General features: G+C 44.9%; 1 protein-coding gene across 2 annotated transcripts; it reads right to left on the bottom strand.

Moving 5' to 3' along the window:
• Nucleotides 1-22645: 22645 nt before the first annotated feature.
• Nucleotides 22646-52313, bottom strand: PDPN (podoplanin). Of its 2 annotated transcripts, none has more exons than XM_032863459.1 (6): nucleotides 51839-52313; nucleotides 32374-32504; nucleotides 30273-30405; nucleotides 26268-26318; nucleotides 25356-25467; nucleotides 22646-24386 (listed from the first exon to the last, which is right to left on the bottom strand). In XM_032863459.1, exons 1-6 carry the CDS (start codon nucleotides 51903-51905, stop codon nucleotides 24380-24382), a joined length of 501 nt encoding a protein of 166 aa, XP_032719350.1. In that variant the 5' UTR covers nucleotides 51906-52313; the 3' UTR covers nucleotides 22646-24379. The 2 variants fall into 2 exon arrangements, with proteins under 2 accessions (XP_032719350.1, XP_032719351.1); XM_032863460.1 differs by having other exon boundaries at nucleotides 25362-25467.
• Between the last annotated feature and the right edge of the window lie 19776 nt (nucleotides 52314-72089).

Genomic DNA, 72089 nt, shown 5'->3' with positions numbered 1-72089 from the left:
CTGGGTGGCTCAGTTGGTTGGACGACTGCTTTCAGCTCGGGTCATGATCTCGGAGTCCCGGGATCGAGTCCCACATCGGGCTCCCAGCTCCACGGGGAGTCTGCTTCTCCCTCTGACCTTCTCCTAGCTCATGCTCTCTCTCACTGCCTCTCTTTCAAATAAATAAATAAAATCTTTAAAAAAAAAAAAAAAAAAGGTAGTCTGTAAGATGGGGAGGGGTCGCCTTCTTTGGAGGTGGCCCTGACCGATCAGTCAGTCAGTTCTTAAGCCTGTAAACCGGGGATGGTCCCTCTCTTCGGAGACGGCCCTGGCCGGTCAGTCTGACTTCTAATGCTTAGTGTAGAATAGAACTTTGCATAACTTTCACTTTGTCTCAGTCTCGTTTCTTTTAATAACGGACCTAACAGTCTGTGGATGAAAATACGCCGATTCTATTTCTGGTTAAGTTATTTATTTATTTATTTTAATTTTTTTATTCTTATTTTTTAATTCCTGGTTAAGTTTGATATACATATCGCCTTTCAAAATATTCAAGAAATTTTCACCAGTTGAGTTTCATTTTATTATACTATCATCATTATAAATTCTGCTTTTAAAAGTCATTGAAGGGCGCCTGGGTGGCTCAGTGGTTAAGGCCTCTGCCTTCGGCTCGGGTCATGATCCCAGAGTCCTGGGATCGAGTCCCGCATCGGGCTCTCTGCTCAGTGGGGAGCCTGCCTCCTCCTCCTCTCTCTCTCTGCCTGCCTCTCTGCCTACTTGTGATCTGTCTGTCAAATAAAAAAAAAAAGTCATTGAAATAGGGGCTTATGGCTGGCTCAGTTGGAAAAGCATGTGACCCTTGATCTTGGGGCTGTGAGTTCGAGCCCCATGGTGGGTGTAGAGAGATCCTTAGAAAAAACTCTAAAAGCCATCGGAATTAGTCAGAAATATCATTATTTGCAATTCTCTGAATTAATGCATCTGAAGTGTCAGCTCTGGCATTTCTGAAGATCACTTAGAGTGGTTCCTCCCCATTAGGGGGGATCAAGGATGGAAAGTGTTCTCTCGGGCAATGTTTTGTGACACACGTGAATCAGCTGCAAGTGTTTGTCAACAACAAACGTGACAGTCTCCTCTCCCCAGCTGTAGCTGGTATACAGTATCTCATCGGAAACTGAGAGGAAGTGGACAGCTCGGCCAGCAAGAAGAGTTTACTCCTCCTGGCTTCCCGCGTAAGGTCACGAGTTGCGCTGTTGTTGAGACAGGAATGTGAGCAGAGTCGTTAGAAAACCTAAAACAACAGGGGAAATGAAGGTAACAGCCTTTCTTATAATATCGACTTATAACTTTTATTTTTAAAATTTTTTATTTATTTTTTTGACCTGTAACTTTTTAAAAAATAGAATTCTTCTATTTATTTATTTTTTAAGATTTTTTATGTATTCATTTGACAGAGAGAGACACAGTAAGAGAGAGAACACAAGCAGGGGGAGAAGCAGGCTCCCTTCCAGATGCAGGGCTTGATTCCAAGATGCTGGGATCATGGCCCGAGCCAAAGGCAGACACTTAACAACTGAGCCACCGAGGCACCCCTTGACTTGTAACTTTTTTAAAGAAGATTTTTATTTATTTATTTATTTGACAGACAGAGATCACAAGCAGGCAGAAAGAGAGAGGAAGGGAAGCAGGCTCCCTGATGAGCAGAAAGCCCAATGTGGGGCTCGATCCCAGGACCCTGAGATCATGACCCAAGCTGAAGGCAGAGGCTTAACCCACTGAGCCACCCAGGCGCCCCTGACTTGTAACTTTTAAAGTAGTCTTGAGTTTTAGCCCATCAGTGATAAGGTGCTGAAAATATGAGATAGATATTATCTTACTCTAACTAAGGCTGGCCAATGAACCAGAACAGGAATTATTTCAGCTAACTGTGTCAAAACCACAATTAATCACAATTCCAGTTGGAAAAAATCTGTCCCTCACACAGTATGTCAAGATGACTCCCGGGGTGCCTGGCTGGCTCAGCCGGTGGGAGCGTGTGATTCTTGATCTAGGGGTCATGAGTTTGAGCCCCAATTTGGTGTAGAGATTACTTAAAAGAAAAAGAAGAAGAAAACATGATTTCTAAATGGACCAAAGATCTAAATTTTATAAATGGCATTATAGAAGTACCAAAAAAAATGTGGGTAAATTCCTTTGTAATGTAGGAGTGGAGAAAAACCTCAGTAATTATGACTTGAAATCCAGAAGCAATAGGAAAAGAGATTGTGAATTTAACTCCCCAAAATAAAATGAAACAGGGGAGCCTGGCTGGCTCAGTTGGTGGAGTGTGTGACTCTTGGTCTCGGGATTGTGAGTTTGAACCCCACGGTGGGTGTAGAGATGACTTAAAAATAAAATCTGAAAATAAATAAATAAACAAATAAATAAATAAACAAATAAGCAAGCGAAACACACCAAAGGCCTTTTAAATGATGAAACTACTATACGCAAAGGCAAAAGACAAATAATAAAGAGGGAAAAGTATTTGCAACTTTTTTTTTTTAAGATTTAATTTATTTATTTGACAGAGAGAGAGTGCAAGTAGGCAGAGCGGCGGGCAGAGGGAGAGGGAGAAGCAGGGTCTCTGCGGAGCAGGGAACCTAATGCAGAGCTTGATCCCAGGACACTGGGATCATGACCTGAGTCAAAGGCAGCCGCTTGAACAACTAAGCCACCCAGGCGCCCTGTATTTGCAAGAGAAGGAATTTATAGACAACGCCTCTAAAAGTCAAGAAGAAAAAGTGTTTTTTTAAAATGGATGAAACTTACAAACACATCCTCGAAAATGAGAAGCAAACGGTTTTTAAAGATAAGAGAAGATGTTCATCTTCATTCACAATAGGGGAAATGGGAAAACTGTTCTCAAACTCTATTTCTCACCTATCAGAGTAACATTCAAAACTTTGACACCAAATGCCATAGGTGAGGGTGGGGAGGAAATAGGAATTCTCATCCATTATTAGTAGGAATCCAAAATAACATAAGGGGTTATGTTATTTTGGATTCCTACTAATAATGGATGTTTGGCAATATCTAGCAAAATCCCATTTGCACTTCTCCTTTGACACTGCGATCCCCTTTCTAGGAAACATCCCAGCGGCACATCTGCAAACCAACAAGTGACCTACAGAAGGACGTATTCATTACTCATACGCATCTAGTTACTCACGGCAACGGTACTTGTGATGGTGAAACACTGGAAACAGACCAGATCGCGATCCATGGGGAAATAGTTGAATAAAGTATGAAAAAGCCACATGATGGAGCGCGCTGTGTTGTAAAAAGGAATGTGGGATATTTCCAGATTCTTTTTTTTTTTTTTTTTTTAGGACGTTCTGTTAGTGCACGTGAAGTTGCTATAATAATTTTTTTTAAAGCTTATTCTAATTTATCTCTTTTTTAAAAGATTTTATCTATTTATTTGACAGACAGAGATCACAAGTAGGCAGAGAGGCAGGCAGAGAAGGGGTGGGGAAGCAGGCTCCCCGCTGAGCAGAGAGCCAGACTCTTGGGACCATGACCTGAGCCTAAGGCAGAGGCCCCAACCCACTGAGCCACCCAGGCACCCCTATTTCCATATTCTTAAATGGAGTGATATACAGGATGTATTGGTAAAAGAACAGACCACCCACAAAACACTGCATATAGTGCACCACCTTCTGAGTAAAGGGAGAGAGGGATACTAGCACACACACCTCATAATTCCAAAAGGAAATACAAGAAGGATAAGCCAGGAGGGAAAAATACTGGGAAGGAGAGGGAGAGACTGTGAGGCGAAGCAGAAATAGAAATGAGATTTCTCTGAATAAATCTTACTATAATGCCTTGACTTTGGAATCAACAAATATTTTACATATTCCAGAAAGAAAATTAAATCAAATCAAAAAGTGGAGGGGGGTGGGGAGTGGGAAGCATTCCTTAAAATTAAAAAACAAATCCAAGTACTAAATTATGTATCAAACTGATGTCGAACCACAAGGATAAAGGAGCTATGTCAAGGGACTCGGGGAGGCAGCATTCGGACCCCACATCGTTCGTAGAACATCCTAAGATTGACGAGGGCTGTAAAGAAAATTTGGACATCATTCGGTCGTCATCTGTGAGTACCCATGTCGACATTTTGAAACGATCATATGTGTATTGTAGGTGAATACGTAGTTCCAGCACTGCAATTCTTGTTAGAAATCAAGATTTGTAATACGACAGAAAAGACACTCGAGCACGAAATTAAAGAATTTAAACCCCGTGATGTTAAATTTGAAGTGGAAATATCACAGCGAATACTTTAGGTTACTGCTTTTTTAAAATTTTTATTTATTTATTTGACAGACAGAGATCACAAGTGGGCAGAGAAGCAGGCAGAGAGAGGAGGAAGCAGTCTCCCCGCTGAGCAGAGAGCCCGATGCGGGACTTGATCCTAGGACCCTGAGATCATGACCCGAGCCAAAGGCAGAGGCTTTTACCCACTGAGCCACCCAGGCGCCCCTTTAAGCCTCACTTTTAATGTGATGAGCCCTGGGTGTTATATGCACCTGATGAATTACTGAACTCTACATCTGAAACTAATGATGGACTGTATGTTGGCTAATTGAATAAAAAAACAAAAACAAAAAAAACCTCAGTTGTAGTTTACAGAACAAAGAAGGGACAAATCAGCAATTTAAATGACTCCGGAAAAAACTCACCCAACACGTGTAGAATGTGGGACGTCCTGTGGAAAGCAGATCCAGTTTCTAAAACAAGTCAAGGGCATAAGGAAAATAGGGTGGGAGGGGCAGGAAGATGTCCCAGGTGATAAAAAAGAGCCATAATAATCAATCATCAAATGTAATGAGTGGAAAATTAAAGTATGAACTAATCATTCTTACTAAGGAATCATTATTTTTATTTTGTATTTTATTTTATTTTAAAAAGATTTTATTTATTTATTTATTTATTTGAGGGAGAGAGAGAGAGAGAATAGAGGGGTAGAGGGAAAGGGAGAAAGAGAATCCCAAGCAGAATCCACGCTGAGCACAGAGCCTGATGTAGGATTTCATCTTACAACCCTGATCTCAGACTCTCTCATGACCTGAGCCAAAATCAAGAGTCAAATGCTTAACCAACTGAGCCACCCAGGCACCCCAGGATTTTTTAATCTAAGTTAAATGAGATGATGCTATTGTGGGTAATGGCCTTATAGTTTAGAAATAGCTACAGAAACATTTCAAGGTGAAACCACGTGGTGTTCAGGATATGCTTTAAGTTATTGATTGGTACGGGGGAAGACAGAAGGAAAAGAAAGGAAAGAGAGGGGTAAGGACTGGCTACTTAAAGCCAGTGTGACAAAATAAAAATGTTGGCATTGTTAATTCAGAGAAATGGGTTGTCTTATTTGCTGTACTTTTGCCATAAAAATGTTGACAATAAAACATAAAAGATGAAACAACGATCATTGCGCACTTTGCTAAAAAGACTTCAGATGTTGGGCGGATCACCTAGGGTAGACCTTCTGGTCCATAAGTTTCCTGCACACAGGCGCTGACGGCGACCTCCCCAGGTAGCCCGAAGAAGAAATGCGTGCAAGGACAGGAGTGAGAGGTGCTCCAAGAGACCATGAGAGCTGTTGTGTCTTCACTGTCCCCTAAAAGAAACATTTTCCTTCGAAACCTTCCTTTCCTTGAACTGATCAGGCTGATTCAAATGGCTCATTTAGCAAAAAGTGCCACACGGATCCAAAACATACACTGTATAAAACCAAATGATGTGGTTTATTCATTCCCAGGAAGAAGTTCTTCTTCAGTATAAGCACATGCAAGGACAGATGTTTTTGTGATCTGAACTCAAAAACCTGAAGTAAGGAAGTGAAGAGATGTACTGGGTCAGGAATGAGAAGAGCCTGGTTGTACTGGTCATGAACTGTAGGATCTGTAGCAAGTTGCTTAAAGTGTGTCAGAGAGTGTCCAGGGGATCCCCAGTTCCGTGCTTCTGTGAACACGGCATCTCACGAGGTAGTGCGTGTCTCTCGCAGGTGCGGCATGAACAGAACAGGAGCCAGGAGATGATTCTAAGCTCCCTTCTGACTCTGAGATCCTTTGGGATGTTTGGAACCCATTGCCAGCTGAGCACACACGTTGTCCACCAGAATGTCAAATGTAAGTTCTCAGCCAAAGGCTCTCATGGAAGTGTGTTCACAGGTAAATAAAAGAAGCTCCAGACTCCTGTTCTGGGAATCCATCAGCCATCTTCCCTCAGGTTGGAGAGCCTGTCTTCAGTGAAACACAATAGCTTGTTTCTGGATACACTGGTCCATGTTTGGTTTTCTAAACAGTGTTTCTGGTACGTCCTAGTGAGTGTGGTGCAAGAATTCCTGAGGGATCCTGGTAGCCCTTTCTGGCGGTTCTCCCTCTGTAACCTGTCTGCTTGAGGCAGGATTTTCTTCATATACTTTAACCAAAACCCAACTGATGGGATGCAGAAGCAGGTACGGGAACCCAGCTGTCCTCGGTTATGCCAGACATGAAGGAAATTGGCAGAACTGAGAAACAATGCCACTCTTCTCAGGAAACTGGTTTGTTTTGGAATATGTAGTTATTTTTCACTAAAAATGTGCTATTTGGGATAATGTAGACATGGGATTATGATTACATTTTAAATGAATAGGTAAATACATATTCTTAAATTTCCCAGTTTTAATTTCTCTTTTTAAAATTTTTTTTAAATTATTTATTTATTTATTTGATGGGGAAAGAGAGAGAGAGAGAGATCACAATTAGGCAGGGAGGCAGGCAGAGAGAGAGGAGGAAGCAGGCTCCCCGCTGAGCAGAGAGCCCAATGCGGGGCTCAACCCCAGGACCCTGAGATCATGACCTGAGCTGAAGGCAGAGGCTTAACCGACTGAGCCACCCAGGCGCCCCTCCCAGTTTTAATTTCTAATATGGTGAATATTGGTAGATCTGTCACATACACTAAAGTTCATGGCGGTCCTACATCATATTTGAGAGTAAAGAAATCCCAGGTTCAAAAAGCATAAGAACCGCTGCTCTAGAAAAATCTGACCTCATTTTACTTCTAGCCTCTTCTTATAAGGATGAAACTTAATCTTTGCAACAGCTCTTGAAGGGAAGACACAGATGAAGAACGGAGTCTTAGTGGTAAAGCACCTTTTCCAGAGGCTCTCGGCCCCAGCCGACTTGCCCTGTCTGCTTAGAAGTCAGAAGTCGTTCCCTCGCTGGTTCTAAATCAATCACTGGAAAGGAGAATGAGATCCATGATTGATTTAGACGGGTTGCTTAGGGATAATGGATGTTGTGGTGTCAACCACAGATTGTCCATTCCCTTTATAAATGACAAGTCTGTACAGTGAAATGGCCAGAGAAAAGTGCAGTATCTCATTATGAATCAGACTATTCCCAGTGGTTACAACAATGGTCAGCCCATGGGGTTAACTCTCGGGGTCTGGATCACTGAGACTGTGGGAGTCAGGGGCAATAGTCTCGGGGAGCCCTACAGTGCACCCTCTATGTTCCTCTGTCTTCTTGGACAGCTGGGCATGGCGCTTTGACCAGTGCTGGCAACATCAAAGTCCTTTTGCTATAACTTGAACTGATTTCTTGATGTCACTGCTGTTGACATGCAAGTCTATAGCGGTTGACTATCCCCACAGTGCAGGAAAGTTTGTAATTTTCCAGAGCACCAGTTGGTTGAAGGAACGATCAGGTTTCCAGGTCCTGAACGCACATTCAGGGGCAAGAAAACTGTGTTTGCTTTGAAGAAAAATTAGCATTAATCATGGGTTGTACTAAAAGTCATCTGACAAATTTAGGAAAGTTAATACATGCAAATGTTTGTTTGGGTTCTCGGGGCTCAATGCTAAGGCTGGAGACACTTATTCTCAAGGAGCCTCTTTGGAATAGTGATTGAGGTACTGAATCTCACCCAAAGCTCCAAGCCAGAGCAATTCTGCCCTGCCACAAATTCCTTCTCCCAGACTTCTCACAGTGTTGTTTGTGGAGGAGCTGGGGTGTTGGGAATTCAGAGCACATACTGATCGGCAAGCAGAGGGAAACAAGCATCCTCTGGGAGCTAGCTTTTACCATCATCAACCAACAGTCTTCTCATTTTAGGACATGGCGGATGTCCCACGTGGATGTGTTACCTTGCTGGGAAGAAGACACAAAAACGAATCAGTGAGAGTGGATCCTCACTGAGCTGTGCCAAGTGTTCCAACGATGGTCAGAGTGAATATTCTTTTCCACTTTGCCTGATGCACCTTTCATCCTGCTTTCTGGAATTCTCACTGGCACGGGTTGGGATTAACACTCATTTCCAAACACTCCTCACCTTCGTGTACTGGGACACTTCCCTTGTAGGATCCCCTCATTCTCCTGCAAGCTGCATTGATAAACGAGTCTCCAGGATTCTAAAAACGTTTCCTATGTGATCTATCTACGGCTGCAAACAAGTTACTCCAAAGGTTAGCATCTTCGAAGAACCATTAACTCTTACTATCTCGCAGTTTCTGTGGATGGGGAATTCAGCAGCAGCTCAGCTGGAAGGTTTTGGTTTGGGGTCTCTTGTGAGGCTGCAGTCAAGATGGCGGGCTGGGCTGCAATCAGCTGAGGCATTGGACGATTGAAGCTGGACGATCCACTTCCAAGACAGCTTGCTCACGTGACTAGCTCGTCAGTGTGGTCGTTGTTAGGAGGACTCAGTTCTTCGTCGCATGGACTTCTCCACCAGGAGGAGTGTGAGCACCCTGCCAACATGGCCGCCGACTTCCGCCGGGCAAGTGATCTGAGAACGAAAGCAAGGAGGAAGCCACACCGCCTTTTGTAAGCTGACCTCTTCCATTTCTGCAATATTTCTGTAATATTCTATTAGTTACACAGGTTAATGTTGAAGGGGTCTGCAAAAGAGCGTGAGTACCACAAAGCAAGGGTCATTGGGAGCCATTGCTGTAGTCTCACTCAACTTCAACTCACCTTACTCCTCATTTTGACATCAAACTTATTCTGCTCAAAACCCACCATCTGTCTCCCATAACGTGAAATGTACAGTCCTTACCAATCTTCTGACCCCACAGCCCTACGTGATCTAGCTCCTACACCTCTCCACCTTCCCCTCCTAACCCCTCTCTCTTGCACTCACTCCTTCCCAGCCAACTGGCTTTTTTCTCTTTCCAGAAAACACCAAGCTCCTCCCCTCCTAGGACCTTTGCCTTTGCTATTTTATCTGGAAACATCCTCTTCCAGAACATCATATGGCCACCTCCCAAGCTTCCTCTCATTTCTTGGCTCAGAGGCCCACCTCTCTTACCTCAGAGAGGCTTCCATGATCCTCTCCACCCCTTCACTCTCTCCCTGTTTCCTTCGCTTTGTGTTTCTGAACAGCAACGGTCACAACCTAAAATTATATCACGTATTTGTGTTTGTAGTTAGTCCCCCCACAGCGGTGTAAGTGCTGTGAGCGTGGGGCTGAATCAGAAGTTTTCCCTATTTTGGCTCCAGCGCCTGGTACATGCTTGATGCTCTACTGCTCTTTGCTGAACAAATGAATGAGCAAATGAATAAATCTGTACCAAGAGGAGATTGGACCGGATCGGTGAGCAGATTGGTGCTGGTCTGAGAGCTGTTACTGGTTCATGGACGGAAAGTTCAGAGATCCAGAGCAAACACCGAGAACATTTAACGGCAATCTGACCTTGCTGTGACATCCAAGCTGCCCCTCAGGGACCAACCTTATTGAAGCAAGTAGACGGTCACTACAGTAGACCACGTTGGTGGTGTTGAACTTACCTGGGGTGCCACATGCTGCTGGGTAGTCATCAACAATGGGACCGTGTTGAAATGGATGGCATTTTCAAATTAGTTTGTCAGCAATGACCCCAATGCACACAAAATTCAGATTGCATTTCTTTCACTGAAAAATTATTTAAGTGCAATTGCAGCTCTTCGGGATAAATGGTGACTGATAAATTCTGAAAATATCATTATCACTTATTTCATTTGAAATAAAATCAGTGCCCTGAGCTTTCCTCTTTACGTAGAAGCGTGTACTCTGCACCACTTTTCAATGCAGGACACTGACTTCCAAGGTGCAGGTTAAGACTTTATTTTTCTCCTCAAATAATGAGGTGGTAGAACCATTGTATAAAAGCATTACAACTGGAGAGCCCAGAAAACAAAGTCCAGGTTTCAGTGATATGCCAGGATATATTATGTACCAATGAAAGAGACTTTGAGGGGTGCCTGGGTGGCTCAGCTGGTTGAGCGTCCAACTCCAGATTTTGGCTCTGGCCATGATCTCAGGGTTGTGAGATCAAGCCTTGTATGGGGCTCCATGCTGTGTGCGGAGTCTGCTTGAGATTCCCTCTCTCCCTCTCCCTCTGTCCCTCCTCTTGTTCACTCACATTCTCTCTTTAAAAAAAAAAAAAGAGAGAGAGAGAGAGAGAGACTCTGAGACACTTCCTTGGACTGTTGTATTTGGATGCAAAGTTGTTTTTTCTCAAGCTGGTCTTGAAAATGAGATTATCCTACATGTATAATGTTTCAAACATGATTTTCAGTCTCTTTAAAGCCATCAAAGTGTCCACACTCTATCTTGTAATCATTGGTTTTTATTGACTTTCTGCCATCCGTGAATTAGAACTGGACTGCATTCATCCTTGTGGAACTCACCACTCATGGGAAGCGAGGTAAGGAGCTCTTTGCGTGGGGGCTTCTGCCTGAAGTCCACAAAGTAGTGAAGAAATCCTTTATTTATTCTTGTGGCTGCCACCTTGCCTTGAGGTTGCTCAATGTTCTGCTTCTTGCTTCTTTCTTCTGGCTCTCAGAGTGTTCATGAGCCCAAGTACGGTCTCCCCTTGGGTGGCAGTCTGGGACCTTCAGTTTCCAGAACCAGTCTTCACGGTGAATTCCTTAGCAAACAAGATGCATTCAAGCTTTAAAGAAGGGAGTTGATTGGCCTGGGAAAGTTGTGTGGAAGGGAGTTGGGGTATGTGTGCTCTTGGAAAGGAGGAGTGTTGGGGGTGGGGCAAACCCACATTTCCAAAGGATTCCGTATCCATCAGGCATGGGGATCCCGATGCTTCCCACTGCACATCAAGTCCTGGAGCTGGTAGCTCAACCACACCAGTACACACCTACCACACTCTCCCTGGAAAACTTGCAGTTCAGAAAACACACCAGCCTCACTCATTCCATGTGAGGTTGGCCAGTGAATTTGGGAAACACGCAGTTCTGAACCAACTCACCCCTCCTGGGGACATGGGTGACCTTCACAAATACACACTGGCTGATGGGGTTCAGCAAGAAGGGAGTCCTGGAGAGGAGAGGTTTTCTACTTTCCTTTCCTGTAGTAACAGGAAAGGAAAGATTCAGATGCAGATTCAGCCCAGAGGGGTAATGATAGCACTGCCAAAGAGACAGAAAAAAGAATTTGTACACACTGTGGCCCTAGCTTTCACTTACACTGAGAGCTGGGGCTACTGGCAGGCTTACAGAAATGTACTGGAGGACCCAGAATCCTAAGGGAGCCCTAGCATCACTGGAGTACAGCTGGGGATCAGGGCATGCTCTTCCTGCTCTTTAAGAATCATAGTGGGTCCACAAAAGGGTAGCACCTCCCCACCCCCAATAGATAGGTCCATGTCTTAATCCTTGGAAAACTTATCTGGCCACAGATGTGATCAAGTAATAGATCTTGAGAGGAAGGGTTTATCCTCCACTGGCCAGGTGGAGCCTCAGGGCAATCGCATGTATCCAAATAAGAGAGAGGCAGAGGGAGTTTGGGAACAGACACACAGAGGAGAGACACACGGAGGAAAGGCCACGTGAACACAGACGCAGAGGATAGAGGGAGGCAGCCACAAGCCAAGGAACGCTGGCAGCCACCAGAAGCTGCAAGGGGCAAGAAACAGACTCTTCCCTGAAGCTTCTGGGTGGGTGGGGGTGGGGACATGACCAAAACTTGGTCTTTGACTTCTAGCCTCCAGTTTAGGGTCATCTGTCCCATCAGCCTAAGGAAACTAGCATGGGAGTTTCCAGCCCAGCAGAGGAGACGGACATTAAAGAGTAATCCCAGAGATAGGTATGGTGCACAACAGGGATGACTATATGAAGGGGGGCGCACCGATGACTAGCCTGGTCTGGGATTGGGGTGTGGGGATACCTAGAGGCAGCAGAGCAGGAGGCTAAGACCTCAGATCTCAGCTTTGCCAAGTACGCTGAGTGCGTTGAGGACATTTGACTTCTCCAAGCCTCAGTTTCCCTGCTGTGAAAGAAGACGAATAAAGCAGGCACCTCCTGGGGTGTTGAGGATATGTAAAGCACATAGAACAATGTCTAGCCTGGGACAAGGGCTGCATGCGTTTTTGCTACGATTATCCCATTTGGGTTGAGGTCTGCAGGGTGAGCCAGCGCGGCTGGCTAGACAGAACGGGCAGGGGGAGAAGGTGTGGGGTGGGACTCGGAGACAGGCTGGGAAAAGATGCTGGGCCCAGGGCTTTGTCATACTCCTGGGGGTACCTGTGTTGGCTCAGGGCCTGGGAGTGTGACAGGCGTGAGCACATGCTTGTGGAAGAGATATTTAATCTCCCGTGTCCTACTAAGAACTTCGGGAAACTTGTCATGCGGGTGGCTTTCCCCCTACAGATGGCTTTTTTCTTTTTAGGTTTTATTTTTTCAAGTAGCTTCTACACCCAGTACGAGACTCGAACTCCCCACCCATAGATCAAGAGTCACATGCTCCACCAACGGAGCCCGCCAGGCGCCCTGAAGATGGCTTCTGATAAAAATGAGTGAGTCCCCCCCCACGCCCGATTATGAATCCTTACATCAGAAAACGGGTGACATGGAAAGAGCCCGGCCTATTCAAATGCCCTCAGATTTGATTTGCCCAAGGTTTTAAGTGTTGGTCTCCTCAGCACGGAGAGATTAACAAGCCAGGAGGTTGAATGGAGATCTTTGTACTTTGCCCCAGCTGTTTGTTACCAGAGGGTCTGTGGGTTTGGTCCGATGCCTAGACCCACAGACGCAGACAGAGAGACCCATAGCTGGTGCGATGAGGGGTTTATTTACCAAGTGGGCTTGGGCTGCAGCTGGAGGACAGCACAGATCTGTGACTCAGATGCCTGTCACTGTAGGCACTCCCTCTGCTTGGCCCCCCAGACTGTGTGCTCCCCATCTTGTTGCTCACCGTGGCAGCCCTTCAGAACCCACAGGCTGATGACCCGGGGTTAGCTGGGGGGCTGAGTTCAGGTTAGCTGGGCCGCTGAGGACGGCCTGATCCCCGTGAGCCCAGCTTTCCCCGATAAATAGCCATGTTCTCTGTGCAGGGCTCAGGGAAGAGAAGCAGCCGGCTTCCATCAGAAGCTTGATGACCGCATTTGGGGAGGGTTTGGGGGCCATTCGAAGATGGGTCTCTGTCCCCAGTGGTTTTACAGAGACCCTTAGTCCTGGGGGCTGGAGGACACTGGGTTAGTGTGTTGGTTTCCTGCGGCTGCCATCACGAGCTACAGCAAACACGTGGTTTAAAACAATGGAAATTTACTCCCTCACGGTTCTGGAGACCAGGATGATCTGACCACCAAGCCACGGAGGTGGAAGTCTCCTCTACCTCGGGAGGCTCCAGAGTAGAATCTGATCTTTGCCTCTGCCAGCTTCTGGTGGCTGCCGGCGTCTCTTGCCTTGTGTCCTGGTCACTCCAACCTCTGCTTCTGGGGTCACATTGCTTCCTCTTCTTCTCCCTGTGATGTCTCCTCTTCTGTGTATTATATGGACACAATGGACTTAGGGCCCACAGGGTAATCCAGGATGAGCTCAACTAAAATTCCTTAAATTGGGGCACCTGGGTGGCTCAGTCGGTTAAGCATCTGCTTTCGGCTCAGGTCATGATCCCAGGGTCCTGGGATGGAGCCCTGCCCCGGGCTCCCTGCTCAGCGGGAAGCCTGCTTCTCCCTCTCCCACTCCCCCTGCTTGTATTCCCCTTGCTGTCTCTCTCTCTGTCAAATAAATAAATAAAATCTTTTTAAAAAGTAAATAAATAAAAATCCTTAAATTAACTGCATTTGCGAAGACCCCTTTTCCAAATTAGATCCCACTCACAGATTCTAGGAACTTGGACGTGGACTGATCTTTTTGGGCACCAAATAGAACCCACTACACCTAAGTATTCTATTCCCAACACGCTTAGTCCCTTAAAGAAGATGAGGGACCACAATACAAGGAAAACAAATCTAGTGGCTATCTAGGCGGTGAGATGAAGTTTTCCAGAAGAGAGAGGGAGTTAAATAACTTGTTCCTTAAATTTTTCAACCAATTTATTTCTCTAGACAAGACAAAAGTCTTCATCTCGGTGAGCCTGTTTTAGGTATGGTGCCTTATATCCTGGGCACAGTGGCACAGGGAAGGAGCCATGGATTTGGGGCACCAGCTCCTTCCCCTCCTATTGGGTGGTCTTGGGTGATTCAACCACACTTGGCCTTCTCACCTGAAAAAGAGCAATAACGGTAGCCACATTTACGACTCGTCGCAACACATGTAGGGAGTCCAGCACCTGCCAGGACGTAGTGGTCGCTAAAGAAACAGCAACTCCTGTTGCTACTGTGTATTGCTTTGTGGTTTTTTTTAAGATTTTATTTTTAAGGGGTGCCTAGGTGGCTCAGTGGGTTAAGCCTCTGCCTTCAGCTCAGGTCATGATCTCAGGGTCCTGGGATCGAGCCCCACATCAGGCTCTTTGCTCAATGGGGAGCCTGCTTCCCCCCTTCTCTCTCTGCCTGCCTCTCTGCCTACTTGTGATCTCTATCAAATAAATAAATAAAATCTTTTAAAAAATAAAATCTTTTAAAAAAAGATTTATTTATTTGATCAAATAAATAAATAAATAATTTATTTATCAAATAAATAAATAAATCTTTTTTTAAAAAGATTTTATTTTTTAAGTCATCTCTACACCCAGTGTGGGGCTTGAACACATGACTCCGACATCAAGAGTCTTGTGCTCCACCAACCAAGCCAGCCAGGAGCCCCACTGCTTTGCATTTACAAAGCACTTCCTTGCATACTGGGGATGTGTTCCAGAAACCAACAAGCCTGTGGACTGCCATCATTTCTATCTTCTCAGATGAGGAAACAGACAGGTAATGTGCTGTACGTGGACTGTAAGCCAGGCAGGCCAACTTGGACCCCGTGCTTCGCCTACACCATGGTTTTTTTCAGCCCTTGTCAGTGGCTTGGTTGGCAACCTGCTGAGGGCAGACCCATGATAATGGAGCGTAGACTAGGAGCCTCGGGGAGAGGCCTGAACAAAAGGGAGATGGGAGGACACCAAAGAAATTCCTAAGGTGGCCGCCACCATCTTTGCCGCGCTGTGTGCTCGGCTGTCTGACAGTAACTCCATGAACACCTTGGCCATTGAAAGTTAATCCCATTGGAGATCTATGAATGAAGACCTATGAAAACAGTTTTTCTTTTAGCCACAGGAAAAAAAAGGGTATTTTTATTGGCACGCTTTATGAATTGTTAGAATAATTCTTCTCGCTGTTAACGTCTATGTCAGCGCCCAACTCACAGGGAAGTGCGCCATGAATGCTGGACGCTCCCTCAGTCGCCGTGGGTGTTTTATTTCATTAAAACATCTCAGATCACGCAGGGAGAGTGTTGAGTGAGGGAGGCATTGGAAGGTTAGTCATCATGAAAGGTGGAGAAAATCAGTGCCATTGGGTCTGCCTTTAATTCCGCTCACCAGGCAGGGGTTGGCTTTCCCTATTGTTCTAGGTTACATATTTCTTTCACCATGGATTCCTCCAACATGAGTGAAAAATTGGAATGACAGCATGGGAAGGTCTAGTAACATCTGTCTGTCACAAAGGAAGCACGATAGCTGCCATCCCATTGTTTGGAAGAATCAAGGGAATGGCTCAAGGTCAGAGGGGAAGAGGTCAGGGTTGCTTTCCATCTGGGATGGGCTGGATGGGCAGTGGGGAGCTGCCTCCCCAGATGGGCTACTCAGGGGGTGTGTTAATTTCCTAGCATAGCTGCGACAAATTACTGCAAACTGGGTGGCTTAAAACAACAGAAATTTATTTTCTTACTGGTCTGGAGGCCGCAAATTTGAAATCAAGGCATTGGCAGGCACATCTCCCTCTGAAGGCTCTAGGGGAGACTTCCAGTGTCCTCCAGCTTCCGATGGTTCTGAGTGAGGGAGGGGGGTCGTATGTTCGTTAGCTTGTAATGGCATCACTCCAACCTGCCTATGTCTTCCCATGGTCTTTCATCCTTTGTTTCTCCTCTTCTGTGTCTTCTCTTCTTAAAAGAACCCTCATTATAGGATTTAGAGTTCACCCAGTTAGTCCAGTATGATCTCGTCTTACAGCTGCAAAGACCCTTTGTCCAGATAAGGTCACCTTCACAGGGACCACGCTTCACCTGGGGTTGGGACTTGGGCTTCCCATCTTGGGGACCACAATTCAACCCACTCCAGGTGGGGTTGGCCCCAGTTGCTTTCTGAAGGTGGCACTCATAAAACAGTCGTGGAGAATTTCCCAGTCGGTACCAAGCATACTCCTGGTTTCCTGCTGGAAATGAGGAAAACGTACAATTTAATTTTGTGTGCCTAGAAGTTTCTTTTTCATTTCGGAGAAGGTGATTATGAAGAAATCTTTCTATTTTTGACAACTTCCCCAGAAAGATTTTGGACTCTGGGTCCCCAGAAGGATTTTTCTGAGGAACCAATTTCACATCTTTAAACTCCTTTTCTGCTACCTATTAGAAAACCTCTTCCAACATCGGATATATCACATTGTACTTAAAAAAAAAATGTCAATTTTTAAATTCACGAGGTTCTATTTTTATTAGAAGTAATTGACTAGCTCTAAAAATCTTGTCATGGAAGGTGGGTGAGACATTTCTATCATTTCAAAAAGAAACAATAAATGTATTTTATTAAAATGTTTTCCTATGGGAAAGAATAAGATCAGGAGGTCATCTGAAGGAGAAGAGATGAATAGGGATAAAAGATCATTTTGAAGTTATTACCCACTTAAATCCAATTAACCTAGACCTTCTTCCTCTGAGCATCACACTTCTAGGAGATGCTAAGTAATTCCTAGTCAAATCTGTATAATTAAATATCCAAAACATGAACTCACTTTTACTTTTATTGTTCCTTGGGGACAAAAATCCCAGTGTCTAGGAACATGGAAATTATTTTATTATGACCCCATTTGTCATTGTCATTGTCATTTGTCATTGCATGGTTTGCAATTCAAACATTTAGAAACTGGGGTGCCTGGGTTGCTCAGTGGGTTAAAGCCTCTGTCTTCGGCTCAGGTCATGATCCCAGGGTTCTGAGCTGGAGCCCCACATCGCATCGGGCTCTCTGCTCAGCAGGGATCCTGCTTTCCACTCTCTGTCTCTGCCTACCTCTCTGCCTACTTGTGATATCTGTTGAATAAATAAATAAACTAAATAAAACAAACAAACAAACAAAAAAAGACACACAAAAATCTGGAAACAACCTAACTATCCACCAGCAGGAGAAGCGTGAGTAAATGCTGATCTAGTCGTGATCCCGTGCTCCCACCAGCTACAGAGACGCATTGGAGCTCCGTGCTCCACAAGGATCCATCTCACAATGTTGGGGGTGGGGGAAGCAAGCTGCAGAGAAGGATTCCATGCACTTAAAGCTGAAAACTCGCACCACAATGCTGTATCTTGATTCTGGATGCCTACTTATAAGATAAGGAGAGTAGTAGAAAAATAGACATGTTTCCAAATGCAATACACGTGATTCAGGAGAATGGTCCATCTGGGAAAGGGAGCAGGAAGGAACTGATGTCAGGAGGGACCCCGGGGACAATATGTGCAGGGGATTTACTTCTTAAAAAAAAAAAAAATGTAAGCAATATGAGAAAATGTTAGGATTTGCCAGAGCAAAGTGGTGGGCATGTGGGGCTTTGCTCTCATTCCTGCATTTTTCTGTATGTTTAAAATAGTTCATGATTTAAAAAATGAGATCCCTCTTTTCCACTGGCTGGGGAAACTGTGTCTTCCAAAATACACTACCGTTGAGCTGATAGGGAAACAATCGATTTTGGAAGATGATATGTGGGGGCTCCTGGCTGACTCTTTGATGGAGCGAGTGACTCTTGATCTCAGGGTCATGAGTTCGAGCCCCAAGCTGGGTGGAGAGATTACTTAAAGGAAGAAAGAAAGAAAGAAAGAAAGAAAGAAAGAAAGAAAGAAAGGAAAAAGAAAAGAGCCATGTGGACCCAACAAAGGAGATCCAGAGAATGAATCAAGATACCTGCACCTCGGTTATGACTCAGGCACATCGTGACTCTGTAATTTTAGGCACCTGTTTGAACCTCAATGTCCTCATCTGTAAAATGGGGGTAATCTCTTGCCTACTTCACAGGGAGGTAGTGAGAGTAAATGAGGCTGTAATAACTGAAGCAAGAAGGGGTTGTTGGAGTAATTGCTGCTAATGACTGAGCAGTGACTGTTTTCAAACAGGCAGTAAACATTCATGATTTTAAGGCTGATAAGAGCTCTATGAGGTAGGTATTATTTTCTACGGGTTTTATTTTTCATGTAGAAAAAATAGTAAGGCTCCAAGGCAGACGGTTTTCCCCTGCTCTTTCCTCCAGAACCAACCCCTGCCCAGAGGGAATGGGCAGTGACGCCTTGGAAATGCAGAGTCAATGGGGCCAGTGTGGGCAGAAACCCAAGTTGAGAGAGGCCGCTTCGGCAGGCTGGAAGTGTCTAGGGGACACCACTGGCCCATCTGTAATTAAGTTGGGAATTTGTGGAAGTTGTTTATCAGTCAAGGCCAGGAAACAGGGTGGCGTTGGCCGGTGATGCGTTGGAACCACAGGAGGGAAATTCTAGATGTCCCGTACAGAGGTCCTGTTCTTTCCTTTCAAACCTACAACACCTACCGCCTTCCCTGGTGACTCGATGGCAACTCCACTTTCCCGTTGCTCAGGGCAAAGTCCTCCTTAGAATTCCTTTGACTTCTCTACCTTTTTCTTATCCCATGTCCAACCTGTCAGATAACTCTGTTGACATTATTCAAATTACATCCAGAACCAGACCGCCTCATGCCGCGTCCACGATAGCCATCTGGTCTGAGCCACCAGTGTCCTGAGCTCGGATGATCACACTGGCTTTAAAAAAAAAAAAAGAAGGATTTAAGTAATCTCCGCACCCATGTGGGGCTTGAACTCACAACCCTGAGATCAAGAGTTGCACCTTCTACCGACTGAGCCAACCAGGTGCCTCATCACACGGGCTTTTTAATCGACCAATTCTCAACCATAAGTGAGAGTGATTTTTAAAAAATTTATATGTATATTTTTAAAATTATTTATTTATTTGAGAGAGAGAGACAACACAAGCAGGAGGGGCAGAGGGAGAGGGAGAGAGACTCTCAAGTAGACTCCACACTGAGCGTAGAGCCCGATGCAGGGCTCTATGCCAGGACCCTGAGAGCATGACCTGGGCTGAAACCAAGAGTCTGACACTTAACCAACAGCGCCACCCAGGAGCCCCGAGAGTGATTTTTTTAATATGTCGGATGTTAATTTGCAATAATACACCTCTTCTTAAAGTCTTCCAATGCTTCCCTATTTAGGAGTACCCTCACGCTCTCTGGTTTTGTCGCCTTCCATTCTCCCCCGAGGCCATTCTGTTCCAGCCTCCTGAGCCTCCCTGCATTCCCCAAACTTGGATGAGGCTTTCCCCACCCTCAATTCCATGCTCACTGTTCCACTTCTCCCTTCCCCTATGTGTCTCTGCTGCCTCTACCACCCGCGAAGTTGCCACGTACTATAGGAATTCCTTATTTGGGGTACAGTCTGTCTCCCACGCTAGACTCTAAGCTCCATGTGGGCAGGAATTTTGGTTGGTTTCATTTACTGTTATTCCCAGGACCTAGAAGAGGGTCTGAGAACCAATGTTTTTTGAATCAATGAATGAATGAGTGAACATATTATTCTCCTCCTACAAGAGAATCTCCCTTTCTCTCCAGCAGCCTGGAAGACCTTGCTGACACCATAAATTCCCTTTCCAACTGGCCCTGGGCCATCCAGAGCCCGAGACACATCTACGGGGTGGGTGTGGGGAAAGCAGGGTTCAAGCAGTCACTTTAGCCAGAACATTCCTACCCCTCCTAGAGTCACATGTGGTTTTTAGTTGCTCGAACACATATTTCAGACATCTTTGGTAGCCTCTGGTTGGCAGGTATCACTTCAGAAATGACCCCCTGCGGCTGGTGTGTGACTTCTCGTCTGAAAGATCTGCCTCAGTGGGAAGGTAGAGGCAGTAGGAGAGATGGAAGCAGGAAGAAACAGCTGGGAGGAGCAAGGTGTCAGGGTTGCGGATGGGATTGCCTGTAGGTTGTCAGAGCCCTTGGATGCCGGGGTAGAACACACGGAAATTTGCGTCAGGGTCTGATAAGATGAGCCCCAGAGAGAGCGAAAGTGATGAGGAATAATTGGGGGTGGGGTGGGGCAGGAATCCAGGCTGACACATTCACGTGCGCTGGACCCACCAGCCAAAATAAAAAATAAAAAATAAAAAAAATCTCACTTTCTTCACAGCAGTACGTCCATCTTCATGCCTCAACACTGAGATTTTATTTTATTTTTTATGTTTTTAAAAGATTTTTATTATTTATTTATTTATTTGACGGACAGAGATCACAAGCAGGCAGAGAGGCAGGCAGAGAGAGAGGAGGAAGGAGGCTCCCCGCCGAGCAGAGAGCCCAATGCGGGGCTCGATCCCATGACCCTGAGATCATGACCCGAGTCGATGGCAGAGGCTCAACCCGCTGAGCCACCCAGGTGCCCCTATTTTTTATTTTTTAAAAAGATTTTATTTATTTATTTTAGAGAGGAAGAGGGACACTCCAGTAGGCTCCTTGCTGAACACTGAGCCCAACGTGGGGCTTGATCTCAGGACTCTGAGATCATGCCCTGAGCCGAAACTATGAGCCAGTCGCCTAGCAGACTGCACCACCCAGGTGCCCCCAACTCGGAGATTTTAAATTTATCCTGTGTCATTGCCCATTAACTGTGTCCATGTCATTTACATGTATTAAATTTAAGGACCCAGGATCTACGACACAGTCTAACCGCATGTTAAGCTTCGGGAAGAGGACAGAGAAGTGCCATCTCTTAGGGAAAGCAAGTCTTCTGACACACAAGTGGACAACCGTGTGTTCCAAGTAGGTGCCCAATCCAGCCATGTTCCGGGGAACTGCTTCCCCCACTTCCACTGGACTTTTAATTAGTAAAAAAAAAAAAAAAAAAAAAATGTTTCATGTCCGATTACACAATTTTCCCCATGGAAGCATTTGTCCCAAGCAGCCCCATGCCCTGAATACGAAGTAAATACAAGTGAAAATGCAGATAGACGCAGCCAGGAATCCAGTGGCTTGTTCTCTCTCCGGTCATTAAGGTGCCACATGAGGCAGAACTAACTCCTGGTTTGCAACTGGCTCTCCCTGCTTGAAACAAAGAAGGGGGCGGGGCAGGGGGTAAAACCAGGCTTTCATGGGGGGCGGTTCACTGAAGCATGCCTTGCTTCCAGGCGCCTCTGATGGGAGAATGGACGCGGTTCCCTTGAACTTCCAGCAACCCTGGCAGCTCTGTGAGTGGGAGTTTCTCCTGTGCCAGGAGTGGGTAAGGGACTGTGACTGCACACTTGAGCTAGCTAAGAGCCCTCCCTGTTCTCTTTCTCTGTCTCTGGGGCTAGGTGGACATCGCTAGTTTTCTGTCAGAAAAGGAATGCTTACTTAACCATCTCATGGCCATTCTTAGGAAGAAACTGTAGCCCGAAGAGGTTAACTGACTCACCCAAGGGATGACTGCTGTAAACTAGAGAATGGCACTCAAATCCTGTTTATATATATGTAAATTTCTGCTATGCTCCACCAGTTACGAGACAGGCATTCAGAATTCCTGACGTCTGCCAAATTCAACAATCCTGACTTAACAGAAATGGAGCACTATTGGGACAGCATGCTGCTAAGGGATCTCCTGCTCCTGGCATCCAACATTTAGGAGCAGGGATGGGGTTGGCTGGGAGAAGACCGAGGGTGTGGCACGGGAGTCCATGTGGAACAGTGTAGGTAGGGAAGCTGCAGGTAGATTGCCAGAGAGGGACAGAGGGGCAAAGGTTGAGTGCCTGCCTGGCCACTACGGTCTCCAGACCAGGCAGAGCTCTTGTAGCCAAGGGCCGTGGAGCAGTGAGATGTCCTAGGAGCAGGAATTCCGGAAGGACAGGCTGCCAGGACTGGCAGGAGCAGGTGTAATGGCTCCCTGACCTGGCTCCCATCCAGGGCAGGGAAATCAGGAGCCAGGCAGGACCTTGTTCACCCTTGGTGACCAGAGAGCAAAAGAAGTGCCAAGGTGCCACCTTATCTCATCCCATGCCTCAGCTTGACTTTCACCTCTCCACTCAGGCAGAGCCCTACATGAAAGACATAGTTGTATATCTTTCCAGTGGATGTATTTCCCATAACCACTTATAATTCGCTCCCCATCAAGTGAAGAGGCAGAGGTTTCCACAAATGATAAGATTCTCTAGAAATGTTTGAAAGCATGACCCAGAAGGGATCTTTCCAATCAAAGGTCGGACTCATGTTTATACGCAATCATCTGTTTTATTTTAAAACACGTCTATACTGCGTGGAGTACCAACGCAGATGTGACCAAGAAACCCACGGTCCTGTCCCAGCAGGCAGCGGGTCCAGTGTATGACTTGGGGTGGACGGTTGTTGTTCACAGTGAGAGGAAAAAAGAAAGGACACGCAAGACAAAACGGACTTTGTCCCCGACTCCCGTTCAGGAGTCTGAGCGTTGAAACAGACAGATACGTAAGCACACAAAGCCCTTCTAAAGCCCCTTCTCTCCATCAGCAGATGTTCAAATACGGACCCTGGGTTGGTGACCAGCTGGACTTGGGTAACAGAAGGGCATGCTGTTTAAGATAACATCACTGCGTTACTGCAAGAAAGAGGGGAATGGGAGGTGCTTTTCCAAAGGACAGTTTACTTTTCCATACAAGTTGAGAGGATAGAGGCCTGCACAGCCACCATCATGACTGAGCTCGTCTGCTCAGTATAAAAACTTTGTGTTTGGGGGGAAAGAAGGCAGCTGACCTACGGGAAGAAATGTACTGAGCAAATGGTGCCCACCCCAGATGGCAACGTGGGCTCCTTTACCTTGAGGACCTTTTCAGTGATGACCCCACGGAAATGCGTGGTATGTGTCACAAAGAATGGGAATTTCTTTTATTTTTACGTCCAGTCTTTAAACCCACATGCTTTCTTAAAATCACTATCTTATGGTATTATTTTCGTGTCCCGCATGTTTCCTCTGAGGCAGAAGGTAATGAGGCCAGAGGCATGCACAGGGTTTCCTTCTGTTTGGGGACCATGGTTCTTGGCTTCTGGAACATCTGAGCCTCAGGCACCACTGGGCCTCCATCAGTCTCCCTCCATCAGTCTCCACGGTTTGGACTTCCATATTCCAGAACAAAGCAGCCAATCTGGAGGGCTTAGGTCATGGGAAGAGAAAAGTCTGCTCTGGAAGCTCTGGCTCCTCATCCTCTGAGGGAAGAGAAGATGGCAGGTAGGAGCAAATCGCTGAGTCACCAAGTCATCGCTGGAGAAGGCAATACGCCAGCCTAGAGCCTGCCCGATGAACTTATTGTGAGAAACAAAAATCTCTTCTCCAGACTATAGACTTCCTGTTTATAACCTAACATGGGTGCCTTTGAAATGATTTGTCTGGGCCAGTGAAAGGCAGTTGCTCATGACATTAAACAAATTTAGATTTTCTACTTGATTATTCACATGAAATTAAGGCTTTTAAAACAGACCAGACTAGACTGGAATGTGTACATTTCAACAGAGCGGAAATTGCACAATGCTTATGCCACTGACGAGCATGGCACCCACCGATCTCAGGGACTCCATCGGTATAAATATTTCCAGACTTGATTGCATTTTAACAATACCAGAGAATGGTCACAACGGAGACAGGATTATAATTTCTAACATCGATTAAATTATATTGTCTTAGTTAAAAATCAGTTTACATGGCTTTTCTCCATTTTCTATGCATTTTGTCTTTTTAATCATCTTTTACAAAATTCCTATTTAAAAATATTTTCAGAAGACAAATGCCTAGAGGAGCGAGTCTCGTGAATTGTCTTTCCTTGGGTTACTTTTGGTAAGCGGAGGGATCACCATGGATTTGGAACGGGACCGCCAAGTGATTTCCATGGGTCATCTTCTCCCACGTGCCCAGGGACGGGGAAGTCGGAAATTCTCTTTCAAACGTTTTGGTAGAAGGGCACAACTCTTCAGCTCTTTAGGGCCTGTGAAAACAAAGAAAAGGTGACTGTCACTTCTCTTACTGGCACTGTAAATAGTAATCCTGTGAGTCATGGTCCTATTGTCCTTTTGTATAAATCTGGGAGTTCTGGAACCTGGAGCTGTTCCCCTGTCCCTGCTCATTCCTCTTGCATGCCTGGCCCTCACACCATCAGGGGCAGGTTCCCAGGCATTTCCAAGCACGTCAGTCTGAGACTATATTGTGGGATATGTCCCTCAACGCTCACTTGTCCTCTCTGCCACCCCCATTCCCCATTATATATCATCTCCCCAACAGAAATAAGAAAAAGTGTTCCCCTGGTTATGAGTTTGAATCTTCTGAATTTTCATAGAGAGACAGAACTCCCACCCTTCACCCATAATCACTGCTAGGAGTTCACTACCACGTGTGGGCATGTGCAGGGCAGAAGTGGAGGGAGGGGGACCCCTACAGCAGAAGAATTCTCGTCTGAATGGTGCCTGGGCTCTGCAGTGCCCATTCTTCTGAAAGCCACCTCCCTCCCTCTGATGACTGGGGCAAGGCAATTAGGTATCAAGTTGAAACTTGGTTGGGGTTTTCTTTCAAGTTCAGTTTGTTGAAAAACTAGGACAAGAGGCCAAATTTGGTTAGATCTCAATAGGAGTCAATTAAATAGCCATCTTTGACTCTAACTCTCTTTTCTTGGAAACTTAGAAGGGCCAAGTAGATGCCTGTTCTCCTGAGGAAACTCCAGATGTAGTCCTCACGGAGGTAAGGGGCTGCTGAAATTGACTTTTTTTAAAAGTAAACTCTACACCCCATGTGGGGCTCAAACTCACAACCCTGGGATCAAGAGTTGTATGCTCCAACCACTGGGCAGCTAGACATCCCCGAACATGATCTCTAGTTAGAGATTTCAATTAGCTCTAAGGTTGGAGATCTGGATATGCCCGCTCTCATTTACCTACCACAGGCCTGTAAGATATTTACTTACGAGTACCTTCCTGACATTTTTCGAGCAACCACAATGATGATCCCACCAACGAATCCAATGGCTAGTAAGACTCCAACTATAATTCCAACCAGGGTAACTGTCGCCAGACCATCTGAATGAGGAGGGGGAAAAAAAAAAGCATGAGACCCAGATAAATGATAGGCCTGTGATAAAATGTGTCATCTAGTTCTAGAAGACAATACCACCACCCCACTGAAGACAGCAAATGAAGTTCTAATTTGCTTCTGCTTTTTCAGTGGGAGTTGACCTGAAGGAGATGAAACTCTGGGCTACTTTCATTCCCCCATATGAACGGAAAGGTTCCTGGGTCTCATCTGTCCAGCATACCGTTCATACTGGGTGGCTTCACTGTGAATTATCAGGTAGCGTTGGGATTAAATGAGCCCCTACTTTCATTCTTCATCACAATAAATTGTGATATGACACCATTCTCCACGGTTGTCCTTAAGTGATGAGACTCATTTGTGGTTTGCGTGTTTTCAAATACAGGCAATTTTCTTTTCTCTCTTTAAAGAAATTTGAAACCTATTCTCAGAGGGTTCTGTATTCCTCTCTCTCTTTTTTAAAAGATTTATTTGACAGACAGAGATCACAAGTAGGCAGAGAAGCAGGCAGAGAGAGAGAGGAAGAGAAGCAGGCAGAGAGAGAGAGGAAGGGAAGCAGGCTCCCCGCTGAGCAGAGCTCCGGATGTGGGGCTTGATCCCAGGACCCTGGGATCGCAACCTGAGCAGAAGGCAGTCTTTAACCCACTGAGCCACCCAGGCGCCCCCTGTATTCCTCTCTTGTTGACTACAATCCAGGAAAGAATGTAATTCATCACAAGATTTGTTTCAGAGAAGCTTCTTTTTAAAAACGCCTATAAAAATATTTTGATAACAAAATCTCACCCACCTTTTTCAACTGTTGTCTCTGTGTGAACTGTTGTCTCTGTGCCTACTTTCTCTGTAAAGAAAGAGATGTAATGATACAGAATTATTAGGATATAATAACTATAATTTAACAACTGGCAAAAGATGAATTTACTTTAAGTGGAAGGTAGCACGACAGAAGCAAAGAATTTAATTTCTTAAATAAATTGGATCAGAGGATTTTTAAGCAAGTTCTGACATGATCTTGTCTTCAAGACTGTTATTACTGAATTTATGAACGCTCTTCACACCTATGTGTGCATAGTACTTTGGTGTAACTTACTGTTTTCTCATCGACTTTAGAGAACAGAGTCAGGGAAATTGGCCCACAGAAATGGGCTTTGGGTAACCAAAGAAACCAAAGCTGTTGATTCTTGGTCTAATATCAAGACCATAGAAAACTCATCCATTGTTATAAAGTTTATTTTGAAGGATTTTGAGAGCGATAGACTCTAGTTCTATAAGGTGGGATTCTTCTAGTTCTAGAAGACTGATTTGTCTTATGACAGTAATTTCCTGTTTTTATCTTTAGTAGCAAAATCCGTGCTTTATAGGGCAGCAACATGCCCAGCCAAGTTTAATTAGGGAATATACTCTTCGTGTTTATATCACTATTATGTTAGGATTTCTCTCTGCAGCCAGACCTAGTCCAATAGTTACAACGTAACTACTCCCATTTACCTATGGCATCGGTCTGAGTTAACTCACAGCAAGTAAACAATAAGGTTGTTTCTTTCAGATAATTTTACACAATGCATAATTTAAGAGTAAACGTTTTTGGTTTGGTTTGGTTTTTCCCATCACCTTCTTTTTTTTTCATACCAAGTCTTTAACTCTTTTGGGTGGTGGTCGTTTACCAGGTTTGCCAACAGAGGAAAAGTCAAAGGGCTTTCGTTTACTGAGACAAGGGAGAGAAGTCAATCAATCAGGTCGCACCTTAGAACTGTAGTTCATAACTTGCAAATACCGCAGATAACCAAGAGCTTTTCCAATCAAAGGTGAAAGCATCATCTACAAATGCTTACTTTTTCTAATGTGTGGGTTTGAAAGAAGTCTTTGTACCAAGACTCTTAAAAAAAGGGCAACTTTTCAAGATGGCCCTAGGACAAGGGTCTCTGAACCCACTTCTGCCAGCCTGAGCTGAAGCCATGGCTCTGGGGCATTTACATGGAGCTCAAGCTGATGGTGTTGTCCCACCACACACACACACACACACACACACACACACAGATGGCTCAAATACCGGTGGGTCTGAGGCCAGCCTGGAACAAATGTATCACAGAATCGCTCCTAAAAGGTCATCCGTTTGGCTGCCAACTACCAGTAGAAAAAGTCAATTGTTTGTTTATCGTGTCCTAACATGGTGGCTGTTGAGTTCCAGAATTCTCTAACACATCATTCTCACCATCAGTGACACCATTGGTCAGAAAACATATTACCCAAAAATGTGGAAGATTCATTACCAAATTAGAACTTATTAGTTCTATCCTCCCTAACGCCAGCCCAATTATACTGACTGTAGTCATGAGAGTGTGTCATGTATGTGAACATCATCGTACTTGGGTGTTTCATGGGAAAGACATATGCTGCCCTAATAAAATCACCTCTTAAAAAACCAAGTGCTTATAATGACATTTTAACTCATGTGTGAAAATTTGTTGGGACACTGATGTATTATGTGGAAATGGGCCATAAGTCACACTTTTTGTGACAGGGTGGGGCAGGAGACAGGATAGGAGGGGAATCATGAGTATTTTCCAGAAAACTGAGAATTTTGTTTTAAAGAATAGGAGAGGTATCCTCATGTGATGGGAAGAATACTCAACTTGGGACACTCCATTTTCAGCAGCTGATGCGCTGTCAACTTATTTAACAAATGATCAATTCTTCTCCAACATTTTGAAATGTTTTCCAATGACAAATTATATCAATGATTCTTTCTTTGCTTAGCCCTATTTGGTTCTATTGGGTGTTTAAATGTTCACCGTCTCTTTGTCATTTCAGAGTGACCTTTATTTAGGCTTTATTTTCAAAGTACTTCATAAAGATCCCCCCCACTCCCGCCATTGTGGTAAAAGACACGTAACATAAAACTTACTGTCCTCATCATTTTTTAAATAGACGTTAAGTGGCATTAAATACATTCAGTCTTGGGCAACCATCACCACCATCCATCTCCAGGACTCTTCCTGTCTCACAAAATTGACACCCCATCCCCATTAAACACCAAGTCCCCAGCCATTTCTCCCTGGCCCCTGGCACCCACCATCCTACTTTCTGTCTCTATGAATTTGACTCTTCTAAGTGGAATTCTACAGTAGTTTTCTTTGGGTGACTGGTTTATTCCACTTAGTATAATGTCCTCAAGGTTCATCCATATCCTAGCAGGTGTCAGGATGTGCTTCCTTTTAAGGGCTGAATGAAATAGATATACCACATTTTGTTTACTCATGTCTCTGTTGATGGACATCTGAGATGCTCTTATGTTTTAGCTAATGTGAATGATGCTGCTATGGACACTGTGTGTACAAATGTGACACAATTAAAAAAAAATTTAAATAGGCTCCATGTCCAATGTAGGACTCGAACTCATGACCCTGAGATCAAGAGTCTCATGCTCCACCAACTGAACCAGCCAGGTGCCCCAAATATAAAGCAATTCTTAAAAAATCCTCAGAAGTGCAATAGAGTTTTTAAAATCAAAGTGGTGGGGCACCTGGGTGGCTCAGTGAGTTAAAGCCTCTGCCTTTGGCTCAGGTCATGATCCCAGGGTCCTGGGATCGAGCCCTGCATCGGGCTATCTGCTCAGCGGGGAGCCTGCTTCCTCCTCTCTCTCTCTCTCTCTGCCTGCCTCTCTGCCTACTTGTGATCTCTGTCTGTCAAATAAATAAATAAAATCTTTAAAAAAAAAACAACAACAGAGTGGTGGTTGGGTCTAGAAATGTGTATTGAGCAATAAAGTAACTTTCTAGGTGTTTAAATTTGCCACTGATTTGAGGAACCATCAATTTAGGCAAGGTCTTTATGTTTACTAACATTAAAAATGGAAATTCCTACCTAGGGGCACTGGGTGGCTCAGTCATTAAGGGTCTGCCTTCAGCTCAGGTCATGATCTCGGGATCCTGGGGTTGAGCCCCATATCGGGCTCCCCACCACTTCTCCCCCTCCCTCGACCCTTCCACGACTCATGCCCTTTCTGGCTGTCTCTCTCTCTCTCTCAGGTAAATAAATAAAATCTTTAAAATTGCTCATTAACAAGCATTCATTGCAGTTATAGAAGGATTAGTTTTTTCCCTCTCCCTCTCCCACACTATTTATTACAAAATAAGGCAATTTTAAATTTTAATTAAAAAAATTTAAAATAAAAATCCCAAACAGCCACATTTCTCATAAGAAAGCTCTAGAAATAGAAGGCTCTCTCTCTTTCCATTGCTAAGTTGTAACGGCAATGGTTTTTCCTCATTCTCAGTGATGGTCTACACCTCAAATAATGACAAATACCCAAGGCAGTGGTCTTTGACACAGCTGGAGGTGCCAACTATGAATCAAAGTGCAGCCCCCAAGAATAAATTCTTCTTCCGTGTGTGCAGACATGAACTCAGGATGAGATGGTAAATATTAGTATAGAATCTATTACAACTTACTTAGGTTGGTCAAGGTTCCTGCTCTTGAGTATCAACAACAAGTTCTTAGTGTAACATTGTATCAACTTACTATCCCCAACATGATGCCAGTAGCTAACTTGTCCTTGTGGGGACATGATCACTAGCTGTCATTGAAAGGGGAGAGCTTTGTTCAGCAACTCAATAAACCAAATTCAATTTAGCAACCCTATACATTGAATCTGAACCTAGCACATAAAGCTAGGTTCAGAACTCGCTCTTGGCATTCCAATACTACTAATCACTAGCTTTGTTCGTGGATATTTGTATGTACTGATTAAACAAAAGTAGATCAACCTATAGAGTTGACCTATGGAGTTTCTTACCTATGGAGTGACTAGTCACTACATTCAATACAGTTGTGGTGCTCTGGCTTTCTTCTTTGGCATGGACTGTGCTTTCTTGAGTTGGCCCATCCTCTACGCGTACGTCTGTTATGCTCTCTGTATTTATTGGCACCTATTAGAGAAGGAAATGAGGCAATAGAGAAATAAAATCTAATGTTTTCAAATATATACTCAACCTTATAATAGAAGATTTAAAGCGGCATGAATATATAAAATATATGAGGACATAAATTTAAAGTGGAAACAAGAAAACAAACAAACAGAAATGAGAGATTGGGGACAAGAATGAAACCAAATGGGGCGCCTGGGTGGCTCAGTGGGTTAAGCCGCTGCCTTCGGCTCAGGTCATGATCTCAGGGTCCTGGGATCGAGTCCCGCATCGGGCTCTCTGCTCAGTGGGGAGCCTGCTTCCCTCTCACTCTCTCTGCCTGCCTCTCTGCCTACTTGTGATCGCTCTCTGTCAAATAAATAAATAAATAAAATCTTAAAAAAAAAAAAAAAGAATGAAACCAAATGTACTCCAGAAATAAATACTAAATATTTAGCATGACTAAATTGACTAATCTAATCTAATCTAAAAAGATGACTTCCTAGGGTTTTAATTCTTCAAAAAATACCAATTCACTGGGCTTTAATTCTTTCTCTCCCTTGAACGTGAATGGCATTTTTTCCCCTGTAAGATTTATTTGGTACATATTATGTTTTATCATCTTTCAGTGTCCTCCCTCCTCCAATTAGCGCAATAACTTGCCTTTATGAAGAGCTTACTGTGTGCTAGGTCCTTTAAAGACCTTCTCATTTAGTCTATAAACAATCCTATAACGTAAATCTTATTAATAGTTCTATAGTCTGAATGAGGCCTAGAGAGATTAGACAACATGCCCAAAATCACACAGCCAACAAGCAAGAAGACTTGGAAGTGATTCTATTGACTCCAAAGTTCATGCCGATGTAGCATTCAACAAATATGTCAGTGAGCACAGGCAACAAAACCAAAATTAGATAAGTGGGACCACATTAAACTTAAAAATTTTGTGCCTCACAGGACACAATCAGTGGAGTCAAAAAGCAACCTATGGAATGGGAGATAGTATCTGCTTATCATATACCTGATAAGGTTATGAATAACTCCCACAACTTACAAGGGTATGAACAACTCCTACAACTTAACAAAGAATCGAATAGTCTGATTCAAAAATGGGCAAAAAGGAGACACCTGGGTGGCTCAGTTGGTTAAGTTGGGTCCAACTCTTGGTTTTGGCTCAGGTCATGATCTCAGGGTCATGAGATCAAGCCCTGCATTGGGCTGCATGCTAAGAGTGGAGCCTGCTTGAAATTCTCTCCCTCTCCCCCTGCCCCTCCCCCCAGCTTATACACATGCACGCTCACTCACTTGCTCTCTCTCTCTCAAAAAAAAAAAACAAAAACAAAACCAAAAACGAAACAAACAAAAAACCAAAATTGAGCAAAAGGACTTGCCTAGACCTTTCCCCAAAGATGATATCCAGTCAATAAGTATATGAAAGATGCTCAGTACCCCCTAGTCATCAGAGAAATACACATTAAAACCACAATGAGATTATCACCTCATACCTGTTAGGATGGCTACTCTCAAAAGAACAGAAAATAACGTATTGGCAAGAAGGTAGAGAAACCGAAAGCATTGTGCACTGTGCGATTATAAAATGGTGCAACCACTATGGAAAACAAGATGGAGGTTCCTCAAAATGATTAAAAATAAAACTACCATAGGACACATCCATCCCCGTTCTGGGTATATACCCGACTGAAAGCAAGGTCTGGGAGAGGTATTTGCACACCCATTTTTACCGTAGCACTATTCACAAGAGTCAAGAGTTGGAAGAAACCCAAACATCTAATGACTAATGAACGGATACACAACAAGTGCTTGGGACATACCATGGAACTACCAGCCTTGAAAAGGAAGGACATTGTCACAGGTGTTACAACACGGATAAACCGTAAGGATATTATGCTAAGTGAAATAAGACAGTCATAACAATCCTTGCATATGATCGCATGCCTATGGAGCAAACTCCACTCTTCTTGGAACACTCACCAGAGCTGTTAAGCCAGACTCATAAGGCTCCTCGCTGGTGCCTATGGTCATCACGTTATCTTCGGCACCTAGGGTCACCATGCCGTCTTCTACACCTGGTGTTATGTCATCTTCTGGCCGGACTGTGCTGGCTGAAAAAGAAAGACTGGGTCAGGGCTTAAGGTAGAAATTGTGTGGCCAGACCTAACTGGCCAGCTACAATCAGATTATTTTCTTTACCATTTCTTCTGGGGATTTTTTTTTTGGAGGGGGGGTCACCTTTGCAGCTTACCACAAAACCATTCTCCTTGCTGTACCTCCATTGCATAAAATGGCCTGGTGGTCTCCATAGCAAAGCAAAGAGAGAGAAAAATGCAAAACAATGAAGCTTCCCCCATCCCCCGCCTCTGCCATGGCAGGGTGACAAAGGGATGTATGCTTTGCCTTTTTGGTAAGGAACCAGATTTTTCCTAATGCCATTTTGCACAACTCATACAATAGTGCATTCAGGTTAATAGAACACCATTGAAGGACACCTAGGTGGCTCAGTTGGTTAAGCGTCTGCCTTCGGCTCAGGTCATGATCCCAGGGTTCTGGGATCAAGTCCCACATGGGGGGGGGGGGTCTCTGCTCAGCAGGGAGTCTGTTTCTCCCTCTGCCCCTCCCCTGTCCCCTGTCCCACTCGTGCTCACTCTTTCTCTCTCACAAAAATATTTTAGTATATGTGCTGCCGAAGCGAGCACATCTCTCTCACAAAAATAAATAAATAAAATCTTAAAAGAAAATATCATTTAGACCTGGAAACATTCTAAATTAGAGTCCCTGGAAAGATTTCTAAAAATTCCGATTTGCTGGCTCCATCTTAAACATACCAAATCGGAATGTCCAAAAGCAGATCCCATCTCTTAAAAATCAAGCTTGCTTTCCATTTAATTTTGAGCCTGATGTTTTCTTGAATGATGAGAACCGTTGGCTCTAACCATAGACCTCACAGGTATGGTCAACCTCTGATTTTATAGTTGAGGTTACTATCTATGGGGGAAAGTCAGTCATGTACATAACGGTGCTGAGATATCCAACAGAAGTCTTAATACGTGGAGAGCTATGCTAATAAGGGACCTCGGTGTCCCTTGTCTGGGTTTTTCTGCATTAACACTGAATGAATGACCCTGTTGTACCCATGAGAAAGGTTTCCAAAGGATCAGGGGATGGCTGGAGTCGAAGTGGCAGGTTGAATTCCACACGAAGCTTAGAGTAAGGGAAGCGGGTCAGAGAGCAACAGTGGCCTTTTCTTTCACCTCTGTTGCAACGATCCAAATGATTCACGACCAAGCAGGAGCATCATCTCAGCTCATCAAATAACCTTTTACACGAATTAAAAATCTGAGTCATTGGCCATGGGCCCCCTCCCCACCCTCTGGAAATTCCATGACTAAATACACTTGCGAACTAAGCAAGCATACACATCCCAGGGGCGAGACTGGGGGAGGTGGGGGCATGCTTGGAGACTTAGTTGTGTAATTGAAAAGTAGATGTTTGTGTCTGGGCAGTGCTCAAGTCAGCAATCCAGTCCTCGCCTTACAATACCGTATTTCTCCCTGTGCTTAGAAAGCCCAGCCAAAGGCACAGCTAATAAATATTTGATCACAACTTCTTTGCTGATGCACAGAGAGAGAAAGTCTTAAGAGTAAATTCACTGGTTCTGGGAGCCTTCTCTTTGCATCTGAAGTCCTAATCCAGTGATATCGATCAACGGCTTTGGATGAGCTCCCTAAGCAAATGCATTTCTTTTTTCATCTGGGGGAAAATGGCTTTCACCAGTTAGCAATAACTGAATACTTCAGTGCATGCAAAGTGTTGGCTCCCCTCCTAGCAGCTTGCTGGGGTGGGGGTGGGTAGCGAGGGGCTCGCATCAGGATTTATGACCGCGATGTTAGGCAAATGTTGAATGTATTTACCGCGCTCAAGGGGGAAATATTCCTTTGCCAGGGAAGTAGTCCTTATTAAACACACACACACACACACACACACACACACACACACACAAAACATACATCCCATTTTTCTTTTCTTCCCCTCCTGGTTTGAACCGTTAACAAATCATCAATTTTAGCAACATTTTCTGGAGGCTGCTCAGCAAAACCATGTATTACATGGCCTTCTCCAACTTTACAAAACGAAACAAAACACCCTTGCTTAAAAAAAAAAAAAAATCAAGTGCTGAGTAAAGCTGGTTTGAATTATTTCATACAGCATTAAGCTCATCAATAACATAACTTGATAAAAATTCCTTCCTGTACTTGGCCCCCTGAGCCAAGGACTAACATCACCGAGAGTAGACAAAGGGTGTTTTAAGGAAGAATGGCACTCATGATTAAGATGCATAACTTTTGTCACACTGCCCCGGCATTCTTTTTGGGAAATGGGAAAGTTGATCTCTAACAAGAGATCTTCAATTGTCCGTCTTATTTTTTTGGTTGAAGCCTTTCTTGGGTCAAGAGCTCCTACCAGCCCAGCTGCCCGAGTTTCCAGCCACCGATGGATGCCCTGTTCCCTTGACCGGTGAAATTCAAATTGTGCATTGATGCCTCCGTCCTCCGATTCTTTTTCCCTCTGAAGACACGTGCATGTGCACAGGGCACACACGCAGCTGTTTACATAAGCACAGTGACGAATCTACAATAACAGTGTCCCTTCTGGCCCCAGTGCCCTCATGCTCACGTGAACACCTTTTCCTGTCTCACCCAGCCTCACCCAGCCTGGGGGTTAGAACCAATGGAAGTTTCCAAATAAGGTGTCAATCCATCCATCTGCTTTGGAATTTGTGTGTAGGTGTTATTCTTTCAAAAGTTGGGCCAACCTCTTCATTAACCGTGAAAAGATGGGGCAAATCAATTTTACCTTCAGCTTCTCAAGCTTAAGAACGTGTAAGAACTGAAGAGATGTTTATCATCTGAAAGTGCTAATTGGGAACCACTTTCCTCTTTGCACTGAAGCCTGATCTCTTTAAAGAAACTATTCCAGTTTACCTATTTTTATGGGATCCCTTCCTTTTAAAATATTTTAGAGTTTAGAACTGTTACTAGAATAGTAATAGTCCCAAGGTCTCGATAAAAAAAAATTTTTTTTTAAGATTTTATTTATGTATTTGACAGAGAGAGATCACAAGTAGGCAGAGAGGCAGGCAGAGAGAGAGGGGGAAGCAGGCTCACCACTGAGCAGAAAGCCTGATGCGGGGCTCCATCCCAGGACCCTGAGATCATGACCCGAGCCGAAGGCAGAGGCTTTAACCCACTGACCCACCCAGGTGCCCCGGTAAAAATGTTTTAAATAAGTGTTTGCAATCTTCTGGTTTTATTTACATTCCTGGTTTAATGGTGGTGTGTTGTTCCATTAATTTTTTGGCCATTAGAAAGGTCTTCTTCTGCGACCATTTTTCTCTGATGGCATTCATCTCTTTTACAGTTTCATATGTGTTCTTTATACCTTAGGAAATATTCTTTGTAAGTGCTGTAACAAACATTTTTTTTTTGGACGAGCTGGCATTTACATCTCTCTTGTAAGTCCTGAGCTCAATCACCAATCAAACATTAAACTTGCTTTCCCCTTGGACGTGAAACTTACAAACCCTAACTCAAGCCTCTGTGAATACTCACTAGATTGTCCTTATGGTTTTGTTCTCACACTGAATATTTCTCCTTGTCTTGTGTTTCTTTTGAAGTATGATGTAAAATGGGGATATATGTTGATTTCCCCCCAAAAGATTGACCCGTTGGTCCCAATAAACCCTCTCTCCCCCACTGCTTCAAAATTAGCTCATTGAGACAAACGTCTTCTTTCAAATACCATGCTGCGGTCATGGGAGTAAACCTTCAGCACGAGGACCACTCAAATGGCCCAAGCACTACCTTCTGCCCTCACTTCCATACCATCCTCTGCCCGCAGATTCTTCCAGAACTGATTTCTAACTCTGTGCTCCCCCCACCATCCGGTCCCCCTTCCTCCTCAAGTCCACTAACCGCCGCCGCGTGAATTCAGCACCACGGGTGTAGGCATGTAGAGAGAGTGAGCAGGAAGAGTAGGTAGGCCACTTGAACAGAAGTGCACTGAGGTCTTTCCAAGTTGTAGGTTCTACTTCACGTGGGAGGCCCAGCTTATAACAACCCCCTTCATGGGGACCGCATAGGGTTTATTTGTTTATTACCCTTTGACCGACTTCATTTCAAAATGGCCCCGTGGGTGAGTTGCATTGGCATCAATGTTCCCTTTATCAGATTAGGAAAGTGAGGCCGACAAAGATCCTCCTTGACCAAATTCTAGTTGGGTTTCTTTGTCCATCCTAACAAGAGTCTAGTTTCAGCAAGAACCCTGCTAAGTCAGCTGAGAGAGAATGCTCCCACCTGACCAAGTTCCCCATTCCCCACCTTTGACGTCCAAGTGGAAGGCTCGCCTTTAGCAAGAACCCTTACTACCCTTGATGTGTTCTCTCTGTACTTTTCCATCCCCCTCTCCCCCCATACTCTGTTCCTTGGTTATAATTCCCCAGCTATCGTTGCTGTATTTTGAACCATCTCTTTCCCCTATTACAGTAGTCTTAAATAAAATCTTCCAACTGTTTTAACAAGTATCAGGATAATTGTCTAACATTGGAAATTTAATGATTTGCCTAGTTCACCTGGTTAGTGAGTGACACAAAGCCAAGTGTTTTAACGGCTCATCTGTGTACTCACCAACACAACAAAAGACATCTTTGTGCCCCCATGAGCCAGACTACGCCCTGGCCCCTTCCTGGGTTCTGACATTCTTCCTCGTCACCACCTCACCCTTTCATAAATTATAATCCTGGTTGTCAGAAGCAACTGCTTCCTCTTGCATCATGTGTCCTCCTTTATGAAATCCCACCTGGTTAGAATCTTCCAGTCCAATTATTTAGGAACCAGAATCTCAGGTTCCTTAAGGGAGCCCCTTCTAGGACTAAGCTTTCCAAAGTGGTAGATTATAGAAGGCAGGTGTCACCTGCTTTCTAAGAGCGTGCTTCCTTCTCTTTCAGCAGCGGCTCTCCTTTGCTCTGCAAATTAAGGCAGCAGCAATGATCAAGATTAGAATCTTCCCAAGGCTCACCTCTATATCCCCAAATAGTCCCTGTTCACCTAAGTGCTGGGCCCCATTCTGGGCACTAGAGACAGAGGTGAGATCTCTCCTGATTTTAGGTACTATTGTTGGGTGGTTGGGTGGGGGTGTCTCACAGTAAGCAAACAAGGAAAATCTCAAGATAGCACTCTTTTACCCCCTTAGATCTGTCCTCAAAGGGCACTTTCATGTGGTGGCCTCCCCCCCGCAACTGAAATCAGTACCTCCCCCACACACCCTCACACACGTGCCAGAATACTCAACCACTCATTGTGCTGTATCTTCCCTACTTGGCTTCTCCCTAAAATACTTGGCCCATAAGATACACTAAGTAGCTGATGAATGAGCAAGTGAACTCCAGATGGGAAGAAATGACCTAACTAACCCAGAAGCCCAGAATGAGCTTGGGGCAGTGCACACTCAAGAAAGAGAGAGTGGTGGGTGAGGCTGGACGGAAGAAACGAGATCGGGGAGGTATGGAGGGTCCGTCTGGTGGGGTTCTCCTTTCAAATGGAGTGCGAAGGGGAGCTAGGAGATGACATCACCTGAGTCGGAGTGCCATGTGAATGGGATGTGTGTATCGGGGAGGGTGCTGGGATTAGATGGAAGCAGGGGGACCACTCGGTCTACCCTGCTGTCTTGGCAGGAGTGGCTGACGCTTGCACCAGGACAGTGAGGTGGCAAGGGGAAAACAAACAAACAGACAAGTATTGACCAGGATATGTCTAAATTCATCACCCACCAACAATCAGAAATAAATACCAGGGGCACCTGGGTGGCTCAGAGGGCCAAGCGCCTGCCTTTGGCTCAAGTCATGATCCCAGGGTCCTGGGATCAAGTCCTGCATCAGGCTCCCCACTCAGCAGAAAGCCTGTTTCTCCGTCTCCTTCTCTCTGCCTCACCCTGCTTGAGCTCTCTCTCCCTGTCAAATAAATAAATAAAATCTTAAAAAAAGAAAAGGAAAAGAAAAGAAATACCAAACCTTGGAACTGAAAATTCATTTTCCGACCTGTTACAGCTCCATGGAGACACAACATTCAGGGTACGAAGGGATGTACTGGGAATATGACACTGAGTCCTTTCCTGGGCTTCCCCCTTGTTTTATGAAGAGAGCCACAGAAGTCGCCTCCCTAAGTTGAAGAGCCTCTGCTGTTTCCATGTCCACGTGAGGGAGAAGCTCCCTGCTGTCCTCTTTCTGCTGACTCGAAGTCTCAAAAATCAGACAGCAGAAGCTTCCATAAAATAAGCATTTTATCTTAAAACAGAAAAGTTGATTTTATTTTTATGTTTTACCTTTCGATGTTTAGTTCTAAATTAACCGTAGTTTTTCAGATAATATACTTTTAACCGTACTTTCTTTTATACCTTTTTTAAGGTATACTTTAACATTTTTAAATTTAAAATCAATTAATTAACATAGAGTGTATGATTAGTTTCAGGGGTAGAGTTTAGTGATTCATCAGTTCCCTGTAACACCCAGAGCTCATTTCATCACATGCCCTCCTTACGGCCCATCCCCCAGTTTCCCCCTCCCTCCAACGCCTTCCCCTCCAGCAACCCTCACTCTGTTTCCTATATAGTTAAGAGTCTCTTGTGCTTTGCATCCCTCTCTGATTTTGTCTTATGAAAGTTGATTTTAGGGGTGCTGGGTGGCTCAGTGGGTTAAGTCTCTTTGGCTTGGGTCACGATCTTGGGGTCCTGGGATCGAGCCCCTCATTGGGCTCTCTGCTCAGTGGGGAGCCTGCTTCCCCCTCTCTCTCTGTCTACTTGTGATCTCTCTCTCTCTCTCTCTGTGTCAAATAAACAAATAAAATATTTTTTAAAAAAAGAAGAAAGTGGGGCACCTGAGTGGCTCAGTGGGTTAAGCCTCTGCCTTCGGCTCAGGTCATGATCTCAGGGTCCTGGGATCGAGCCCCGCACCGGACTCTCTACTCAGCAGGGAGTCTGCTTCCCCTTCTCTCTCTGCCTGCCTCTCTGCCTACTTGTGATCTCTCTCTCTCTGTAAAATAAATAAACAAAATTAAAAAAAAAAGAAGAAGAAGAAGAAAGTGGATTTTAAAAATAAAGAAGTCACAAGCTGAGTTATCCTCGGGATTTTCAAAGAAAACCTGCGGCATCAGCCAACTGATTGAGGCAATCTTTCGTGTTGCCTGAGGTTTTCCAGCATCTTCAGTGCTCCAGCATCTCACTGCCCAGATAAGCTTTGAAGACGGATGACTACGTGGCCGTGGAATGGGTTTTGTGGCCGTTGAGAAAGAGAATGCTCTTTTTTTTTTTCTTACGACATCATAGGAAGTTCTGGTTTTCCCCTGTAGGAGTAACTGTAGGCTAATTAATAAATAATTAATCCTAGCATTTCCACCCCCCTCGCCTCCCAATTACATTTGGGATGAAGCAATGCTTTTGGCGACAGGTCAAAACATCTGTTTGGAAAACACAAGCAAAAATGCCTGCTCTTATTCCTTTGCCCTGACACAGGCTTGTGCCTATCACCTTTCCATCATGTCTCAACCCTGCTCTCAGAAGCCTGAAAACAAACACACCTAGAGCCATGGGAAGGTGCCAGCTCCAACATTTCCTAGCGCCCTGCAGACCACCCACATTGATGCTAAGATCTTCGTAGGGTCCTTCATCTCAATTCAAATGGCCCAAATTTAGCTGTTTGATGCTTCTCCCTTAGTTACCAGCAAGTAGGCTTCTGCAACCAGAAGAAAGGTGTTAGGACCTTTGCTTTTATTTACCACATCTTTTGAATCAATCCTCTCGCCTACAGGCTGGCCCGTCCTCTGACCTTGTGAGGAAGCCTTTCCTTGGAATTTTGAAAACCACTTGCTGACCCAGAGCTGTGTGCCGGCCTTCAACTCCTGGCAGACACTGGGCTGCGGCCAGTGAGTTCCCCTGTACAACCCACCCTTCCTGTGGCTCTTGGTTAATTGCTTACCGGATCAAAAGTGTGGCCATGGAAAATCTAGGCGGTTTCTTGAGGGCTTGGCCCGGCCACTCAGTATCCCACAGTATCCATAATTTTCCTCCAGGACGCACAGTGCTACCCTAAAGCCCACACTGCCCCATATTCCCAGTGCTGGCACCATGGTAAGTAGTTAGCAGATGTTTGCTGAACGACTGAATGAACACACCGACACTTCTTTTGAATTATCCCTTATGTTGCGATATTCTTGCTACTGTCCACAGGGCTGCACTCAAGAGTTATTAAATAGTTTCCCCTGAACTTGGCTGATAATAGGACAATCCCCTCTGTGGATGAGCTCTGTGGTGTTGCTGTTCAAGGTGTAGTGAGCAGCAGCCTGTCCACTTGCGTGTCCCATCCTGGCAGCCCCTGCAGGCCCAGGCTGATACTGAGCTGCGATCACCCACTGTCAGCACCGGGAGCATGTGTCTCTCCCATGAAACTCAAGAGAGACGTGTCAAGGCTGAGATCAGACAAGTGTTACCTGTTCCTCGGGAGAAAATCAGGAGAAATGCTACAGATTAAGATTTGGAGCCACGTTCCCGGACTTTAAAGACGGGGGGATTAGACGCCATGCCCGAAAGACACAGCTTTCAGAAGGTCTCTGTCACTGAACACGAGCAGTAAAGAAAGAAGAGGGGCCAGGTGGCTGGGGACTCAGCTTTCAGGTCCCTAGCAAGACCCCCCAACAGGTCACCAGCAGGTGGAGGGAGCAGGACACGGAGTCCTCTCGACAGGACACCAGTCTTCCCAGCCACCTGTCAACTGAGGCCCGCTGTGTGCCTTTCACAAATCTTCAAGGTTATTTTCCATGACCACCCAACAAGGAGGTCTTTTATTTTATTATTTAATTGTTTTCAAGTCCACTATAATTATAACAGTGTTATATTAGTTTTAGGTGCACAATATAGTGGCTCATAATTCTACACATTCATCAGTGCTCGTTACAATAAGGACACCCTTAGTCCCCTTCACCTATTTCCCCCATGCCCCCCACACCCACCACCCCTCTGGCAACCACCAGTTTCTTCTCTATAGTTAGGAGTCTATTTTTTGGTTTCTCTCTTTTTTCCTTTGTTTTGTTTCTTCAGTTCCACAGAGGAGTGAAATCATATAGTATTTGTCTTTCTCTGACTTATTTTACTTAGCATTATACTCTCTAGCTCCAACCATGTCGTTGCAAATGGCAAGATCTCATTCTTTTTTTAGAGCTGAGTAATAGTCTATTGTCTATATCTACCATTCTTTATCCATTCCTCTGTGGATGGACATTTGAGTTGCAGCCATATCTTGGCTATTGTAAATAATGTTGCAATAAACACAGGGATGTATATATCTTTTCAAATTAATATTTTCGTTTTCTTTGGATAAACACCCAGTAGTGGAATTACTAGATCATATGGTAGTTCTTTTTCTTTTCTTTCTTTTCTTTTCTTTCTTTTTTTTGAGAGAGTGAGAGTGCAAGCAGGGAGGAGGGGAAGGGGCAAAGGTAGAGGGAGAGAGGGAGAATCCCAAACAGGCTCCATGCCCAGCACAAAGCCCCACCTGGGGCTCAATCTCAGGACCCTGAGATCATGACCTGAGCTGTAATCAAGAGTCAGACGCTTAACCAACTGAGCCACCCAGGTGCCCATGTTGTTCTATTTTTAATTTTTTGAGGAATATCTACACTGTTTTCCAGAGTGGCTGTACCAGTTTGCATTTCTAAGGAGGTGGGTATTGTAAAAATGGTTGTTATTTTGAATTATTGGAGAATGTCCAAAACATGGTGCCAAGCGCTCTTTACAAAAAGCCTTACAAACTCAAGTCATTCTCATATTGAAACCAAGGACCACGAGGCTGAGAGTAAACTGCCCACATAGCCAGAAAGTGATGATGCAGGGATTAGACATCGGGCCTCTTAGATGCCTAACCCCGCTCGAACCACTGTGTCATGCAGGCGTATGTAGGCCTGTCAATTTTCTGCAGCTCCCCTCATAGGCTCTCTACTCTACGTGGCCAGGGCTGGGATGGCACCAAAGCTGCTCTGTGGGCTTCTGGATGCCAAGGTCACCTGCAGTTTCATCCTTCCAACTCCACTGCCCATCTAAACCCTACGTACTCGTCTACCTGGCCGAGGTGAGATGTTTCTTCCCTCCACGCCTTCCCAGGGTGCCAAGAGAAAGCAATCCCCTTAAACTTGAATGAGGCTTGATAACACCAACACTGACTACTTTGGCTCCGCTAGCATCCATAAGCTTCCTGGGAGCAGCATCTCATTCTGCTATAGATTTGTGGCCCAGCCTCTGGCATGGCCTCCGAGAGCAGAATGAACAAACACACGGACAGTCACACTTCTCAGCATTCACAGAACAGCTTATCCACCCCCCACCCCCCGCACCACAATCTTGGGGTTCAGAACTCCTCAAGTGTTAAAACTCAAGGCTGCTGATTACAACCTCTACCGAGATTACTCAACCTGGGGAGAGGTTTTTTCTGTTGACCAAGAGCAGAATGTTCTCAGGAAAAGAGGAAATGAGTTCAGCTTTGTAAACTGCAATCAACACCTCGGTTACAACTTTTCTGGAACTTAACTGTGTCCAGCGGCCCTTTGGAAAGGCCACCTCACAGAGAGAACTGTTTCGTACATGAAAAACCAAATGACTAAAACCTGTTTTAGAAGTCCTGCCCCGGAGCAGAGCATCTCAGCGGGGTGGCAGAGTGTTTGGGAAATCGCTCGCCATCTGCTCGGAAACCGAGCTTCTGATTCACGCGGCGCTGTCAGCTGAGCAGACCCTGATTTTGCAAGAGTGAAAAGAGAAGCCCCTTTGGCTCTGACCTCACCATCCACCCATGTAGCTCACAGACAGCCCAGCTGTGCACCGAGGAGGACGAGGCCTTACAGGAATGTGGAGAATGTGGCCGTGTTTCCATTAGCTGCCCTTGGCCTTGATCCTGGGCCTGGCTCGGGAGTTTGAAGTGTACTTCGGTAGATTTTTAAAAACAATCGTTCTTAGCTGGGGTGCATCTCTTCTGACCCTCCTTGCCATGTTTTTCCCCTTGTTCTGATGAATGGGGAGGAGTTCAGGCAGCAAACTGTGTCTCTAGGGTGTACCTCTGATGTCGTTTTGATTATCTTTCCCGGTACCCATCAAATACATCAAATCGGATGTCCTACAATTACCTCCAAGTCCCTGCATCTAAAACAGAATGCAGAACTTGAACTCCTCCTTTTAACACTGGTTCCAAACCTATCATCCCTCCAACCTGATTTTTATATTTCTATCACCTGCCTCTTTGTTTTTTCTGCCCCAAGTCTGGGATCTTTGTGTTTCCTCCCTCTTCCTCCTGATCAATGTTTACTGTGTACCAAACATGTGTCCTTTCAAGTGCTGAGTAAGACATGGGTACTGCCTTCTTCTCTAACGGGCAAGAGATACACAAATAACAAGATACAGTGATTAATCAAAGCAATCTTGAAAAAGAACAAAGTAGGAGGACTTGCACTTCCCAACTTCGAAACTTACTGCAAAACTACACTGGTCAAGACTGTGTGGCATTGGCATAGGGATAGATGTTTAGAAAAATGGAATAGAATTGAGGGTCCAGAAATAAGCCCTTCCATTTATGGGCAGTTGATTTTTGACAAAGGTTCCAGGATAACTTGCTGGGAAAGAACTACCTTTTCAACTAATGGTTCTGGGACACCCGGACAGCCCCATGCAAAAGAAAAGAGTGGGCCTCTACTTCATATCACATGTAAGAAGGAACTCCAAATGAGTCAAAGAACTAAATGTAAGATCTAAAACTACACAACTTTTGGAAGTAAACTAAGAGTAAACCTTTGTGACCTTGGATGAGGCAATGGGTTCTTAGATATGATACAAACCATACAGGCAATAAAAGAGAAAAAAAAACACAGATAAATGGGACTTCAAAAATTTTAAAATTTTTGCTTCAGTGGACACCATCAAGAAATTTAACGGGAAGAATATTTGCAATTCCTATGGCTGATAAGGGTCTGGTATCCAGAATATATAAAGACTTCAACAATAAACAGACAACTTAATTTTAAAAAGGGAATAGGATTTGAATAGACATTGCTCGAAAGAAAATATGGGGGCACCTGGCTGGCTCAGTTGGTGGAGTATGCGACTCCTGATCTCCGGGTTGTGAGTTCAAGCCCCACACTGGGTGTAGAGAGTACTTAAAAATAAATATTTTTAAAGAAGAAGATATGTAAATGGCCAACAAGTACATGAAAGGGTGCTGAGCATTGTCAGTCATTAGAGAAATACTAATCAAAATCACAATGAGATACCCCTTCACACCCATTAGGATGGCTACCATCAAAAAATGAAAAGAAACAAAACAACATGAAAATGACAAGTGCTAGCAAGGATGTGGATAAATTGGAAACCTTCTGCATCATTGGTAGGAATGTAACATAATGTAGCTACTTTGGAAAACAGCTGGGCAGTTCCTCAAAAAGTTACACATAGTTACCATATGATTGGCCAATTACATTCCTAGGGATATACCTGAGAGAGATGAAAACATCCATCCACATAAAGATTTGTACATGAATGCTCCTAGCCACACTATTCATATAGCCCCAGAGCAGAAGCAAGCCAAATATCCATCAATCGGTCATGAACAGATAAATAACAGATTATTATTCAGCCATTGGAGTTTAATAAAATTCTGACACACACACTATACCAAGAATGAACCTTGAAATCATGCCAGGTGAAAGAAACAAGGCACAGAAGGCCATATATTGTCAGATTCCATTCCCGTGAAATGTCTAGAATGGGCAAATCCAGACAGACAAAAAGTAGCTCTGTGGCTGCCAGGAAATGGGGGAGAGGGGAAAGGGAAGCAACTTCTAATGGTTTGATATTCAATTTATTTCTCCATTTAAGATTTTATTTTTAAGTCATCTCTACACCCAACGTGGGGCTCGAACTCATAACCCCGAGATCAAGAGTCGCATGCTCCACTGACTGAGCCCTCCAGGTGCCCCTGCCTATTCAATTTCGAACAGCTAATTTTATGATCTGTGAATTACCTACTAATAAAAAAAAATTAATAACGTTATGTTGTAAGAGGTGAATAGTAGGGACTCAAGAAATGAGAGAATAAGAAATCAGGAAATTCTAAGCTCTAAGTCATGCTGGCTATGATTCCCCCAAATCTGATCTCATCCCCCATTATGTGGTCACCACACATAGTCGCTCATCTCCTGACCCCTACCCCACCCCAGTGATCCCCTAAACTAAATTCAATCCCATATGGTTCTTGTCATCATTGTTTTTCCCCGACAACTGCCATTCATGGCCCCCCTTACTCCCATGTGCTATTATTGACTCTTGCCTACAGAAAAAGTTTCAGCTCTCCCCCTTAGCATGGACTCATCCTTCTTCCCAACTACTCCCACTCCAACACCAGCGAGCCTGCATGAATCTTCTCATACAAACTCCAGATTGTTCTAACTTCTGTGCCTTTGCTCAAGCAATCTCTCCTGCCTGGACTGCCCTTCCCTTCCCTGCCACGGTGTCCAACCAATCCTACCATTTTTCACAGCCAGGATCAAGCCCCATCTGCTCCCTAAGACTTTCTCCAGCCAACAATGGCTTAAAAATCTCATTGCCAAACTCTGGGCAGCCAAAAGGGCCCTTGCCGCTCAGGACATGCCATTTTATGTTGTCTCCTATGTTCTTTATACACGTACACCACACACACACCTGTCTTGCCTCTCTCTGTGAGCTGCGATCCCACTTAATGCTTCTCTACCTCTTAAAGTTCTTACTAACGTGTATGCCCTGTATATGCTTAAGGGGGCAGGCCCATGTCCTTCAGTTTGGTACCCCAATGCCAGCCTCATTCTTCAGTCTGAAGTATGCATCTAACAACTGTGGTATTGCTGCTGTAAGAGGTACTTGAAGAAATCAACTGGCTGACTTTTCAGGGTGTCCTTGGAAGCCTTGAGGCCAGGCACAGGAGGTCGTCGTGCTAAGTGGTTAGGAGCATGGGCTTTGGGGTTGGGCTGCCTGGATTCAACAGTCTCACCATTCCTGCTAACTACCTGTGTCTGCGTGTAAGTTCCTGAACCTCTCTGAGCCTCTACACTGGTCTATAAAATACAAATAGTTTCTACCTCGTAGGTCTGTTGCACAGATTAAATGAACCAGGGCTTGGAAAGTGCTGGAAATGTGCTAAGCCAGTGGATGTTAGCCATTATTACATAGTTACTACTGTTAACATCATGCATGCAGAATCTAGTTCCCTTAGCTCTATAGTTTCAGAAATTTAATCTTATTACTGGGTGATCCAGCTCACATGATGCTGTTTCACATTAGCCAAACTTACAAGAGGCCAGGAAACCCAATAGTTTATTTATAACAGGAAATGTGTTTCCAATGTTGTACGCATTAGCTAAGCAAGGCACTGCCCTTCGAAAGATTGGAATACCTGATGTATATACAAGGCAAAGGGTGGGGCTCTTAGATGGAATCATTTCCAGACTGTGATGGAACAGGGCTCCCTGATTCATCGTGGAGCAGTCACCGTGACTGAGATCAGAACACCCAAGGCCACCCTGTAGGACATCTCGCATACTAGCCGTAAGCCGGGATAACATGTACCTCGCCTGACTCACAGATCAGTCACTCAGTATGTACTTGCTAAATAAATGAATTCCTTGGGCAGGGCAACTTTACCGTCATCAAATTCTCATCCCTTTTCTCTCCCTTTCTGGATTCTATGCAAACGGACACGTTTCTTCCTCAGGCAGGATACTATTCATTAGGTAACAGCTTTTTCTGTCAGTTATAGTCATGTTTTATTCTCCTGGATGGAGACATTGTAATGAATTGCAGGAAATACTGCATTCTCATCAATAATGTGTTTACTTATCTTCTGGAGCCTTTTCCCCCCTTCCCATCTGTAGTCTGTGTAACTGACATCCCCCTGCAGGTTTCAAACACTAACAATGTCAATTATGACCCCATGTCTGCAGTGACACTGTCTCCACTGCCTGGGGGCACTGGTAGCCTTATCCGCCTGGATACAGGTGGAGAGCCCTTCTTCCTCTACTTACTGATTTTTGTTTTTTTCTTTCTCCCCGCCTGAAATTGAGGGTTGCCCTAAACAATGTCAGTTTGCAGCTCCTCCGACAACTAGTGAATGAGGGGGTCAGGTTTGCAGGTTTCCTTCTGGACTCAAGCGAGATTCCCCTCAAACAGCAAACCCACCTCCTCTGAGCAGTTCCCTGGGGAAAAGCACCTGGCTAGACAAAACCCAGGGAGAGCCTGCTCACCCCTATCTTTGAAGCTCCAGGGAATGCTTGCCTTGGACTGGCCAGCCCGCCGGGAGCCAGTGGTTGGTGGGGCCTGGAGTGCCACAAGGACAGAAGCAGCCACCTTGTTTTCTCCGCCCGGATGAAGTTGGCAGAACTCCCGTTGTTCCCTAACCCGGCTCCATCTCCTAGCCTGCGGAGAAAATGCCTGATCTCTTTCCTTTCCCAAACAGTTTGATGAAATCCACAAGGAAAGTATTCAAGATTTCTATCCAGAGTTGCTTTTATCTCTTGCCCACCCCTGCGGGAATCCTAAGACTTATCTCCGTAACTGTTGACTTATCTATAGAAACGCTCCCCACCCCATCCCCCCAATCACTGGATTCTCTTCCAACCTATCGCCCCACTGAGAATTTCCTTGAGGGACTTCCTTGGAGAGCCTTGCAGAATCTTCCGGAGATCGCGCCAGTGAGTTTCAGAAGGGCACTGCTAGGTATCTGAGCCTCCCATCTTTCTACGTCCTCCCCTGAACCATTTCCATACATTGTAGCCTGGCATGTCTGTTCTTAGAGCCAGAAATATGACAAATATTCAGATAAGCCAACGGAATGTAAAGCACAGGTCCGTTGCTCTGCTGGCGAAGACTTCGGGGAATGCTTTGTAAAGTTAGGCGTGCCTCTCTCCAGAGTGCACACGGCTCAAATCCTGCCCCTGGCTCTGTACCAAGAGCTCAGGAGATGCTGGGTTACCTTTTGGAGAATGAATTAATGGACCCTATTTTAATGCACTATGACATCTTCATTCTTACAGGAATAACATGGCAGATATTTAACATAAAGGACTTTTTAAATACCTTTAACATTTCTTCCTTTTTTTTAAACTTTATTCATTTATTTGAGAGAGAGACAGATAGCAAGAAAGAGTACAAGCAGGGAGCAGAGGGAGAAGCAGGCTCCCTGCTGAGCAGGGAGGCTAACGCGGGGCTTGTACCCAGGACCCCAGGATCAAGCCCTCGCCAGAGACAGACGCTCAACCCACCAAGCTACCGAGGCACCCCAATTTTTTTGTTTTCATGTGACATTTCATGTTTTTGTTTTAAAGTGACATTAATCTTTAATTTCAAGTGCAACCTTTAGTTTTTTATGCAGCTTTGTCCTATATTGGAAAGAGCTTGGGGTTTGGAGTTAGACTCATTTTTTTTTTTAAGATTTTATTTATTTTTTTTTAAGATTTTATTTATTTATTTGACAGACAGAGATCACAAGTAGGAAATCACAAGTAGGCAGAGAGGCAGGCAGAGAGAGAGGAAGGGAAGCAGGCTCCCCGCCAAGCAGAGAGCCTGATGCGGGGCTCGATCCCAGGACCCTGGGATCATGACCCAAGCCGAAGGCAGAGGCTTAACCCACTGAGCCACCCAGGCGCCCCTAGACTCATTTTTTAATCCTAGTTCTGGCATATTCTGAAGATTATGATGTATAATTGAAGGAGATGATTAAATGAGGGAACGGTGACATTCCTAGCACATGGTGGGGATGGAAATGGGAGTGAGGTGGTGTCCTCCCTACTTGGCCAGACCACTTCCCATCATGCCAAGGTTTGGGGTCCTTATAATTCTCTGGTCTGGAAGGACTCATGGACCACGCATGTCAGAGGCCAGAGAAAGAGAGAAGGCTCGGCCAGCATTCTGCCTTACTCACCATGTCCGGACTTCACCTTCTCACGCTTGGATACTTCTTAAAAATGTGCTTTTACTCCGTTAAATTCCATTTTGGATCTCATACACCAATGTAATGGATAGACCTCCTTCCCAAAGACTCGAACGGACCTGGTGTTTATTCAAAGGCTTGGTAGATGCCTTCAGAGCAACAAAAACCCTTAGCAACTCCTGAAGACCTCAGGGGCACCGAAACTGACTGCCAAGAATTTCGGGGAAATCACAGGGAAATTTGTTCGCCACATGATGAATCCTGGGTGGACTCATCCCAGAAAATCACGTGCGGGCTTGCAGCAAGTGGCCGCCTGCAGAATTTTACAAGATAAACCAACTAACGGAGAGGCCCCGATGTCGGCGTTTTGGATGGAAGTTCAGAGCGAGGGCGGGGGCCTGACAATTGAGGAAAATGCCAGATGTGTGGACAACAGAGCTCCTTTGAATCCACTCAGTTCCAAAGAGACAGACACATGGGACCAGATTACAAAACCGAACCAGATTATTCATGAGATGAGGGAAACCCACTGGGGGAGTAGGATCCTGGGAGAAGGATAATAAAATTCATCACCATAATTACCCCCAGCCCCAGGAGCCACAATAGCTCAGCTCAATGAAGTTATTTATCCATATTCTCTGCACTGCGGTCATTATCCTCAGACAAAACCCCTCCTGGGCCTCAGCTGCTTGCTGCCAGCCCAGCAACTCAGCATCCACACACAGCCAGCACCCCCCACAGCCTGGGGAGGTGGGAGTGGGAGATGGGGGGCTGGCTCTGTCTTTCACAGCCAGTTTCTAGCACCGACTAGCAGCTGACGGGTTTTTGTTTTGTTTTGTTTTTCCAGACCAGATTTATAGATGCCTAGGTCAGTTCCCCCCTCCTGCAAACCACTCCAGATAGAGGACCTCTGACTTTCAAACACTGGCTTAATGATAATTACAGTCAGCCCTTTCCTAGGAGGAAACAGAGGATGCTGCCTGCCTTTCCTTAGCTGAACTGGGATGTGGCTCAGTCTGGGGGTCTCCCACACCTTGCCCCAGGGAGCACAGAATGGTATCATCTGCATGCTGTCTTGCCAAAAGGGAAATGTTAAGTGCAGAGCTGTGTGTGTTCCAAGGGAAAGAGAAGTTCCAAAGATAGGACGGCCACAAATAGCCCATGGCCCTATAAAGATAGTTGCTCGAGTCCCTCGGAAGCCTACAGCCCGGCAGAGAGTCATACACCCTGTGTAATTTCCCCAGGGCTGGGTATTATTGTCTGCGCAAAGAATTATAGATGCCTGGGTCAAATCTACCCTTCCCGCAATCACTCCCTCCAAGAAGGATTTTCCTGGTAATCGACCCACCTCTATCCTCAATTTGGAAAATGTAGGAGTTTACCTTTCAGCAGCCTCCAACCCCAAAGATCACTAGTGAGCTTACAGTTCCTTCCACCTGTATTTAGTGAGCAAATACTGTGTGCCAGATATTGTTCTGGCCCTGGGGATCGAGGCTAAGACAGAGCTCCGTTCTTGGAAGCTTATATTCTGTTGGGGAAACAGATGAAAATAAAAGCCCAAGAAAAATCAAATCAAATGTTGACAGACAACAGAAGGAAGCAAGATGGGAAGGGGAGGTAGGAGTCAGGAAGGGGAAAGGGCCAGGGGAGCCCCCACCATCAGATCTAATACAGGAATGGTTTAAGGTAGACGCAAATACTCATTCAGTCATTGATGTTGGCCAAGTTCAACACACGGCCCGAAACCAACTTAAACGGCAAGGTTCACAACCATCCTCCCCTGCTTCCCGATACTCAGGAGCCCTCCACTCCAGTCCTTCTGTGCGCACTATTCTCTCCAGGGAGGATAACGGAGGCCTCTTCCAGACCATCCCATGGAGGGGGCCCTGAGAGTTTCCAGTGTTGGTGTGCAGGGTGTAAGACCTGGCGGCCCCCATAGGGAAACCATCGCTGAAAGTCCCCCCACCTCCATACAGGGGGCCAACTTCTTCTGAGGCCTTTCTGCCTTCCTCAAAACACAGCCCCATAGGAAAGCCCAGTCCAGCCAGGGGAAGGCTCCTGGTCTCTATCCTTCTACCCTATGTCTCACGAGCTGAGCAGGGGGTTGCCGGAGGTGGGTTGCGCTGGAGGGAGGTCCCCTCTGTTCCCCTCCCTTGCTGCCTGTGGATGAAATGCGTGGGCTCCTCCTCCCACCCCACTCAGCCATTGCTTTGGCACCCAGCACCAGCCAAGCCTCTGTCTCTCCTTCTCCAGGTCCCCTGGACTCAGGGGCACGCACACACTTCCCAGCTCCCCTCGGCTCTCCCAGGCAACCTCAAATACCAGGCCCAGGCATTCCAGCAAGTCTCAGCTCGCTCATCTCCGCCAGCAGTGGTGGCAGGGAGCCATTCTGCTGGGTCTTACCTCCTTCTGCTGGATCCCAGAGCCACAAGCTTCCCAAAACCAAGAGCAGAACTGGCACTTTCCACATCTTCTCGATTGACTTGCTCTCTGTGGGGCCGAGCCCTTGGTTTCTGTGTTGGGGGTTAGATGAAAAAGCTCTGTAGTCAGAGGCCCAGTGGGGCCAGAGAACAGGGGCTGGGAGGCGGGGAGCAAAAAAAATAAAAAAAAAAAAATACAAGCAAAACCCAGCACAGGAGGGATCCCCAAGCTTTCTTCTCCCTCTGCGGCTGAGGAGCAAACTTTGCAATTGGAAACTTTGCGAGGAGTCAGCATTTATCTCTCCATACGAGGGCGGGGAGCTGCTGGCCCTAAGGTGGTCTCCGTCTGGGGCTCACTAGGACCGCCCTCTGCCTCTGTTTGGCTAGCGCTAAAATGATGACCTCAGGCCAGGTTTAAAGTTACAGGGCCACAGCTGCCGGGCTGCCCCGGGACTTGGGAAGAGCCCTGAGCCCCAACAGGAGGGGAAGGGGGAGCTTCAGTGAGCAATTTATTTTATTTTAAAAAAATATTTTACTTTATTATTCTGGGGTTTTGTTTTTTGTTTTTTTGTGTTTTTTTCTAAAGAGTAAGGCACAAGGCTTTTTGTTTGTGAGGAGAAGTAAACTCTTCCTTGTGTGGCCAGTAATTTTACAACCGAGCCTGGGATTGTTCTTGTAAATATTGAATTTGATGTTTTTTTTTTTTAAGTGTCCGTCCTCATCTGGGTGGGCCAGGGGCGGATTGGGCTGGTAGAGTGGCTCTGGGGTGGCGGCGGGGGCGGGGGGGCTGCCCCCAAGAGCGGACTCTCCAGCTCTGACGGTTTTAGAAAAAAGGTTGTTGGAAATGGGCTTCTCCTCACTTTGGATGCAGCGTTGTGGTGCTGAATGGACAAACAGACAGATGGACAGACGGACAGCCACGGGCAGTGAGTGAGGTGCCACAGCCCAGGGATGGCCAAGGACCCACCTGATCACCAAATCTGTGTTTGCTTCCATCCCCTTTAATCCTGGAATGTGGCCCCATAATCCCCACTTTACTGCTTTGAACAATCTTGCCCTGATCTCAGGTACTAGGTGTTAGCAACAGATAAACTTGTGGGGTTTTTTTTTGGGGGGGGGCGGGGGTTTAACTTTTCTTCTGAACTGTTGGAATTCTTTTAAAAAGAAAAAAAATTTTAAAGGTTTTATTTATTTGACAGAGCACAAGAGAGCATAAGCAGGGGGAGCGGCAGAGAGAGAGGCAGAGGAAGAAGCAGGCTCCCGGCTGAGCACAGAGCCCCATGCCATGCTGGGGGCTTTGATCCCCAGGACCCTGGGATCATAACCAGAGCCAAAGGCAGCTGCTTAACTGACTGAGGCACCCAGGTGTCCCAAAAAGAAAATTTTTTGAGAAGAGGCGATAGGGTTGTGGTTTCTGCCCCTTCCCAGATGCCACAAATTCCATTCCACAGAAAGAACCTGAAGACGTAAAACCCCAAAACCCCTGGCTGGAATGAAAATTCGTTATTTTCAGATCCTCATCCCAGACCCTGATTCCAAATGTATTGTGTCATAAAAATCACAAGGGGTTGGTTGCTTCAAAGGCTCAGATTTCTGGGCTCCACCCCCAACTCCTTAAATCAGGCCCTTTGGGAATTTACGTGTTAAGTCAGGATCGCAGGAGAACTTGTCCACAGGGGTATTCAATAAACCCTATCCTCTGGCCTTACTTCTCGAACCGCGTGTGAAACACCATGGTGTGGTTAGTGCAGGTGCACTCCTGTGGGTCTCCTGTGGGGAGAGTCTGCATTTTTGAAGATCTAGACAATGTCTTATCCTGGGGCTACAAGATAGGAGTTGACATCTTGACCTAAAGGGTCCCCAGGGTCAAGGGGTCGAGAAAGTGTAGAGATAAAACAAAGAAGATAATCAGGCTGCCTCCCCCATCTTTTAGTAGCTTGTTATTACTGCATTATCAGGAATGTTTGTTCACAGATGGAATGATACAGCCTGTTGGAGAAAAGATGCAAATCCATTCTAAAGTTAAAAAAAAAAAAAGATTGAGTAAAAGAAAGAAAAAGACACTCTCTTCACTTGGAAACGGGGGTGGAATGAAGCCTGGGTGGGAGAGAATGGGTTAAAATCAGCTAATCTGAAGGGGTGCTTGGGGCTAGGTTATTACTCAAGGAGATGCCTCTCTCCCCACCCCCACCACCAGGCACCTGCCTGCGGGGATAGGGGGTTTGGGGGTTGGGGAATGAGTCTAAATTCTACAAGGTTGGTTACTTGACCTTCTGGTAGAGGATGGAGGAGGGGGAGGGCATAGGGAGTGCGTTGTGTTGGAGGCCATCTTGGGGAGAGGGACAGGGACAGGGATAGGACCAAAGGAGTCTATGGACATGGTCCAGATGCTGTTGGCTTGAGTAACGGGAGGGAGGCTGTGGGAACTAGTGGGTGGACCTTCCTCAGCAATGCAAACAGCGGAGGAGAGAGAGGCGATGCTGGTTTCCGTCTCGGGCATAGGGGTCGGAGCCGGGTTGCCTCTGAGTGACTCAAGGTTAGGCTAAAGAGCCTTTGATAAAGCGTATCAGATTTGGAAGCCTGAGGCCAGCCCAGATGAGGGGAAGAAGGAAACAAGCAGAGAGGATGTGCCAGGAGATTCTGCCATTTTTTGAGTCTGGGCCCCCCAACACAGCGACTGGTAAGGTAACAGTGACATTCACCCCCGTTCAACTGGAACTCTCACACCATCTCATTTCATCTTCAAAATAATCCCTGGGGTAAGAACGCTGATAAAACCCGTTACATAAGGAAACGGGTTCCCAAAGTGGTTTCCAAAGCAAGTGTGTACCAAATTTGTGTGGAGGACTGGCTGGTTAGGATTAAGACCTCAAGGGGCTTCTGGCCGGTTCATTCGGTGGAGCCGTGGAGCACGCAACTCTTGAGCCCAGGACCCTGAGTTCGAGTCCCACAGTGGGCATAGAGCTTCTTTAAAAAAATTTTTTTTCAAAGATTTTATTTATTTATTTGACAGACAGATCACAAGTAGGCAGAGAGGCAGGCAGAGAGAGGGGGAGGGGGAAGCAGGCTCCCTGCTGAGCAGAGAGCCCGATGCAGGGCTCCATCCCAGGACCCCGGGATCATGACCTGAGCCGAAAGCGGAGGCTTTAACCCACTGAGCCACCCAGGCACCCCCCAAATTTTTTTAAAATTAAGACACTGATCTGGGCCCCACTCGTGAGTTTCTGATTGTAGATCAAGAGTAGGCTCCGAGGGTTTGCATTTCTAACCAGTTCCCAGGTGACACATGGGCCCCGGGGCCCTACTTGGAGAACCACTGCTTTAGAGACAACGCAAACAGTCCAGGGTCATCTGAAGCGAGTGGCAGAACCGCTGTCCTTCTATTGCACAACTCAAGCCTATTGATAGGGCTGTGTTTTGCTTAAGGATCTAGAGGGAGAGGTCTCTAAGTTGCTTTTAGGGAGCAGGATGCCCCTGTGGGTGGGGAACCAGGCTGCAGAAGGAGAAGACGCAGAGCCTACCTGAGAGCCTCCATGCGGAGGGATGCTGGAGAGGAGAAGTCAGGATCTCTCATTCCCCCTGCCTGCTCTGGGGGCCCCCTCAGAGTCCGAGAGCTTCCCCATGCTCTCTGGGAAGCTTTCTCAAACATCTTCTCTTACTTCTCAACACACACTGCTCCAGATGGCATCTGATGTCAAGGTGAGCTCTGTGACTCGGGAGTAAATCATGCACTTAGGTGTACAGCTGGGTCCAAAATGTATTTAGCAGGAATGGGATGAGGCTGAGAGTGGGGAAGGCAGGTGGGGAGTGGTGTGGGGCTGTAGGAACTCACAGCAGCTTGGTTTTCTGGAAGGAGCCTCAGTGTTTTAGAATCAGTTCTAAGACAGCTTCAACAGTTCAGCTCCATGGTGGCCTCGGGCAATGCAAGTCTCAGTTTCTGTATCTTTAAAATGGGCGTGCTGTTCCTACTTGGAAGGACTCTGTGCACAACCAACACTGTAACTGCCATGAATCCTATGATGGTTGTTTCTGCCAGGCCCTGCCTGATTCTCAGACTCTTGAATCCTCCAGCGCCCACCTGTGCCCACCTGTGCCCGCTGGAATCCTCAGCCAGCACCTCTGTCAGAGGTTCTCCGCATGGGCCCAGTGGAACTGATTCCTTTCCACCTTGGACACCCAGCTGGTCTGGTACATGAGGACTTGGCGTCAGCTTGTCCTCTGTTAGGTCCAGCCCTCACCTTGGGCCTTATCCCTAGGAGCCCTCCAGGATCCCTGTCCAGGGTCCCCCAAGGACCCCTCTGGGAAGCCGGATTATGTCCTAGTTCTATGCGAGAATGAGTGCTCGGCACCAGGACCCTACCTGGAGGATAGATCCTGCCATTCCAAAAATGATGGAGAGCTGGCTTGGATTTCTATTTGCCAGAACTCCCCTAGGGGTCTCCCCAAGGCTGACTGCCCCTTCCAACGGTCAGAATCAAACTCATGCCCATTTCATTGGGGTGCACACGATTTTGCTTGCAGACCCCAAAGAGAATTTTGAGAAACAAGATACCAGACATCTTTAATCACAGAGTTAAGTAAGTATATGCTTAGCAGGAGGTAGAACATATTAACTACTTCATAAAAAGGAATAAGGTGAAGACGGACTGTCATTGGAAAAAATACTCCACGATACAATTTGTTAACATTGAATAAGTGCTGACCATGAAAAAGTTACATGAAAACTTTATCTATAAGTTTTAATCCATACGTATGGGCATTTTTTGATAGAAGATCTAGAAAACTTTCCAGTTACGCTTAAGAGAGTGAGTCTCCCTAACAGATACTCTTTTCTAAAATTTATTTTTATTTTTAAATTATTTTTATCTATTTATTAAATTTTTTTATATAAACTCTATACCCACCATGGGGCTTGAACTTACAACCCTGAGAGGAACAGTCTCATGCTCTACTGACTGAGCCAACCAGGCAACCCCAGAAATTCTTTTTTTAAAAAATGGTGCGCATTCCTCAATTTTTCATTATAAAAATATATATATTCATTACAGAAAATGCGGAAACCAGGAAAACAGAAAAATTTTTATGTGTCTGGATTTCCTTGTGTGTTTGCATTTTTTTTTCTTTTGACCTAATTTCAGATTTATCTGGATTCACCTCTTTGTGTTCTGCCCTATTTGCTTCTTTGTCGTTGTTACCTCTGGATCTAAAACGTTTGCATATGGGTTTTGATCAGAATGGCTTGAGAGTAATGGAGGTTCTGCCCTGTAGCCTTAAATACTTGGACCTGAATTCCCTAAAGACAAAGACCTTTTCTTTTGTAAATGCTGTGGGATTGGCCAAAGCACAGAATCTAATATGAATACAATACTATTATCTAATCCACAATCCGTATTCAAATTTTGACGGCTGATCCAATTGTATCCTTCGCAGACTTTTTTCTTTTTTTTTCCAGAATCAAATCCAAGGCCACACATTGCACTTGGCTGTCACGTCCCCAGAAGATGTAGGAACACTGCCTTTCTTTGTCTTGCTTGAGCTTGATGCTTTCCGAAGATGACAGGCTAGTTACTTTGTAGAATGTCCTTCAGTCTGGGTTTATCTGATCTTTCCTCGTGATTTGATTCAGGTATGCATTTTTGGATGGAGGAGGCAGAAATGACCGGAGTTCTTTTCAGTGCATCATGGAGGAGGCTCAGAATGGCAGTGCCCAACACAGGCAAGTCCCCCATATAAGGCATTCTGATCTGGAGTTTAGGACGAGCCAACCTGGGCCATGCTCTACCCTTAACAGGACGCATGCGAAAACAGGGAAAACCAGTGTATACCCTGGGCCCCCAGGGCTAAAGCATATTTTTTTCATCCCAGAAAATGCTCCATAATAAAACTGGGGCTTGCATAAGGAGCTGCCTGTCTTTTGTAAACAAGAGAGGGGTTATTTGTGAAGATGCTGATTCATCTGTCCCTACGGTTTTAGAGGAACATTTATGGATGTTGAGGATTTGAGAAATTGCTCCCTTGCTGGCATGCCCCTGGGGAAATCTGTGTGTGTCCCCAATTTAAAGACCTTGCCCTGTCCCTCTGCCTGGCTGGACCTCCTCCCAGCATTAGGACCACCCAACCCCATCCCGCTGTGAAGGACTGAGCCCAACGTCTTCTAAGCGATGGTACCCCCCTCCCCGAGGCTATCTGGAGCTCCCCGAAGTCAGGGGCTTACTGATCCATTCATCTTTGTAGCCCTCGCCTCCGGTTTGTGCTTCATAAATTGTTGCAAAAGTTAACAGATTTTATCTGGCCTGCTGGAAGATTCTCACCATCCAGGACACACACATACACACACACACACCCTGCTCCAGCCCAGAGACTGAATCAATGGCACATGATACGCCACAGGCCAGCCTGTCTTTGCAAAGACAAAACCAAGAGCAGGTCTTGCTTGCGCATCCAGGGGACTGGTTTCTTGGAATTTGCCAGGAAGGAGGAAGCCTTGGGATGCTAAAGACACATTTTACCCATTTCGTCATTTTATTCGGTCTAACAGCACTCGGGATGCCATCGCTCATTTACTATCGTAACTCACTGACTCCCTCATTCAAAAAACACACACGGATGAGTATAGCCTGCCCAGCTCTGCCAGTGGCACACGCGGGGTGTGGCACACCTGCCACATCTCCTGGGTTTGGTGGGAGCTGGCCATCCTCCGGCCGACAGACACCAAATGCCATCTGCTCCCCCGGGGCCAAAAGTCCACGTTCACCCCTCATTTTGGTACGGGAGCCTTGACTTTTCACGGGCTGGGCGGGGCCCTGTGCCTTCTGGGGACAAGGAACCAGGTGTGTTGGTCCATTTTTCACGGGTCTATTAAAAGCATCAGGCGTTTGCTTGAAGCAAGAAGGAAAACATTCAACTCCGTGAATTGACAGGCTTCTGTGCGCTTTGTTGTCCTGGGGGAGCCTTGGGCCTCTCTGCTGGGTGCAGGGTGAGGTCCTCAGACGCTGGGACAACGCAGAGCTCTGCCCTGACCACTGGCGTGAACGTCCCCTTCCCCAGGGAGGTGAAACGCCCCATTTCATTGACTAAATCTGCTGCTGCTTCCACATCGCAACAAAGAAATGCAGAAAGGACTCACTCAGGCCACTGGTAATTTTTTTTTTCCACCACAACACATCACTTATTTGCATCCTGCCCACCCCCCACCTCCCAAACAAAGAAAAAAATGGCTGAATCCACCCGCCGATTTGAATTCCGGTATTTGGGGTCGTTGGGAGGGGAGGGTCACGATTGCTTTTATGGGTTGGGAGCATAGTCGGTTTTTTGTTTGTGTTTTGTTTTGTTTTATATATATATATATATATTTTTTTTTTTAATCAACACTGAGTTTTTAATGGACAGACAACCACTGGGGAGGAGGGAGGGCGACATTTTTTTTCAATTCTGACCGATACACACAGAAAGCTCCTTTCATTGGTGTGCTCAGAGAGCCCTTCATTATGGAGACTCAGCACTGCTTGGAAAACAATCTGAATGAATGCGTCTCAGTGTGGGAGGCTGTGAAGTCGAGTAGGGACAGGCCTGAGAGGCCAGTGTTTATCTTACTGCTCTCTCTAAGGCTGGTGGCCTTGAAGACATCCATTTCCCGCTTTCTCTCCCTCAGTGTCCCTGGGTGGAAACCAAAGCTGGCCTTGTGGAAATGTCGGTGATGAGGCCCCTGAGTGTCAATGAGATCAATGACCTGTGAGGCATGGCTGTGTGCTGAAGCCTTGAGCAACCTCCTCCTGCATCCCACCAGCTCCTGCTTGCACGCTGAGGGCAATGACAGCAAACCCCCAACCACAGACCTTGTGTTGTCCCAGCCTGGAATTCCCTGCCCAGAACTGCTAGTCCCCTCCCCAAGGATGAGGTCAAGAGGCCCAGAGGATAGGCCTCCCCCTCCCCCACCGCCTCCCTCCAATGGGTACCATCCCTAAGGAACAGCCTGGATTTTGCTGGTATTTTGAAATCTTTTGTTGAGGTCCCAAATCAGTTTTCATCACCATTCGGGAATCTAATTCAAAAAATTCAGACATTAGTGTCTGCCAAGAGGTGGGTCTGTCCATGATAGAAAAACAGGAAAGGGCTTAAAACTTAATAAAGCTGGAAGAAAACAGCTTTAATGTTAGCAGTCCAATACCCAGAGCCCCAGCCCCCCCACCCTGTCCTCAACTGCCTTCCCACAGAGCAAGGACTTTTCTTGCATCAGAGCAGCATGTAAGCGGGCATCCCGAGGTGTGTGAGAGGCACAAAACAGTTTCTGGGAGATGTTATTGGAGGGATTTAACTCTTTTCCTTAGCAGAGCTAGGGAACCTGATCACCTTTTAATGACTGCCCCAACAGCAGGCAGTTACAATACAGATGATGTATTCCTTAGTTCAACAACCACCTATGGGACCTGCGACTGTGTGCCAGGCAGTGCCCTGGGCTCCAGGGACATGGCAGGGTCCAAGGCAACCGGGTGGCCGTTTCTGAGCCTCTCACATTCTGTGGGGGAGACGGATGATAGGTACAGAGGTAAATGCAGTATGTGGAGGTTGTGGGAAGGGTTATAAAAGTGATAAAAGACGTCAGTGGAGCAGAGAGACAATCTTGCATGGGGATTGGAGGGGTGCTGACCCTTGGGTGACAAACATGGGCAGCAAAGTTTAAAGAACATCAATTTTCAAATTCTTAGCTCACTTGTGCTCTCGTGGCTAACGTGACTCTACTGGCCTGTTTGTCATTTTTCTTCCACTTTGCGGTGGAAAGACAATCTCTTAATCACCCTTAATTGTACAACGGTGCACTGTCTATGGGCTGTAGAACCCCTCCAAGGGCGAGGAGGTGACAACTCGAAACAGGGATGTACATGCAGCCTCCTTTAAGCAAGGAGGGCTTTCTGTCTTTTTTGTCATATGGATATTTCTGTGAAAAATGAAGTCTAGTTTTAGAACTGGGGTATTTGGATCTGGGTTGGGTTATTCTGAATTCAGTTATGGCGAGTGACGACAATTTGATTGTATGGCCCGGCCTCTTCCATACTTTGGCTCTTGACCCAGATGCATGGTTCTGAGGGAGAGCTCTGGGAGAGCCATGCAAAGAGAAGACAAAAAGAAAGAGTGGAGGCTAGGAGGACATGATGCATGTTTCTGACATGAGACGGAAGAGTCAAGACACGCAGGAGGAGAAAGGGAGAGAAGATGTTGCCTGGGTCCCTTGAGGGCTCTGCCTAAGGTTGGGGGTGACGGCAAGAAGACAGAAACCCCAGACAAGTTGAGGGCGCATCCCAAGAACACATGGACCAGTTTCTGCTTCCAGAACAAACAACATGGTGAGAAGGAAGAAGTGTGGCACAGTGGAGGGAGGTGTCCAGCTTCCAGAGAGGTGACCATGAAATGGCACAGTTGGCGCCCCACGGTGGGAAGTCCCTTATGTCTTCCCAGAGGGTAGAGAGATGCTAAGAAGATCACAGGTCTTAACAGAAGCCTGACAGGGAGACCTCACATGGCAATGACCTCAGATCAGAGCAAGTAGCAGAGCCGAGAATCAGCGATGATAGCAGATGCCAGCTCATGGCTTAAGAGCAGGCGGCATCAATGACACCACCAGGCAATTCAGCAAGGACAGAGGTCAAGCCCAAAAGCAAGGTAGATGCCCAAGGACAAAGCCAGAGTTGTCACACTCTGTCTAATAAGTACAGCATTTCACCACTACTCCCATGAGAAAATCTCCCCTGTATGCCGATATTGTTTAGGAAGAGAGGTTCTGAAGAACTAAGCCTTTCTATTTCTCTCTCTCTCTCTTTTAAAGATTTTATTTATTTGGGGTGGAGGGGCAGAGGGAGAGGGACAAGCAGACTCATCCCTGAGCGGGGAGCCTCACTCGGGCCGATCCCAAGACCCTGAGACCATAACCCAAGCAGAAGCCAGACATTAAACTGACAGAGCCACCCAGGCACCCTAAACATTTCTCTTTTTGGAATTGATGTTAGGGGAGTGTTCCAAACCAGAAGAGATCAAGTGAGGGATACTGAGAGGTTTTAAGTTCCTCTAATACCCAATATCTGGATCAAAGTGAAGACATCTGTGAAAACATCTATAAAAGAATTCCTGGGGGCACCTGGGTGGCTCAGTGGCCTCTGCCTTCGGCTCAGGTCATGATCTCAGGGTCCTGGGGTGGAGCCCTGCATCGGGCTCTCTGCTCAGGAGGGAGCCTGCTTCCCTTCCTCTCTCTCTGCCTGCCTCTCTGCCTACTTGTGATCTCTGTCTGTCAAATGAATAAATAAAATCTTAAAAAAAAAAAGAAAAAAGAAAAAAGAATTCCTCATTCTCCACATCCCTGCCAAGAAGTGTGTAATTTTTCATACCCACACAAAGTGTTTTCCATTCCATTAAATAATAATGAATCACAGTGAGAAAGTTATTCTCATTTCAATTTACCTTTATAAAAATTATTGAATAAGGGACATGTGCAAAAAATAGATAACATAAACATGAACTATAAAGCACTATAATCAAATGAACTGCATAACTTAAGAACAAAAAACATCACCAGCGCTATAGGATTCCCCCCCCCCCCCACAAAGCCTTTCTGCCAACCTCCAAAGCTAACACCATCACAAATTTGGTACTTACCTTTCCCTTGATTTTCTTAAAATTGTTTTATCACATATGTATATATATCTAAACACTGATTAATTTGTTTGTTTTTGAACCAAAAAAAAGTTTCCCAAAAGTATATATTTCTCTGCAACTTGCTTTTTTCATTCAAAATTAGGTTGCTAATATTCATCTCTATTGCTGTGTGTAACACATGTCATCTGTTTTTCAGTGCTGTGTAGTATTCCACTGTAAGGCAATATCACTATTTTTCATTTCTTGTTGATGGACTTTAGGCTTGGGTTTTTGGTTTTTGCTGTTGTGAACGGAGCTACTATGAACATTTCTGTACACGTCTCTTGGACCCCACTTTGGAGAATTTCTCTAAGCCAATAACTCTTAAAACAGCTCTGGACCAGCATCACTATCACCCGGGAACTTGTTAGAACTGCAAATTTGGGGGGCCCACTCCACACCTATTGAATCAGGAAACCTGAGAGTAGGACCTACCAATCTGTGTTTTAACAAACACCCCCAGGCAATTCTGATGCCCACGACAATTTGAGAACCACTAGCATACGTCTAAGAGTGAAATAGCTAGATTATAAGAATGTGCACATGCATTGGCACAGCTAACTGCCGTAGACTTATCTGTGTCCCCCAAATTCCTATGTCAAAACCTATTCCCTCAACGTGAAGGTGTTTGTCTGGGGCCTTTGGGAGGTCATTAGGTCATGAATAGGATTAGCATCCTTATAAAAAAGAGACCCCAGAGAGTTGCCTTGACCCTTCTGTCATGTGAGGACACAGTGAAAAGAGAGCCATTGGTGAACCAAGATGTGGGCTCTCACCAGACACTGAACCTGCCTGTGCCTTGACCTTGGACTTCCTGACTCTACAACTGTAAGAGATAAATTTTCATTGTGAATAAGCCACCCGGTATGTGGTGTTTTGTTATAGCAGCCAGAAAGGACTAAGACATTAACTTTGTAAGATAATGCTACATTGTTTTCCAAAGTAATTCATTGTTCTAATTGACACTGGACCCGCTAACTCCAGCAGCCCTGCCAGTTTCCAAACCACACCCCCATCACTTAACATCAAATGTTTCAATACTATAGCTAATCCTTACATAATACTATGTGTCCAGCATTATTCCGTATTTTACATATACCAATTTTCATGCAACCTTCACAAACTTAGGTATTGGGTACTACAGTAAAAGCCTGCTGTAATTTCATAAACGAGGTCCCCAAAACACAATTGTTTAAGATATTAGATGGCATTGTTGTGAGGTTAGTGGAACAGAATCAAGGGCTGGGTAGATGATGGGAGCCAATTTTCTTTTCTTTTTTTTTTAATAATTTTTAATATTTTTATTAACATATAATGTATTATTAGCCCCAGGGATACAGGTCTGTGAATCACTAGGTTTACACATTTCACAGCACTCACCATAGCACATACCTTCCCCAATGTCCATAACCACCCTCTCCCCCTCCCCCTGGCAACCCTCAGTTTGCTTTGTGAGATTAAGAGTCTCTTATGGTTTGTCTCCCTCCCGATCCCATCTTGTTTCATTCTTTCCTTCCCTAACCCCGACAACCCCCCACCCTGCCTCTCAACTTCCTCATATCAGGGAGATCATATGATAATTGTCTTTCTCTGATTGACTTATTTCTCTCAGCATAATACCCTCTAGTTCCTCCACGTCATTGCAAATGGTAAAATTTCATTTCTTTTGATGGCCGCAGAGTATTCCATTGTATAGATACACCACATCTTCTTTATCCATTCATCTGTTGATGGACATCTAGTTTCTTTCCATAGTTTGGCTATTGTGGACATTGCTGCTATAAATATTCGGGTGCACGTGACCCTTCAGATCACTACATTTGTATCTTTAGGGTAAATACCCAGTAATGCAATTGCTGGGTCATAGGGGAGCTCTATTTTCAACTTTTTGAGGAAACTTCATGCTGTTTCCCAGAGTTGTTGCACCAGCTTGAGAGCCAATTTTCAATAAGGCTTTACTGGGCTAACGTTCCATTTTACATAGAGGAAACTGAGGCTTGAAGAAGTGGTTGCCTTCTCAAGGCTTAGAAGAGCCAGTCTGGCTCTAGGGTCTGTGTGCTTTTACTTCCTGCACAATGTGGATCTAGATGGCGTAAAATAGCACAGTTCACTAGGGTTCTATATGCAAATTAGTACCCCATTATGTTTATCCATCATATACATTTTCTCTTCTGTAAAACTCCTGTTTGTATCTTTTGCCCATTTAAAAATGATTTTATTTATTTATTTGACAGAGTGAGAGAGAGTCCAAGCAGGGGGAGCAACAGGCAGACGGAGAAGCAGGCTCCCTGCTGAGCAAGGACACCTGCCCCCGCAAGTTGCAGGACTCCATCCCAGGACCCTGGGATCATGACCTGAGCTGAAGGCAGCTTAAGCGACTGAGCCACCCAGGCATCCCTCTTTTGCCCATTTTATTATTAGGTTGTTCACCTTTCTCTTATCAATTTGTTGTAGGAATTTAATAGATGTATGTTTTCTGTCTATGCTACTAGTCCTTTGTGCTTATATGTGTGCAAATATATCCCCCAATTTGTCACTGGCTTTCTCTTTATGATGTCTTTTGGTGAACAGAAAGGAATAATGTTAATGTAGCTCACAGTGTCAAGTTTTTCTTTTTAAATCTTATATTAAAAAAACTTTCCTTATTCCAAGGTCATAAAAATACTCTTTGATATTTTCTTCTGAGGTTTCAAATTTTTGCCTTCACATTTATGTTATTTATGTTGCTGACCCATGTGGAATGGATTTTTAAAAGATTTTATGTATGTATGTATATATGCATGTATGTATGTATTTAGAGAGTGCAAGTGGGGGAAGGGGCAGAGGGAGAGGGAGAGAGAGAAACTCAAGAAGACTCTGTGCTGAGCACTGAGCCCAATGCAGGGCTTGGTCTCTCAACCCTGAGATCATGACCTGAGCTGAAATCAAGAGTCAGATGCTTAACCGACTGAGCCACTCAGGTATCCTACACAGAATGGATTTTGTAGGTGGTGTGATGTAGGGGATCCCCTATCCCCACCCCAGGTGGGTAATCAGTTGTCTCAGGATTTGTTGCCTAATCCATCCTTGACTCACAGAACTGCTGTACGTCCTCTTTATGTATCAGATTTGCAAATAATTGAGGATCTGTTCTGCTACATTGGCTAGTATGTCTGTAATTGCATAAATATCACACTGTCTTAATTACTTTAACTTCATACCACATCTTGATATGGGATTAGGCAAATTCCTCCCCCTCACCTTTCAGTTGGCTTTTCTTCACCTAATGCCTTAAAACACCTGTTATATGTAAAATAACTTCTTCCCTAGGCCTGTAGAATAGAATTGGTTACCCTTATCCTTAGGACGATTGAGAACATAATTACTAATTTTCTGTGTTACAGGAGTAACTCTACTGAGAAAGGCTGTACTGAGCCCACTGTCCTTCTTTCATATATGTTTTGGAATCAGCTTCTCAAATTTGTCAACAAAAACAAGCAAACAAATGCCAAAAAACCCAGTTTTGTTGGAACTGTTGGAATTATGACTGAAATCACATTGACTCTATAGATCAGATTGGAGAGAACTGATAACTTTGTATTGCATATTTCTAGCTAAATACAGTATTTAGGCTTTAAAAATATCTTTTAAGAAAGTTTTAAAATTTTCTCTATCAACTTCTTGCTCATCTTTTGTATATTTATTCCTCAGAACCTTCCTTTTTGTTGCTATTGTAAATAACATCTTCTAAAATACTACGTTTTTATTTGTTGCTTGTATATAAAGATGCAATTGATTTTTGTATATTGATTTCATTTTCAGCCACTTTGCTAAACACTTTTTATTAATTCTAACAATCAGGTCTGAAAATCTTTTTGGCTCTATCTTTGCAGATAAATCATATCATCTAGGAATACTGACACTTTTGCTTTCTAACCCTTAAGCTCTTGTTTCTTCTTCTTGCTTTATTGTCCCGACTAGTACCCCCAGTGTAATAGAAATAGGGATGGTGGACGTCCTTGTCTGGTTCTTGATGTAAGAGGAAATGCTTCTGATGTTTCTCTATTTAGAATGATGTTTGCTGTTGGCAATTCCCTTCTATTCATCATTATTTTTTTTAAATTTTCCTTTAAAAAGAAATTACTTATTTCTGAGAGACACAGAGAGAGCATGAGAGAGAAAGAGAGCAGGAGTGGGGGAGAGGGGCAAAGGGAGAAAGAGAAGCAGGCTTCCTGGGAGCCTCACATGGGCTTGATCCCAGGACCCTAGGATCATGACCTGAGCCAAAGGCAGATGCTTAGTTGAGCCACACAGGCACCCTTAAGATTTCATTTTTAAAAAACTTCTATACTCCCACTATGGGGCTCTAACGTAGAACCCCAAGATCAAAATTTGCATGTTCGGTGGGTTAAGCCTCTGCCTTCGGCTCAGGTCATGGTCTCAGGGTCCTAGGATCAAGCCCTGCGTCAGGCTCTCTGGTCAGTGGGGAGCCTGCTTCCCTCCTCTCTTTGCCTGCCTCTCTGCCTACTTGTGATCTCTCTCTCTCTATCAAATAAATAAAATCTTAAAAGAAAAAAAGTTGCATGCTTCACTGAATGTGTCAGCCAGGAGCCCCAATTCCTTTCTATTTAAAAAGATTTTTATTTATTTATTTGACAGAGAGAGATCACAAGTAGGCAGAGAGGCAGGCAGAGAAAAAAGGGGGGGGCAGACTCCCCACTGAGCAGAGAGCCTGATGCAGGGCTTCATCCCAGGACCCTGAGATCATGACCTGAGCCAAAGGCAGAGGCTTTAACCCACTGAGCCACCCAGGTGCTCCTATTCCCTTCTATTCCTAATAATGAATGTGTATTAACTTTTTCAAATGATTTTTTACATCTATTAAGATGATATGATTCTATCTTTTAATTTGTTAACATGACAAATTGTGTTTATACATCCTTCTCATGTTAATCTATGCTTTCTTTTTAGATTTCACCCAATTTGGTCTTCCTTACCCTCTTGTAGATTGTTGGATTGAGATGGGTAATGTTTGGATTACAATTTTTGCATCGATGTTCCTAAATGAAACAGCCCTATAATTTTCCTTTCTAGCATTATTCTTGTCTGGCTTTAATATAAGTTTTGTTTGCCTTCTAGAATAAATTAGAAAATATTTCTTCCAACAATCTGTTCTTTGAAATTTTGGTAAGCTTTGGGGCCCCTGGCTGGCTCAGTTAGTAGAGTATGTAACTCTTGATCTTGGGGATCCTTGAATTCAAGCCCCACGTTGGGTGTAAAGCATAATTTAAAAAGGGGGGGCTCCTGGGTGGCTCAGATGGTTAAGCCTCTGCCTTCACCTGGGTGGTGATCTCAGGGTCCTGGGATCGAACCCCACATCGGGCTCTCTGCTCAGCGGGGAGCCTGCTTCCCCCTTTCTCCCTGCCTGCCTCTGCCTACTTGTGATCTCTCTCTCTCTCTGTCAAATAAATAAATAAAATCTTAAAAAAAAAAACCCAAACAAAAAACAAAAACAAAAGTTTGGTACGCTTTACCTACAAATGTCTCTAGGACTGGTGTAATATCTTTGGATCAATTTTTAACTATTAATTCAAACTTCTATATCCTTAATAATTATATGATTGCTTACATTTTCTAGTTCTCCTTTAGTCAGTTTGATAAGTTATGATTTCTATTAGCTTGACCACTCTAACTATATTTTCCAATTAATTGGCATAATACTTACTGTATACTCCAATTATTTTCTTAATTTCAACTGCATCTACAGTTTCCTATGTCAGATTTTATTTATTTAGGAAGTCTCTTTTTTCCTTGACTTTTCCTTGAAAATTATCTTGTCAGAGATTTTACAATTTTTTTTATATCAGTCTTTTTGAAGAACCAACTTTTGGCTTTGTTGATACTAATTGCCAATCACTGTTCTAAGTGTTTTATCTTTATTAACTAATTTAATTGGGTGTGTATAACACTTTCTCATTACACCTTCCTTATCATTCATATTTTTCATCTCCTTGTCTGTTTGGCATTCTGGATACTTTTTTCAGATCTATCTTAGTTCACTCATTCTTTTCTTTTTTTAATGATTTTATTTATTTATTTATTTATTTATATATTTTTTAAAGATTTTATTTATTTATTTGACAGACAGAGATCACAAGCAGGCAGAGAAGCAGGCAGAGAGAGAGGAGGAAGCAGGCTCCCCACTGAGCAGAGAGCCCGACGCGGGGCTCGATCCCAGGACCCTGAGATCATGACCTGAGCCGAAGGCAGCGGCTTAACCCACTGAGCCACCCAGGCGCCCCTTATTTATTTATTTTAGAGAGAGAGCAGGGAGAGGGCAGAGGGGGAGGAAGAGGAAAAAGATGACTGTATTGAGCATGGAGCCCCATGTAACCCTTTTTTTTTTTTTAAGATTTTATTTATTTGTCAGAAAGAGAGAGGGAGAGGGAAAGAGAGAGAGAGTGCATAAGCAGGGGGAGTGGCAGAAGGAGAGAGAGAAGCAGACTCCCTACTGAGCAGGGAGCCCGACACAGGGCTTGATCCCAGGAACCTGAGATCATGACCTAAGCTGAAGGCAGATGCTTAACCCACTGAGCCACCCAGATGCCCCTAAAGTTTTTTTTTTTTTTTAAATAATTGATTTATATATGAAAATGATTCAATTTAAAGAAGATGTTAAGTAAATAAGAGACAGGCTGTAACCAAATGTCACAAAAATCATAAGAGAATGAGGGTTGGGAAACACTTGATTGTGTCTTCCGGGTTCCTCAGATCCACGTCCTCCCTGAAAGCTTTCCTTCTCAGGCCAGCCCCAAGTGCTTCCTTCCTCCTCCCAGTGATGAAAGCACTGGGGCCAGTGCCTTTCAACATCCCTCCCCTACTTACCCCTGTATTCTGAATCATAACCCCTAACTCACTCCAAAACTCAAACAAGCTCTTTGAGGACAGTCAAAACAAAACAAAAAACAAGCAAACAAAAAAATCCAAAAACAAAATCCAAACCCAACTCCCCACAGAGTAAATATCCCTTATGCTTCTTTGTCTCCCCAGGAGACCTCATTTTCCCGTGCCCCTTCATGAGACCTTATCTTTTCGTGTCTCTCCATGAGATCAGTTCATCTCCTCACATCTCCCCATGTCCCCCAACAAGACTCATTTCCCCAATAAGAACTTGTCTCCCCACAAAACCTCATCTCTCTGTGAGTCCTCATCTCCCCACACCTCTCCACAAAAACTTGTCTCTCCACATCTCCCCAAGGAGATCTCATCTCCACACGTCCCCTCATGAGCTCTTATCTCCTGGGTCTCTCCATGAGATTTCATCTCCCTGTGTCTCCCCATATCCTCCCATAAGATCTTGTCTCCCACAAAACTTTGTGGTTTTGTTTGTACATGAAAACAAGTTGATGTAACCAGAGGGGCACAGCTGGAAGCTGGTGTGGGGCCATAAGAGGCAAACAAGACACCGGTGGTAACAGCAAATGGGCTGTTGTTCCCAGAAAGGCCAACAACTGGAGTGAAGGCATTAAGACCCTAAGCAGCTTGTCTCTTGGCCTTTCATTTGCTTGTCTCATAAACAAACAAACTTGGGACTTCTGTTTCTTGGGAAGTCAGTACAAACACATTCTAATTTCCTAGTGCTCATTGCCAGGAACCCATCTGTATTGACGGCTGTGCTAGCTGCCTCCAGTGGGCACTTGGGAAGGGTGGGGGGGGGGGGCTAAGTTCCTACCTACTCCTGCTTTGCTAAGGCCTCCCAGCAACCTTGTTTCAACCATGGATGCAATACTTACAGAAGTGAGTGGGAGTAAGAAGAAGTTCCAAGCTGAAAAGGAAGATACCTCCTGGCACATGCTGCTGCTTTTTGGAAACTAATTATTTAGTTTGTAAGATGTTGTTCCTTTTTCCACTTTAAGTCTCTTCCTAGGAACTGGGAAAAGTACTATGGGCATTAGGTTTTCTCTAGAATTTGCTATGGTTCAACAACTTTACTTATTTAGACTTTCTTTCCTTTTTTCGGGTCATAGTTGTTTTTGAATTCATTTATTTCAACAAATATTTACTGACAGCCTCTTTGGCTTAGAGTTTAAAAGCAAGGCTGTGGATAGAAACGCAATTGATTTCTGTGCATTGATTTTATATCCTGCCACTTTGCTAAAGTCCTGTAGGAGTTCTAGCAATTTTGGGGTAGAGTCTTTTGGGTTTTCCACACAGAGTATCATGTCCTCTGTGAAGAGTCTATCCCATTTACAACTGCACCCAAAACCATAAGATACCTAGGAATAAAGCTAGCCAAAGAGACAAAGATTATGTACTCAGAAAACTATAGAATACTCATGAAAGTAATTGAAGAAGACACAAAGAAATGGAAAAGCATTCCATGCTCATGGATTGGAAGAACAAATATTGTTAAAATGTCTATACTACCTAGAGCAATCTATATATTCAGTGCAATCCCTATCAAAATATCATCAATATTTTTCTGAGAGCTGGAACAAATAATCCTAAAATTTATAAGGAACAAGGAAAGACCCTAAATAGTCAAAGGAATGTTGAAAAAGAAAACTGAAGTTGGTGGCATCACACTGCTGGACTTTATGCTCAATTACAAAGCTATAATCATCAGGACAGTGTGGTACTGGCACAGAAGCAGACACACAGATCAATGGAACAGAATAGAGAACCCAGAAATGGACCCTCAGCTCTATGGTCAACTAATCTTAGCCAAAGCAGGAAAGAATGTCCAATGGAAAAAAAACAGTCTCTTCAACAAATGGTGTTGGGAAAGTTGGACAGCCACATTCAGATGAATGAAACTGGACCATTTCCTTATACCATATGCAAAAAAAAAATAAGCTCAAAATGGATGGAAGACCTCAATGTGAGATAGGAATTCATCAAAATCCTAGAGCAGAACATAGGCAGCAACCTCTGTGACCTTGGCCAACTTCTTGCTAGACACATCTCCAGAGGCAAGGGAAACAAAGGCAAAATGAACTATTAGGACTTCATCAAGATAAAGTCTTTTAGACAGCAAAAGAAACAGTTGATAAAATCAAAAGACAATCAAAAGAATGGGAGAAGGTACTTGCAAATGTCTTATCAGATAAAGCGCTAGTATCCAAAATCTATAAAGAACTTATCAAACTCAACACCCAAAGAACAAATCATCCAACTAAGAAATGGGCAGAAGACATGAACAGACATTTGTCCAAAGAAGACATACAAATGGCCAACATACACATGAAAAAATGATCAACCTTACTCGGCAGTAGGGAAATACAGATCAAAACCACAATGAGATACCACCTCACACCAGTCAGAATGGCTAAAATTAACGAGTCAGGAAATGACAGATGTTGGCGAGGATGCGGAGAAAAGGGAGCCCTCCTACACTGTTGGTGGGAATGCAAGCTAGGGCACCCAATCTGGAAAACAATATCAGGGGTCCTCAGAAAGTTAAAAATAGAGCTACCCTATGACCCAGCAATCACACTACTGGGTATTTACCCCAAAGATAAAAATGTAGTGATCCAAAGGGGCACCTGCACCCCAAAGTTTATTACATCAGT

Source organism: Lontra canadensis, unplaced genomic scaffold (genome assembly GCF_010015895.1).
Source record: "Lontra canadensis isolate GAN:19392208 unplaced genomic scaffold, GSC_riverotter_1.0 scaffold25, whole genome shotgun sequence".
Classification (NCBI taxonomy): Eukaryota; Metazoa; Chordata; class Mammalia; order Carnivora; family Mustelidae; genus Lontra; species Lontra canadensis.
Note: the sequence above shows the minus strand (reverse complement) of the source record. Positions and strands in the feature narration are given on the sequence as shown.

Bases quoted from the DNA above. Each gene is read 5' to 3' on its own strand.
- PDPN (XM_032863459.1), bottom strand. From the start codon at position 51,905: ATGTGGAAAGTGCCAGTTCTGCTCTTGGTTTTGGGAAGCTTGTGGCTC. The intron at 32,505-51,838 runs GTAAGACCCAGC...TTTCTTTTTCAG, and splicing joins CTGGGATCCAGCAGAAGGAG to CCAGCACAGTCCGGCCAGAA. The intron at 25,468-26,267 runs GTGGGTGAGATT...CTCCTCATTCAG, and splicing joins AGAGACAACAGTTGAAAAAG to ATGGTCTGGCGACAGTTACC.